We start from the raw sequence: 71,717 nt of genomic DNA on the forward strand, positions 1-71,717 counted from the left end.
ATTTAAGTAATAAATTCTTGATCTGCTTATTGGAAGCTCGGTGATATAGACCCATGGTCCCCTCACTAGTTGAGATAATATTGCTTGTAAGACTCATATAATTGGTTTTGATTAATCAATTATAATTCTCAAATTAGACTATGTCTATTTGTGAAATTTTCATTAAGTAAGGGCGAAATTGTAAAGAAAGAGTTATTAGGGGCATATTTGTTAATTATGATACTTTGTATGGTTCAACTAATAAATATGATAAATGACAATATTATTTAATAATTATTTATAGTTATTAAATAGTTAGAATTGGAATTTAAATGGTTGAATTAGAAAATTGGCGTTTTTGAGAAAATCAGATACAAAAGTGATAAAACTGCAAAATTGTAAAAAGTGAGGCCCAAATCCATACTGCCATGGCCGGCCACTTTTATAGGATTTATCCTCAGATATTTTCATTATTTTAATGCCAAATAATTCAAACCTAACCCTAGTGGAATGCTATAAATAGATAGTGAAGACTTTAGGAAAATTACACTTTTCATTCAGAAAAACCTGAGCCTCTCTCTCTCTACCTTGGCCGACCACTCCTTCTCTCTCTTCTTCCTTAAGATTTCGAAACACTTAGTGATTAGAGTAGTGCCCACACACAGCAAGTGATACCTCAATCATAGTGAGGAAGATCGTGAAGAAAGACTATCAGCAAGAAGGAGTTTCAGCACCAAAGAATCAGAGAAAGAGATCCAGGTTCAGATCTTGATAATACTCTGCGACATAAAGGATACAAGGGTTAGAGATCTGAACGGAAGGAGTCATTTAATTCCGCTGCACCCAATGTAAGGTTTCCTAAACTTTATATGTGTTTATTTCATCGTTTTAGAAAGTTCATATTTAAGGTGTTAATCAACATACTTGTGAGTAGATCTAAGATCCTGGTAAAATAATTTCCAACAAGTGGTATCAGAGCCATGGTAATTGATTTGCTTGCAATAAATTTGGACTTTAAAACGATTGTTTGATGTTTTGGATGGTATCATGTTGTATTGAGTGTTATATGATGATTGATTGATGTTTGTGAATTTTCGTGAAAAATAATTGAATATCTGTTTCTGGAATTATTTTTATTGGATAGTATGGAAAACATTAAGCAAGTTACTTTTTTACAGAACTCAATTTCGATTTAATTTGAATTAGTTATGATTTTTTGAAGTTTCGAAAAAATCAGGAATCGGGCAACCAGCATCCGCGCGCGGAAATCATGCTGGTGACCCTCCTGCGCCGAGAAACCTTGGCAGTGCACTCCTATGCGCGCGCGGACGGGTATGCACAACATACCGTCCGTACAGCTCGCATTTTTTTCGTTTTTCTTCGATTTTTCATGCTATTTCATGGATTTAACTTTCGATTTTTTGTGTAGTTCTGTATTTATACATTTACTATTCCTAATTCAATTCTAATTATCATAATTAAATTAATTAATATTTTTTAAATTTAATTCATGATATTAGTGTAATTTGAATTTGAAAAATAGTAAATATCTATCATTTTGCTTAATTATCTATCTTATTTTTAAATTTGATTATATCTTATCTTATTTTTAAATTTAAGGTCAGATATTAAATTTTTTAAATTAATTTTTTTAAAATAATTTGACCTTATTTAAATTTAAAATAAGATAACTATAATCATGTAATTTTAAATAGATGTAAGATATTTTGCTAACTTTTAAATTTTGTTATTTTATTTATTTAAATTACATTTAAAATCTGAAAAAGATATTGATTTATCTTTTTTAATTTTTTATTTAATTTTTATTTATAAAATAACATTAAATTTCCAAAAGTAGTTAGCAAATTTTGAAATGATATTTAGGTTGGTTGAAACCTAATTTTTCAAAATTTTAGGTTTAATTTTAAATATTTTTTTATTAATTTTGAATTTTTTTAAATTTTATTTTATTTTATTATTTTTGAAAATAATTTTTTTATTTAATTAATTTTTTGAAATTATTTATTTAAAATTAAATAAATCCTACATCCAACTATCCAGTTAACCTTGTTACAGGAGTATATGTTTTAGCTTGTTTGTAAGTTTTTAAAACCTATTATTGCTTGATTGCAAATAGCCATGGTTAACTTGTTGACAGATCCTATGATCTGATTTTAACTCATGGCTCCCTTGGTCAAGTAAATAATTTGTAACAGGTATATTTACAATCTTCTTTCATCTGTGTATGACCTAGCAACATGATAGGATCCATCAAATTGTGTGCCTGTGTGAGCCTATGTGTTTAATTTCCTTATAGATGCATATAGGTTGTTGTTGCTAAATAAAATATCATAGTTCTTGATAGATTTTATTTAGGCCCATTTAGTTTTTGGGCCTATTCAATTAATAACAGTTGTTCATTTTAAGGTTAAATTCCTCTCTTTGGGGCCTTGTGTGAGAGTTGGGAGCCATAGAAGTGGGTACGACATACTGAACTCAGCACTCCCTCACATGAACCACCCCAATTGTGAAGGCCCATTTGCCTGATTTGAATAACTGTACTAGGTTAATTAAATTAGTTTAACCTAATAAAATTGATTAGCAACATAATTAATTTCATTTATTTTGAAATTAATTTAAGAAAACCATAGTTTAAAGAATTTTATATTCTAAGCTAAACTATATGTATTTTCTTGTATTTAATTAAATATAGAATTATAACCATCTAGATTCTTTCTAAAGCTTAATTTAAATTTTTCATTTAATATTCCTATTTAAGTTGACATTTAGTTATCTATAACTAACCAACTTAAATCTGAATATCTTTTGGATTTAAAATTTCAAATTAAGTTGAGGAATTTTAGGCAATTGTTATTAAGATTCTTTAGATATTTTTTAAGTTGATATTTTTTCAAATATTAACTTAAAATGGAATATTTTCAAATTAAGTGGTTACAACTTAATTTTAATTTAATTAAGTCTAATTTGAAAAATATTTAAGTTGATTTTTTTAGATTCTTCTAAAACAACTTAAACAAGATATTTTCAAATTTGTTCGATATTTATTCGAATTTTTTTTCGAATTTAAATAATAATTGAAAATTAATTAAAGTTGATTTTTTATTTAAACCACTTTAATTTGTAATTTTTCATTATTATAATATGGAATAAATGATTATACAAAATACATATTTTAAAATAATGAGCTTTTAATCAAGAGACATTCGATCTCCATTGTTGGTTTTACATCGCGTTTGTTTTAGTGAGTAATCCTCCCTAATGGAGGAACGTTCATTAGCAATTTCGCATCGTTTAATCTCGAAAGATAAGTAGTTTGTAAGTGTTTTATATGGTATGGATCACCCTAATGGTGGCGACCATATTTGACTTGCAAATTATGAAACAATGGTGGAAGCTCATAAGATAGAATTGCCTGGACTCTCGCCTAAACGGGACAACGCTGAATTCCAATCTTGATCGAATAAAAGGTTGCTAGAATGATTATCATTTTAGATGAGTTGACAACTCTATTCAATGGATGATGCTTTGACTCTAGCCTAAACGGGACACTGTATCAGTTTGTTGAAAAACCTTAGAAAATAAACTATGTTAGATTTAGTATTTTTATAACATATGTGATTATTTGTTATTTTCTAAACATGTGTATGAATTTATGAACCAAAACCTTACTTCTGTTTTATTGATGTGTTGTAGTGCCATTATGAATAACCCTCACCCCGATCTTCTCCTAGTTAATATCTTAGCAAAAGAACTCTATAGTGTGAAAATGCATCCTGGTAGTTGCATAAACTCGCACCTGTTGATGATGAATCTGAAGTTCCAAAAGGCAAATCTACTAGGAATTGATTTATCAAGAGAACAATGGGTCCAACTCAATCTTAATAGTCTTCCTCCGAAGTATAATGAATTTGTTATTTCATACATGATCAACAATTTCAACTCCTCCGACATGGACAAGCTCGAAGCAGAATTACGAGCCCATGAACGGAATCTGATTGCAATAGGTCCCCCTGGGTTTACAATTCATAATCAGAGGAAAAGGATTAAGCATGAAGGCTCTAGCAAAGCTGCTTCTTCAAGTACAATTATCAGACATAATCTTCTATGTTCGAATTGTAATGAAAAGGGACATCAAGAAGAACGATGTCCCAGGCTTCTAAACAATTCAAACGAAGGTAATGCTTTTGTCTTTGAATCATGTGTTTTAGAGAACGACAAATCCGTCTGGATTGTTGATTCTGGGTCTACTAACCATGTATGTTCTTCACTGCAGCTACTTGAAACTTGGGAAAATCTGCTTCCAGGAGAGTTAAAGCTTAAAGTTGGCAATGGCAAGTTAGTGTCGGTCAAAGCTAGAGGAAAAGCCGCATCAAGTTTCAACAAAGATTTTTAATTTTAGAAAATGTTTTATTTATTCCAAACTTTAGTAGAAACTTGATTAGTGTCTCATGTTTGCAAACACAATCTTATATATTGAATTTTTCGAGTACAAATTGTTCAATTTCTCGTAATGGATTTCAAATATGTGTTGCTACTATGGAACAAGGGCTTTATGTTTTAAGACCGAATACACAAATCTCACTAAACAGTGAACTTTTCAATGTAGCTAAACCTAGAAACCTCAAAAGAAAAGAGATTGATAATGATGATCAAACTTATCTATGGCATTTACGTTTAGGTCATATAGACTTTGATAGACTCAATAGGCTAGCCAAAGGCGGTCCATTGAAAAATATCGTCTTAGGTGAACTGCCAGTATGCGAGTCCTGCCTAGAAGGAAAAATGACTAAACGTTCTTTCTCTGCAAAAGGAGAGCGTGCCAAAATCCCCCTAGGGTTAGTGCATTCTGATGTCTGCGGACCTTTGAATGTAAAAGCCCGAGGTGGTTATGAGTATTTTGTCACTTTCATTGACGATTACTCTAGATATAGTTTTCTTTACCTAGTGCAAAAGAAATCCGAAACGTTTGAAAAGTTTCAGGAGTTTCATGCTTTGGCTCAAAACCAATTAGGTAAATCATTAAAGATCTTGAAAACTGATAGGGGTGGAGAATATATGGATATTCAGTTCAAAGATCATTTAATTGAACTTGGAATTGAATCCCAATACACTGCCCCAGGCACTCTACAACAAAATGGAGTTGCAGAAAGAAGAAATCGCACTCTTTTGGAAATGGTTAGGTCTATGCTGAGTTATTCAACTCTGTCTACGTCCTTCTGGGGATATGGTATACAGATGGCTAATGACATTTTAAATGTTGTTCCATCTAAAGCAGTCCCTAAGACACCCGTCGAACTTTAGAAGGGTCGTACACCTAGTTTACGCCACTACAGAATTTGGGGGTGCCCTGCTCATGTCTTAAGAAAGAAAGAAGGCAAACTTGAATCACGTACCGAAGTATGCATGTTTGTCGAAAATTCTAAAGAGACTAGGGGTGGACTATTTTATAGTCACAAGGATAATAAAGTGTTTGTCTCTACAAATGCTACTTTTCTTGAAGAGAACTATATTAAAGACAACAAACCGAAAAGTAAAGTTGTTCTAGAGGAATTGCTTTCAGATATAACTCATTCCAATGTTCCGTCCTCTTCCACTCAAGAAGAGGACAATCCCACTCACTCAGTCGAACCAACTGAGAAATCTACTACTAAAGTTTATGTTCAGAAGATCACCACTCCTCGTCGTAGTGGGAGGGTTTCAACAAAATCAGCTCGTTATGGCTTGGATGGTGAAATCAATATGGTCGTTGGTGACGGTATTGAAGACGATCCATTGACCTATAAACAAGCAATGGCTAGTCTGCAACGGAAATGATGGTCGGTCGGCATGGATTTAGAAATGGATTTCATGAAAAAGAACGAATTCTGGGAATATGTAGACGCACCTAGCGACTATCATCCGATAGGATGCAAGTGGGTTTACAAGAAGAAAAGAGGAGCTGGAGGCGAAGTCGAAACTTTTAAAGCTAGACTTGTAGCCAAGGGTTATACCCAAAGAGAAGGCGTGGACTATGAGGAAACTTTTAGTCCTGTTGCCATGCTCAAATCCATCCGAATTCTTCTCTCCATAGCTGCTGCTTTCGATTATGAAATCTGGCAAATGGATGTCAAGACTGCCTTCCTTAATGGGTGTTACGAAAATTCTGTTTATTACGCAAGTGAACGTATCAAGTAGTATCTCACGCAAGTGAGGTCGAACCACAGGGAATTGGATTGAGTACTACTAAATTATAATTATGATTCTATTTGGTAAAATATTAAGTTGCAATTTTAAAAGTAAATAACTCAGAAAATTAAAGAGAAAATTAACGAAGATTAATCAAGATGAGAGATTAGGGAGGTGAATCCTGTTGATAAGTTACCTATGTTAATGCCTAATTGCTATCCTTATCTCAATGTGAAAGACAGATTATAAATTAACCTAACTCTTTTCAGATCTTTTAGGTTCTAAATAATATGTTCTCTAATTAACTTCTTAATTAGATCAACACAAAATCAGCATTAAGCAATAATCTATTAGTCACTAGGCTATGTAAATACTCTCGTTTTACATCAAAACCTAGACTATCCAAATTTTAGCATTCCTAATTCTCACTTTTCAGATTTCGAATTAGGATCATAGAGCATGTAAAAGGTGATCAAGCTTACACATGAAATTAAACGCAAACAAAGATAGTATTCACACATAAGATGAAGGAATGGCAATTATTTATTAACTAGGCATAAACTTAAACAACATTCATCATCCTCCCTTATTGGGAAATTTAGTTCATAATAACTCTAAAAACATCCATGATTAATTCAGAAATAAAAACAAACATAAAGAAGAATAAAAAGGGTAAAAGAAAGAAACTAGAAGGTGGTATTGCTCCGGGTCTTCAAGATAGCTTCCTCTCCACTTTGCCTCCACTATTAGGTCTGTTTTTGCTTGCCTTTGACCTTCAATGTCGTATTCCTTATATAGGGATAAGTGGTGAGCCTCCAATTGAGTGAAAAATCAAAATTAGGTCAAATCTGCGATTTCCGTACATAGTCGCGACTAGCATTTAAGCTGGTCGCGACTACAGGCAAAACTCGAAAAACCGAGTTTCTGCCTATCTTACGAAGTCGCGACCAGGGTCGCGACCAGGAAAAAGGGTCGCGACCAGGCTCAACAGAGGTCGCGACTACTGATGCTTCAGGAACCGAATTTTCCAATTTTTTCCAAGTTTGTCCCAGTTTTTCGCCATTTGACTGAATTAGAACTTTAACACCCCGGGAACCTGAAATAATGAAAATCAAGCGTAAAACTGCTCCAAAAGACACCAATAGACGAGATAATGCTAACTTTAAAGACCCGAAATACAGGTTAATTATAACCTAACAAATTCCCCCAAACTAGATTCTTACTCGCCCCCGAGTAAGATAAAAAAACTAACTACTCTATCAGATAATCACTACACTGCTGACTCATGCTCTGTTTCCTTCCTTGCATAAACTAGAATTTTGTTCTTACTAACTCTAACAATTAACTCGGATGCTCAATTAATAACACTATGTACAACTGCAACAATCTACTCAAATATGAAACATTGTTATAAAAGTTTTACTATTTCCATTAGTTCCACAACCCGATAACTCATAAGCTTGCATGCTTACCTTTCTCCACTAATGTTGACAGTATTCTTTGGAATCATTAGGTCTTTTCAAGGTTTAGGTAATATGGCTCAGATATTCAGGGATAGGCAAAAGATAATTTTGGCTCAAGATATCATAAGCACACAAACAGAACCCACAAGCTTCTTACTTTTTTCAATACCCCATAGAGTTCCCACATCTACCAAGATTGAGAGAGGATATATTTACTATTTTCCAACATCACTGAAATCATATACTTTATTTGTTTATTTTTCTCTTTTTTTTTTCAAGTATTTTTTTTCAGTGACATTGAATTACACAATTTTTTTTTGTTTTTTTTCTTCTTTCTTCTCAATCTTACAAAAAATTTTCTCCCTCTCACTATTTTGTCACACTAAATGTTTCTTTTCCCCCAAACTAATCATATAGCTTATGATATCATGGATAATCATGGTGAGAACAAAGATTAATAGTGTGGTTGCAAAATTTCAAATCAGTGGGTGAAAACTCAACAGGTTAAGGCTCAAAAGGGTAACTAGGGATACACATTATGGTAGGCTTGAAAGGCTCAAACTAACCAACAAATGCCTAAGTCATATTCCAATTGAACACTATCAAGGATTTCGCCTCAAAAGAATAAACATGCAAGTTCTAAGCTATCCTGTCAATCTTACCACAAACCATAGTAAAACAGTTATAACAATTTTCACAACTTGAATATTTGCAGAAAAACACAGGTTTCTAAGCATCCAAACTAATCCAAAGAGTTAACAGAATCAAGCACACAGTTATTTTGCAGTTTCAGATCACATCACACTAATCAGCAGTATACAACTATCATCAAGCTTATTGCCATTCCTTAACTAAAACAAACAACTAAAACAGAAAATTAACATGCAGAAATTAAAGTGCAAAATTTAAAGTGCAGAATTAAAATTTTTCTCTTAAGCCTCTCCCCCAAACTAAATATTACATTGTCCCCCAATGTATACAGTAAAATGCAGAGAGAAGAAACTTACCTGAGACCCTTTCAGAAAGGGTTGGGTGGACCCTTTTCATCCAAAAGAGCCCTCGTACTAAATGAAGAAAATTGACCACCAATAGTGTTGATTTCAGATTTTTGCACAAGAGTAAGCTCACCTTCAGAACTACCCCACATCAATCTTTTCCAACGACGCTGAATCGTTCGAAGTCGTTCTTTAGGCTTTGCTTTCTTCTTATCAGCTTTAACAAAAGAACCCTTCACCATCTCAATCTTACAACAGGTAGGAATGTCAGTTGGGGCAAAAACATTAAAATTGACCTCTTCATCTTGCACTCTCAACTTTAACTCTCCCTTTTGAACATCTATTACTGCTCGGCCCGTGGCTAAGAATGGTCTTCCCAAAATAATGGGAATAGTTGAATCTTCTTCCATATCAAGAATTAGGAAATCAGCAGGGAAGATAAACTTACCAACCTTCACCTGTACATCTTCAATTATCCCACGAGGATGAGTCAAAGAACGATCTGCCAGTTGTAAAGTCACTGTTGTAGGCTTTGCTTTTCCCAATCCTAGCCTTTTGAAGACAGACAATGGCATTAGATTAATGCTTGCTCCCAAATCACACAGAGCTTTGGTTTCCACCGAACCCCCTATAGAGCATGGAATATTGAAACTACCCGGATCTTTAAGCTTGGGCGGTAGTTTCTTTTGCAGAATGGCGCTACACTCCTCAGTTAATGCCACTGTTTCATAGTCCTCCAATTTTCTCTTCTTAGACAATATCTCCTTCATGAACTTCACATAACGGGGCATTTGTTCCAAGGCTTCAGCAAAAGGAATGTTGATGTGTAGTCTTTTGAAGACCTCTAGAAATTTTGTGAACTGCTTGTCTAGATTGGTCTTACGGAGTCTCTGAGGATAAGGTATCTTTTCATGATGATCAATATTGATTGGTGGGGACTGTTGTGGTTGTGTTGAGCTATCAGTAGCCTTCTCTACTGTTGGTGTTGGGGTTGGCACTGATTGAACTTTAATCTCCTTATTTACATCAATTGGTTGTGTCAATTCAGGCCCATCATACTTCTTACCGCTCCTCAGGGTAATTGAATTGCAGTTTTCCTTAGGATTAATTTCAGTTGTACTAGGCAAATTTCCTTGAGGACGGGTTGCTACCTGAGTTGCTAATTGGCCCATCTGAGTCTGCAGGTCTTTAATGGAAGATCTAGTTTCAGTCATGAATTGTAGCAAGAAATCTGTCTGCAAACCAGAATTTCCACCAGAGGTTTGTTGCTGATTAAACTGTTGGTTCTGATTCTGGTTCTGATTTCGTTGCTGATAGAACCCACTGTTTCTTCGGTTGTTACCCTGGTTGAACCCATAATTGTTGTTATTGTTCTGTGAATAGTTTCCAATGGCTTTAGCTTCATCCATTGGCAAATCATCCACATCAGCTTGGCATTCTGAAAAGTGATGGCTTCCCCCACATAACTCACACACAACTTGGGCTTGTTTAGCTTGCCCTGCAATTATCTTTGTCAATGCCTCAACCTGTGCTGTCAACTTTGTGATGGCATCTACCTCTAACACACCAGCTACCTTCTTTGATTGACTCCTCTCAGTTGGCCACTGTTGATTGTTTAGAGCCATCTCCTCTAATAGATCATAAGCCTCATTAGCACTCTTCCTCATAAAGGCTCCTCCAGCTGCAGCATCTATTAAAGTTCTTGTATTTCCTACCAACCCATTGTAGAAGTTGTGGACCAGCATCCACTTCTCTATACCATGGTGAGGGCACTTTCTGATCAGATCTTTAAACCTCTCCCAAGCCTCATGGAGAGATTCATTATCTTGTTGGCAGAAGTTATTAATTTCTCCTCTCAGCTTTGCAGACTTGGCTGGAGAAAAGAACTTTGACAAGAATTTCGTTGCCAGATCATTCCAGGTGGCAATAGAGTTGGGTGGCAAGGAGTTTAGCCAACTCTTGGCTCGCTCTCTAAGAGAGAATGGGAACAGTCTCAGTCGAATAGCATCATCACTAACTCCATTAACTTTAAAGGTTTCACAAAGTTCCATGAAATTAGAGAGATGCAGATTAGGATCTTCAGAAGGGAGGCCACCAAACTGAACTGAAGACTGCACCATCTGAAGTATGGCAGGTTTGATCTCAAAGTTGTTTGCATCCACTGCCGGTGGCCTGATACATGACTGCACTCCCGTCAGAGTAGGGAGAATGTAATCTCTCAAGCTGCGGCCATTAGCTTGATCTTCTACTGCGCCACCATTGTTACCATTGTTGCCTCCATTGTTTGCAGCATTGGCAGCCATGATGTCTGAAGTTTCGGCGATTCTTGAAACTCCCTCTTGCCTCTTGTTCTTTCGGTTTCTCCTACAAGTTTTCTCGATTTCGGGATCAACTGGTAATATCACTGCTTGTCCTTGACGGCGCATACACTTATGATTCCTGAAATAGATCAAGAAAATATTGCAAGAAAAAGGTTAGAAAAATCAGCAAGAGAAAATATACCAAAGTAGAAGTTAGTATAATTTTGTGTAATATCAATCTTTAAACAATTCCCCGGCAACGGCGCCAAAAACTTGTTACGAAAATTCTGTTTATTACGCAAGTGAACGTATCAAGTAGTATCTCACGCAAGTGAGGTCGAACCACAGGGAATTGGATTGAGTACTACTAAATTATAATTATGATTCTATTTGGTAAAATATTAAGTTGCAATTTTAAAAGTAAATAACTCTGAAAATTAAAGAGAAAATTAACGAAGATTAATCAAGATGAGAGATTAGGGAGGTGAATCTTGTTGATAAGTTACCTATGTTAATGCCTAATTGCTATCCTTATCTCAATGTGAAAGACAGATTATAAATTAACCTAACTCTTTTCAGATCTTTTAGGTTCTAAATAATATGTTCTCTAATTAACTTCTTAATTAGATCAACACAAAATCAGCATTAAGCAATAATCTATTAGTCACTAGGCTATGTAAATACTCTCGTTTTACATCAAAACCTAGACTATCCAAATTTTAGCATTCCTAATTCTCACTTTTCAGATTTCGAATTAGGATCATAGAGCATGTAAAAGGTGATCAAGCTTACACATGAAATTAAACGCAAACAAAGATAGTATTCACACATAAGATGAAGGAATGGCAATTATTTATTAACTAGGCATAAACTTAAACAACATTCATCATCCTCCCTTATTGGGAAATTTAGTTCATAATAACTCTAAAAACATCCATGATTAATTCAGAAATAAAAACAAACATAAAGAAGAATAAAAAGGGTAAAAGAAAGAAACTAGAAGGTGGTATTGCTCCGGGTCTTCAAGATAGCTTCCTCTCCACTTTGCCTCCACTATTAGGTCTGTTTTTGCTTGCCTTTGACCTTCAATGTCGTATTCCTTATATAGGGATAAGTGGTGAGCCTCCAATTGAGTGAAAAATCAAAATTAGGTCAAATCTGCGATTTCCGTACATAGTCGCGACTAGCATTTAAGCTGGTCGCGACTACAGGCAAAACTCGAAAAACCGAGTTTCTGCCTATCTTACGAAGTCGCGACCAGGGTCGCGACCAGGAAAAAGGGTCGCGACCAGGCTCATCAGAGGTCGCGACTACTGATGCTTCAGGAACCGAATTTTCCAATTTTTTCCAAGTTTGTCCCAGTTTTTCGCCATTTGACTGAATTAGAACTTTAACACCCCGGGAACCTGAAATAATGAAAATCAAGCGTAAAACTGCTCCAAAAGACACCAATAGACGAGATAATGCTAACTTTAAAGACCCGAAATACAGGTTAATTATAACCTAACAATGGGGTACTTGAAGAAACCATCTATATGGAGCAACCAGAAGGCTATGTTCTTCCTGGACAGGAAAAGAAAGTTTGCAAATTAAATAGGTCTATCTATGGACTTAAGCAAGCTTCTCGCTCATGGAACAAAAGGTTTGATGAAATCATCAAGACCTACGGCTTTCTTCAGAATGAAGATGAACCTTGTGTTTACCAACTCAAAGAAGACCAAGTAGTAGTATTCCTGGTCCTTTATGTTGATGACATTTTGATTATTAGAAACAATATCAAGAAAATGACTCACATCAAGGAATGACTCAACACTCAATTCGATATGAAAGATTTGGGTGAAGCAACCTATGTTCTTGGTATTCAGATTATCAGAAACCGGAAGAACAGATCTCTTGCTCTGTCTCTAACAACCTACATTGACAAAGTTTTAGAGAGATTCTCCATGAACAACACCAATGGGGCAAACATGCCTTCTAGATATGGTATTCGTCTATCTAAGGAACAGTCTCCTACTGATCCTCAAGAGATAGAGGACATGGCAAAAATTCCCTATGCTTCTGCAGCTGGAAGTCTAATGTATGCAATGTTATGCACTAGACCTGACATCTGCTATGCAGTGGGAATCGTGAGCAGGTATCAGTCTAATCCAGGACAGGAACATTGGAATGCAGTTAAGTATATTCTGAAATACTTAAAGAGTACAAGGAATCTTGTGTTAGTCTACAAGGGTGGTGCTTTAAATCCCATAGGCTACACTGATTCAGATTTCCAGGCAAGTCTTGAAGACAGGAAATCTACATCTGGGATGGTGTTTACTCTTGGGGGTGGAGAAGTGGTTTGGAGAAGTGCAAAACAAACCGCTATATCAGACTCGACTATGGAAGCTGAATACATAGCTGGAGCCGAAGCTGCTAAAGAACTTGTCTGGCTAAGAAAGTTCTTCACCAGCATCGGTGTCGTCCCTGGAATGGAAAAGCCTCTGGTCCTACTTTGTGATAATAATGGAGTGATAGCTAACAGTAAGGTGTTGGAAATTATTTTACCAGGATCTTAGATCTACTCACAAGTATGTTTATTAACATCCTAAATAAGAACTTTCTAAAACGATAAATTAAACACATATAAAGTTTAAGAAACCTTACATTGGGTGCAGCGGAATTAAATGACTCCTTCCGTTCAGATCTCTAACCCTTGAATCCTTTCTGTAGCAGAGTATTATCAAGATCTGAACCTGGATCTCTTTCTCTGAATCCTTGATGCTGAATCTCCTTTGCTGATGATCTTTCTTCACGATATTCCTCACTATGATTGAGGTATTGCTTGATGTGTGTGGGCACTACTCTAATCACTAAGGTAATTTCGAAATTCAAAGGAAGAAGCAAGAGAGAGAGTGGCGGCTAGAGAAGAGAGAGTGGAGGCTAGGTTTTTCTGATTCAGAAAGTGTGTTTTTCCTGAAGCCTTCACTATCTATTTATAGCATTCCACTAGGGTTAGATTTGAATTATATGGCATTAAAATAATGAAAAAATCAACTTAAAAAACTACAATAGGTGGCCGGCCATGACTTTAATGGATTGGGCCTTGCTTTTTGCAATTTTGCAATTTTAACACCTTTTGTATCTGATTTTCTCAAAAATGCCAATTTCCTAATTCAACCATTTAAATGCCAATTCTAACTATTTAATAACTATAAATAATTATTAAATAATATTGTCATTTATCATATTTATTAATTGAACCATACAAAGTATCATAATTAACAAATATGCCCCTATTAACTCTTTCTTTACAATTTCGCCCTTACTTAGTGAAAATTTCACAAATAGACATAGTCTAATTCGTGAATTATAATTGATTAATCAAAACCAATTACATGAGTCTTACAAACAATATTATCTCAACTAGTGGGGGGACCATGGGTCTATATAACCGAGCTTCCAATAAGTAGATCAAGAATTTAGCACTAAAATTCACTAACTTATTAATTCTTCGTTGAATCCACGCATAGAACTTAGAATTGCACTCTCAGTATATAGAATGCTCTATATGTTCCACCATATAGACACATCATTAGTTATCCATTGTTATAATCCTAATGTGATCAATGGTCCTCTATGTGAATGATCTACACAGTAAAGGGATTAAATTACCGTAACACCCTACTATGTATTTTATCCTTAAAACACTTGACCCCGTATAAATGATATTTCAGCTTATGTGAAATGAGATCTCCACCATTTATTTTCGTTTGGTCAAGCTCGAAGGAGATCATCCTTTGCTTACTATTCGCCAGGTAGAAGCTATAGATTCCATGTTTATGCTAACGCTCCCACTCAATTGCACTACCGTGTTCCCAAAAAGTATGTATCACCCTGACCTAAAAGTAGGCTTCACTAACAATTCGAGGAACACGAATAGCCTTTCAAGATTGAGCCTAATCATAACAGGATTAAGATCATTTGATCTAGGATCAACTTGGCAATATTGACTTGAATAGATTTTACGGTAAGTTTAATTAAATCTAAGTCAAAGTTCAATATCGGTCCCTTCCGATGCATACTTCATGCATCCAACCTGAGCTTTACTTTAACCAATGTTCTGGAAAGAACATAGTATTTCTCCAAATACAAGTAAACTCTTGTTGTAGATTATCATATCAGTAAAACCCTGTGTCTGATAAATCTAGGAAACTTTATTCACATAGTCATGTCTACTTTCCAATGTGATGACAGCACAATAAACATGATCAAGTATGTGAAAAGGGTTTAAGATGAATTTATAAATCAATTAGACAAGCAATTGATAAAGTGAGCCAAAACATACACAAATGAATGAAAAATACTTCTGTTTCTTTATTGATGTTGAATAAAATAGATTACATTGAAATGGAGTTTTATTTAGGGCATAAAACCTAACAGATTTATCCTCTGATATTTTCATTATTTTAATGCCAAATAATTCAAACCTAACCCTAGTGGAATGCTATAAATAGATAGTGAAGGCTTCAGGAAAATTACACTTTTCATTCAGAAAAACCTGAGCCTCTCTCTCTCTACCTTGGCCGACCACTCCTTCTCTCTCTTCTTCCTTAAGATTTCAAAACACTTAGTGATTAGAGTAGTGCCCACACACAGCAAGTGATACCTCAATCATAGTGAGGAAGATCGTGAAGAAAGACTATCAGCAAGAAGGAGTTTCAGCACCAAAGAATCAGAGAAAGAGATCCAGGTTCAGATCTTGATAATACTCTGCGACAGAAAGGATACAAGGTTAGAGATCTGAACGGAAGGAGTCATTTAATTCCGCTGCACCCAATGTAAGGTTTCCTAAACTTTATATGTGTTTATCTCATTGTTTTAGAAGTTCATATTTACGGTGTTAATCAACATACTTGTGAGTAGATCTAAGATCCTGGTAAAATAATTTCCAACAACTCGAACTATGACATGTACTAAGTTATGGCCTCTGAATTTTCATCCATGTTAGACTTTTTACTAAAATTGGTAAAAAATTCCTAAATCCAACAATTTCAATAGTTTAGGGGGCATTTTTAATGACCTTCAAAGTTCAAGGGGCATGATTTGGTACATGTTAAATTTCAGGGGGCAAAAATCATAATTAGCCTATTTAAATAAGAAAATAAAAAGCACGTGGAAAACAATAAATTATTATTGTTTTTTTTTTTTAAAAAAAAGTTAGTTTTATACTGTTATATAAGTAACTAATTAAATCAATATATTTATATTTGTATATCACATACTAATTAAGTTTATTTCAATTATTTCATTAATTACTTAATTTTAAATAATTAATTCAAATTAATTATAGCTCAAATTTATTATTTTTATTAACGCAAAATTAAATCTTACGAAATTATTAGGCTAATTAAGTATAATATTACATCTTTATATATTTATAGTTGTTATAAAATAATATAAAATAATATAAAGTAGATGAGAAGAAAGAAGAAGAAGATGAAGAGAGAAAGAGAAAGTGAATGAGAATTTCTGAGTTGTTTATTCCAATGGGGTGAACCCCTATTTATACAAATACAAGAGTGAGATATTAAGAAACTAAGAAAAAGGAAAACTAAGAAAAAGAGAAATATTGATTACAATTAATGGTAATAAATAAAAGATTTGGACATCCACATAATTATTAATATTTATAACACTCCCCCTTGGATGTCCATAATAACTGCCTTATTAAAAATCTTGCTGAAAACTTGGTCAAAGGAAAAAGAGTGTAGTGTAAACTAACTCCCTCCCCCTCATTTAGGCATTTGTGGAGATCTTCTAATCGACGAATTTCGATCTTGTCTGCCGTCTTCTCAAATGTTGATGTTGGTAATAACTTTGTGAATAAGTTTGTAAGATTGACACTTGATTGAATATGTTGAACACCAATATGTATTTTCTTGAAGCGTATAAAGAAGAATTTCGTGAAATGTGTTCTAACTCTATCTCCTTCAATGTACCATCCTTTTAGTTGAGCGATGCAAGCAGTATTATCCATAGAGAATTTCTTTGGTTGATACTTCTTTATTGAGTGCAATTCATATGTTTCTCAAATATGCTATGTCAATGATCTCACTCACACACATTCTCTACTTGCTTCATAAAATGCAAGTATGTTAACATGATTTATAGTTGCCTCGTTAAAAACCTTGCCAGAAAAACCCAGTGGGACAAAATCTGAGCTAGGGAAAAGAGTACAATATATATTTCATATTCATAATTATTTGCAAGTTGCCTCGTTAAAAACCTTGCCAGGAAAACCCAGTGGGACAAAACCTGAGCTAAGGGAAAAAGAGTGCAACATGAATATGTCTCCCCCTCATGCACATATGATCCATAATTCTTTTGGTGATAATAAATCTCATAAGATTATTGTTATCACTTTTAAAATATCACCATATATAATCTTTGATCATATATTCTATAACTCTTCCAGAGTATGTATGGACTTCTAAATTATAGATGAGGGGTTCGTGGAACATTAATCTTTATCCAACTAATTGTATCATTCATGTGTATATACAATCTTGTTCATACTAAAAATTAACATTTCAAGTAGATATGAACATAACACATTAATGATAATATAAATTTTCGTTTGTGACAATGATGGTACTCCAAGACCATATATTTGTTCCATCTTGTTGTATGATCTTAATTTTCATAAATGATTATATATCTATAATTCTTAATACATATGAAGTACTTCAGGACTTCAATATTAATGAACAAACTTTATACATTTAATATTTCTCGATATACAAAAGAAATAAAAGTTTGTTTTGCAATTAATCAAAAACTCTTCAAGAGTCTATCACAACGTATAATTTACGTATTTATATTGCATAGACAACCATATGTATTTTTCAAATAATAATTTACTTACATGTCTTTATTTCATACAAAGATCTTTGTCATATAGTGCGCGCGACTTTGAATTTATATCACTTAAGACATGTATTAAATTCTTCTAGAATTTTTAGATAAGGCTTATTTCAAATTCTCACTATATTAGGAGCTCCAAATAAATAACCTTTTGTTGCAACATTTATGTGACGCTTATAAATCCTCATAAAATATATTCCAGGCTATAATCAAATCATGATTATATTTTCTCAATATTTAAGCCTTACTTCAATCAATCTCATGTCTATGCAAACTTTGTACAACAATTCATTATGTACAAATACATATATGCAAATTTCTCATTAGAAATATTTATTTGCACACCCTACAGGTCTTACTTCACTTTATGTGAGTAAATTTGCACAATTTGCGTCATAATATTTTGGCCAAAAATCAAAATGTATGTCGATAATTCTCGACAAATCTAATACAATGATCCTTGCTATCTCATGTTAGTTTATTGCATATGCACACATTCAATATTTATTGTCGACAAAAATTTCAATAAATGATAATTTCCTCCCATATTGACATAACTTATAGAGATCTCTTTAAATTACATATTTTCAAATATGTTTATCATTTATAGGTACCTATAACGAATCACTTCAGGGATTCAATTATGATTAAATGTGTTATGTCTAACTTCTCTTGGGAGTCTCTTTGAGTACCGTTTTCATCACGGTTATCATTTTAATACTTTATAACATTAAGGTATCTCCATGAGTACCTCTAGATTTAACAACTTCAGGGCAAATCAAATGAACATTTACTAATAATTTCTATATTGTTCATTTACGCTTCAGGCGTTTTCAACTCATTCTATCTCAACTTTGAGTAATATTGATTTGCAGTTGGTATATATCATTTTGAACTATATCGTTCTTATATACTTTGTGCAAGGATCATTTTTCAAAAATTATCATCGATCCCAACTGCTTCTCTCCCCCTGATCGAGAGAATTTTAAGAAATTGTGATATCTAATAATATTAATACACCTGTAGGGATTTCAATATATCACAATGAATCAATATCTATTTAAACTCATATGTATTATATGACATTGAACTTCAGGTTCAATAACTTCAGTTTCAAGTTCAATACTTATGAACTTAATTTATTTCTAAGAATGAGTCATACGTGTATAATTAGAAATACATAAATTTACACATTTTGTAAATGCATGATCATATAATCTTATCACATCGATAAGAAACTATGCAATAAAAATCTAACAATGGCTCAAGATTGTTAAGAAAATATAATTTAAATATTTTCTATGTGCAAATATATGCACATTCTTCTTTTGAGCCTTATAAATAACAATGAGAAGAATCTTCTGGTTCTTCAACAAAATTTAGTCAAATTCTTTGACAATTTATTGCATATGATTGATCATGTCAAAATAATTCAATTCATGAACTTCAGGTTCACTATAATTTGTATTTCAATGAAACTTTCAAAATGTAATGTAAATTCATTACAACATAATCATTACAAGTTTCATTTTTATATACACGAATAATATAATTATATTATTCTCCAAAACATATACACTCTTCAGGAATCACTATCATCAATTCAATGATGTGTATAATTTAAAAGATACATGACAGCTTCATCATGTTATTGTAATGGTCAAATATATATAACCATAACATATCATTCATTTTTCCTAATATCTTTTTAACAAGTCGTCTAATTTATTAATAGACTATTCATCAGTCTAATTATCATGACTTGATATATTATATATTTAAATGTACAACAAGTACATATAATAAGTTATTTATTATCACTTTCATAACTAGATAAAAGTTACACATCTAGGTACATACAAAGACATTTTACTACTCAAAGTAGCAATTGTATGTAAGACTTCTTCAGGAAGCTTTTCAACTAATCATTTTGTGATTCTTTATCACTTTGATTATATTGGATCACTAACAAATATTAGTAAATTATATATCCACTTTTGGGAATATGCAAACTGAATTATATGGTAACTATATATTTACATATCATGTACCAACAATAGTTTGAAACTATTGATTTCAAGAAATAATAAAATATGTATATATTAATTTGCTTCTGGCATTACCAATATATGTGAAATCTATATTCTTTGAAATAGAATTTCATGCCTATTCATTCTCTTTAGGTAATGATATTTAAATATTCTAAATGTACAATAAGTTTGTACAATTCACATTCTATTAAATAATCAAGTATACTTTTATCTTGATTATAAGTGTGTCCGTACTACAAGTACGCGACCACTATTATTCAATTCCACACATGATATATAGATTTCATGCACTTTGATTGTGTGTGGTATCTCATCTTTTGGTTGTTTCCACTTTTTTCTGGAAATATTTGAGTAGTAAATAATGTCATTGATTATTTAAAATCATTACATTCACTTCGGGGAATGACGTTGAACAAGTAGAACATTATTATAAATTTCTTAAAAATTTATTACTTGTTCATCCATAAAAATATAAGAAATTATTCAACAATTTCTTTTACGATATTTCAAAGAATATATGAATGCAATTTTTGCATAGTCTCCAAGATGTATGCAAAATTTAATCTTTAATATATGTCAGATTCAATAATTTCCAACATTGCAAGTAATAACAATGTATAATAACATGACTAATACAAACAATCTTTAAAAGTAGTTGACTTCAATTCGTATCATTCTCTGCAGGGAATGATGAACAATAAATACATGTCTCATGTATTTAAATAACATTAGTCATGCTCACTGTTATTCTTATACTTTGATGTTTCAATGCAATTTTCTTAATATTCTTTTTAGGTATTCAAAACCCACTATAAAATTGTATCAATAATAATCATTTTTAATGATTCTTTAGTTGTATTCACATAAATACAATCATTTTTTTTTTTTGACAAATATAAAACATTTACTTCTGGAAATGTTTGTCAAAATCTATATCGATATTAAATTACTTTTCATTGTCCTCAAAGAATACAAGAACATATATATAAATATGTATTCATCTCTTTCATTATATATCCATCAACTATATAATGGATATTACGTTTGCATAATCTTCAGGATATATGCAAGATTTTATTGAGGACGCATAATTATCAGGATATATGCAATATTTTATCGAGGATGCATAATCTTCAGGATATATGCAATATTTTATCGATGATGCATAATCTTTAAGATATATGCAATATTTTATCGAGGATACATAATCTTCAGGATATATGTATAATTTATATAGATTTTCTTTATCATATCATAGGCAAACATATATTGTAAATATTATGAATGATAAGAACATAATATGTATATATATATATATGAATCAATAATAAATATATAAAAACATATACATATATATATATAATATATAGATATATATAGATAAAAAGAAAAAAGAAAACCAAAGGATTCTTGAAATTGTTTCAGTCAGATAAGTATATATATATGAATATATATTTAGTGTATCGTGACTTTGAAACAATTCAAGAATTTTAACAAAATACTTACATTGGGTCTTAGGCAGAGACTCATGCTTGAAGCTTGGGCAGAGACTCGTGCTGATAACGTGTTATAAAATAATATAAAATAATATAAAGTAGATGAGAAGAAAGAAGAAGAAGATGAAGAGAGAAAGAGAAAGTGAATGAGAATTTCTGAGTTGTTTATTCCAATGGGGCGAACCCCTATTTATACAAATACAAGAGTAAGATATTAAGAAACTAAGAAAAAGGGAAACTAAGAAAAAGAGAAATATTGATTACAATTAATGGTAATAAATAAAAGATTTGGACATCTACATAATTATTAATATTTATAACAATAGTAAGTTTTTGTAGTATTTATATAATTTAAATTTGATAGCCAAACAAGATGATTTGTATGTATTAAATATTTTTAGTTAGCTCAAGTCTTCAATTCCAGAAGAGGTATTAAGAAAATGAATGAATGTCCAATAGAGTCTAGACTCAAATTAAGAGAGACGAGGTTTAAATTAATGTTAGAGTTAGCTCTATATTTAAAAAGAAAGATCAACATACTTATATTTGATGATGTAAAATTATAAAATTATTAGATGATCAAGACTAATTAGTAAATACATCAAATCATAAGTTGGAATTTTTGTTTTAATGATATGTGATTATGAAATGATTATAGCTGTTTTTGTATCTTAAAACTATGTTAAAGAAAATATTTGAAATTCAAAATAAAATCTAAGATTAAGATTGAGATTTGGAAAGGACAATAGTGATGACTACAAGTGAGTTATGGTGATCCCAAATGTGAGATACACTGATGACATCCAGTAAGATACAGTGAGGCAATAGGAGAGATTCAACAATGACAACGACTTTGAAGGATCGATATAAAAATAATTACATTACGGGAAATATTCTAAGTTCTTTCTACACCACTCTATTTATTTATTTTTATAAGAGTAATTTGCGGCATAAATACTTAAGTTTAACTCCCAGTTGCAAATAAATACCTAAATTTAATTTTTGGCGGTAATAATACTTAAGTTATAATTCTGGAACTTTTATAGGTACCCAGCTGTTAAGTATTAAGTAAATTACCACGTGTCAATAACTAATTGGTGCAATTCTTCAAATTTTTATTTTTTTTAAATAATTTAAATATACCAATAAGAAAATGACACGTGTATAATGACTTAAAATTTAACGATCAAGTACCTACAGAGTTCCAAAAATATAACTTAGGTTTTATTATCGCTAAAAATTAAACTTAAGTATTTATTTACAAGTAGGAGTTAAACTTAGGTATTTATGCCGCAAATTACTCTTTTTATAATAATAATTTTTTTATAAAGCAATTTAAAATTAATATAGATTTTTTAAAACGGAAATAATAAGAAATTAGATAATATAATTTTATTATTATTATATATTAAAATTATTTTTATATATAATTATTTATTATATTAATAAATAGTTATCTTTTTATTATAATATTAAAAAAATTATTATTTATAAATAGAATCATGTGTGTTGGATTTTCAAGTAATATTATATTAATGTCTGTTACTATTTCAACAATATTAAACAATAAAAAAGAAAATTTCTTAAACTTTTGTTTCTTCAATTTTGTTTTGGCACTCATTCTTGAATTAATAATTTTATTAAAAATTGTGAGAATTTAATTTAATTTAATAAAGTATTAATATGCTTGTAAAAGTGTTTTAGTATTTCTTAAATGAAAACAGTAATAATTAAAAAAAAAAATTATTAAAAAATTATTTATACTTCAAAATAAATACTTTTTTTTTTTTGGTCAATTTGTAGTAAATATTCACCTCATCTAAAATAATTTTATAGTTCGTGCTTTTGGTTTTGGATTGTTAGCTGATCTATACCACCCTTTTCTCTTTGATCTAAACCATGAATTGCTCATTTTAATACTAAAGATCAGTTTTGCACCACTTTAGAAAAAGTCAAAAGCTGCTTTTTAAAAAAATTGTGATAAAAAGGTGTTTGATAAGCAGTTAAAAAATAAGAGGAATTTTCATAAATATGGGAATTAAGGGTATAATTTACTTTTTTTATGGCATAAATAAATAACAATATAGGGTTATGAGTTTTTTTTTACATTTATATGGGTTTTTTTATGCCATATTTTTGTAAAAAAAAATGGAAATCTCATATTTGTAAAACAACAATAAGTTTTGCCGGAAAAGTCGCCGGAAAGTCAACGGAAAAGTCAACGTCACCGGAATAGTCAACGTCACTCGAAAAGTCACTAGAAAAGTCACCAAAGTAAATGTCTCATACAAACTAAAAATATAACCGGTTATATGAATAAAAACCAATAACTCAAACCGGTTATAATTGAAATATATATAACCGGTTCTATAACATAATAAATAAATATAAATACCATAAAATAACTCAAACCAGTTATAATTAAAATAGAACCGGTTCTATAACAGTGTTATAATGAATAAAAACAAATAACACGAAAGAACTCAAACTGGTTATAACTAAAATAGAACCGGTTATATAACATAATGAATACAAACAAGTAACACGCAATAACTCAAACCGATTACAATTAAAAAAAAAAAAAAGAAATCAGTTCCTTAAACACTGAAATATAAATTAAAAACAAAATTAGTTTCACAATAAAAGACTTCATAACACATATGTAACACCCTAACTAGCATAGGCGTGTTACGTGATTTTTAAACGTACTGTGCAGCTCGTTGCTAATCAACGAGGTTTATGAAAATCATGATTAATTAAAATTTTTGCTTTTAATTAAACTTATATAATATTTCATACAAAATACTTTGGGATCCCCTTTACAAAATACTTTACAAAAAGTTTACTATCTATTACAAAATACTTGTCGCCCAGCTACTAACTACAAAAGCGCTGTTGTCCTGAGGATCATACGCTCCAGGCCTAACCGCCCCGACATGTACAATCTTCATCGGCTCGTCCTCACGGTTCCTCAGCCTTGGCCTTGCCTTTACCTACACATAAACATAGCACTGTGAGTCAACAGACTCAGTAAGAAAAGCATAAATCATAAAACATACATAAACCCCGGGTTATGATCAGACGCCCATACCCCTGACCACAACCCTAACTGTCGTGTCCCACACGATACTGAGTCCCGAACGTTCGTACGACGATACTTTTGACAAAGTAACAGCCTATACTCGGTACACTGGTCATACTCCAGCTGCTAGTCATACTCTAGCCTTACCGATGTGTTACAGTATCAGCCTATACTCGGTACACTGGTCATACTCCAGCTGCTAGTCATACTCTAGCCTTACCGATATGATACGGTCAAACAGTACAGTACCACCGACCATATTATCAGCCTATACTCGGTACACTGGTCATACTCCAGTTGCTAGTCATACTCTAGCGGTACCGATGTGATACTTTCAGATGGTACGAAGCCAACATACATATCTAATGTAATCTAACAGGCTTCTTAACATGCACGCTAAACATGTAATACATATGCATACTATTATACTAATCTTACCTCAATTCCGAATTCAGGTGTGCCGGTCAACCTGAGTGGAACGAACTGCACGGCGATTTACAGGCTCCTAAACCATAACAATCACAACACTGATAAGTGATACGCTAAATCACTTCCCGAGGACTTAAACTAGAAACTAGAAGTTTCCCTATCGATAAAAAGCATGGCAATACCCTAAGCAACATAAAAATGGGAAGAACTAGGGTTCCCAAAATTTCCCCACTTTTTTTTAAAAAAAAATTATAACCGGTTTTATGAGGTATTATGTGTTATGAAGTATTTTATTGTGAAACTAGTTTTGTCTTTAATTTATATTTCAGTGTTTTAGGAACTGATTTCTTCTTTGTTTTTAATTGTAATTAGTTTGAGTTATTGCGTGTTACTTGTTTGTATTCATTATGTTATATAACCGATTCTATTTTAGTTATAACCGGTTTGAGTTCTTTCGCGTTATTTGTTTTTATTCATTATAACACTCTTATAGAACCAGTTCTATTTTAATTATAACTAGTTTGAGTTATTTTATGTTATTTATATTTATTTATTATGTTACAGAACCGGTTATATTTCAATTATAACCGGTTTGAGTTATTAGTTTTTATTCATATAACCGGATATATTTTTAGTTATATATGAGATATTTACTTTGGTGACTTTTCTAGCGACGTTGATTTTTTCGTTGACTTTTCCGGCGATGTTGACTTTTCCGTTGACTTTCCGACCACGATGACTTTTCCGGTGACCATGATTTTTTCGGTGACTTTTCCGGTGCCGGTGACTTTTTAGGCAAAACTTATTGTTGTTTTACAAATATGGAATTTCTAACTTTTTTTACAAAAATATAGCATAAAAAAAACCCATATAAATGTAAAAAAAACAAAAAAAAAACCCATAACCACTTAGCTTTATTTATTTATGCCATAAAAAAGTTAACTCTTAAAATTTTCACATATTTTGTGTAATTTTTACAAAAAATAACTTATTGAAGAATTTATAGAGAAGCTACAGCTAAAAATTAAATTTGGTACAACCTAACTTTAAGGAAAAACTGTTTTGATTAAAAGATTATAATAAATATTTTGTACTAAAAATATATAAATTACCCCATATATTATTTTTTTAATTTTTTTTTCAAATTTACGGTTTGGGTTTCTAAAGTGGTTTCGATGTGGGTTGCTATACAATTTTTTGTTGCGATTTAGGTTGTCTCGCTAGTTGTAATTGGGGTTTCTATGTAGAATTTTGTAAAAATACAAAAAAAAAAAAAAAAAAAAAAAAACTATTTTGAAGTGCAATAATGAAAAAATCCTATTTATTATATATTATAAAAAATAAAATATTTGTTTTGAAGGAAAAAATATTTAAAATAAATAATATTTAAACTTTTTTATTTTGTTTAAAAAATTATTTTATATTTATATTAAATATTTTTATTATTAACAAACTACATCAACCTAGAGTTTTTTATAAATTACAATTTCTTTTACAAGTGATAAAAATACAATTTAAAAATATTATAAATTATTTTGATCAAATACATGTAAATTTATGCTATGAGAAAAAATAATTAAAACTATATAGAAAATAATTTTTTTTTATTATATAATTTTTTTTTATATATTTGTGATTCTAATGAACTAGATAATATTATTATCATTATTAATATAATATAATCTTAACTACTCACAACACTTTTAAATTTGTAATTATCAAACATTCAATTCAGCTATTTTTTTACAATTCTTATACAGTTATTTTTTTTTTCTTACAACACAGCTACAGTTATTTTTTTACACAATACAACTATAATTGATTTTCCCTACCGTACAATTATGCTAAATTGGCCCTAAAACCCTCTTGTTTACCGTAAGCATTGTAAAAAAAAAATAATAAAATGCACCTCTTTTGCCAATAAGAATTTATTGAGTTAACCAATTCTCAATAATTTTGTTCATAGTTTTTGTCCAAAATGCACCTCATTAAGTTTAAGTCTCTAATTGTTTTCCCGATAAAAATTTCCTCCAAATGCTAAAATATAGAGCTTTTGGTAAGTTTTGTGGTGTATAGTTAATAAAGTGGTGATAAGCACCACGTGGATAATTAAGGTGCCGTTTAGTAACACTTTTATTTTCTAATTTTTTGATCACAAAATGAAAGTAAAATTTTTGTTTTTAAAAATTTTGGTGTCGTTTGGTAATATTTTTGTTTTTTAATTTTTTAATCACAAAATGAAAGTAAAACGTTTGTTTTTAATTTTTTTTTTTGAAAAATAAAAATGCGTTCTGTAACCACTTTTGTTTTTCAATTTTTAAAAACAGAAAACAAAAGTGTGTTCTGTAAAGTTCATTTTTATTTTTATTTTTTGATTTTATTTAAGTCAGGTCTAGGTCCGGGGTCGGATTCAGGTTCAAGTCAAAAGTCGGGTTCAACGCCAGGGCCGTTGGGAGGGGATTTGGGTCCGGGCCTGGTCGTAATCCAAAAGATTGATTAAGAAAAAAAAACTGTTTAAAAAAATATTGAAATTGATTTTTTTTTTTTTGTTTTTAAAATTTTGATTTCTAATTATAAAATTGAAAAGTAAAAACAGTTTTATAGAACATATTTTTGAAAAATATTTTCACTTTTCTACTTTTAAAAACAAAAAACTGATTAAAAAAGTGTTACCAAACGGCACCTTTGTTTTTTAAAAATTTTGCTTTTGAAAAACAAAAATGCGTTCTGTAACTACTTTTGTTTTTTCAATTTTAAAAACAGAAAATAAAAGTGTGTTCTGTAAAGTTCATTTTCATTTTCATTTTTTGATTTTATTTACGTCGGTTCTAGGTCCGGGGTCGGATTTGGGTTCAAATCAGAGGTCGGGTTCAGCGTCAGGGTCGTGGGGGGATTTGGGTCCAGGTCTGATCGAAGTCCAAGATATTGATTAAGAAAAAAAAAAACTGTTTAAAAAATATTGAAAGTAATTTTTTTTTGTTTTTAAAATTTTGATTCTCAATTAAAAAATTGAAAGGTAAAAACAGTTTTATAGAACATGTTTTTGAAAAAATTTTTTACTTTTTCAATTTTAAAAATAGAAAATTGATTAAAAAAGTGTTACCAAACGTTACCTAAGTAAAATTTTTTTAAAATTTAAGAAATTCATTTTCTAATTAACTATTAATAAGAAATATTACTGATATAATGACACATCAACTGTATCAATATTTTGTTAACCACGTGAAAGTCCTATATTTCATACCCTCGAAAAAAAAAAAAAAAGTCCTATATTTCAACACACTGAATAATTCAAAGGAAAATTTAGTAGTTGAAAAGATAAAAATCCTAAATATATAGCTTATAATATCAACACACTGATAATGGAAAAGATCCTGAAAAATTTGTCTAAGTAGTACTTAAAAATGCGGTACCTTACACTTATCATAAGCAAATTTTACTTTAACTTCAAATGTATAAAAGGGTGCGTGTGTGTTAGAGGTCTTGGATTCGAATCCCAAATTATTTATTATGTAATATATAAACGCTTAAATAAATAAAAAAAAAAAATGCAAGCAGCAATAGAATCTCAATTTCAGACCAAAATGATAATGAGCATGGTAAGAGAACCCAGATGCAATATTTACACTACAATAACATTAATTAATGTAACAAAAAAGAATATTGTTCTCATGTTAATTTTGAGGACTACCACAGTTAAATTATTCACATTCTTGGACAAGAACACAGAGATGGTCAAGGGATTTTACAATGTCTCCAAGGCAGGCAATCAGCTTATCTCCTTGACGCCTAACATATTCAGCTGATTTGGTTTGGCCAACTTCACCATTCTCCGCCTTACCAACTCCATACATTCCATTCTCAGAAACAATGGAGCTAATCATTTCTGCATTTTCACGCAACATTTGTGCAAATCTTTGTTCTTTCTCATCTTCTGTTTCAGCTGTCTCATGATTCTCATTTTCAACCACATTACCTTTTCGAGACTTTCTCTTCGTACTCGTCTGATCAAGTGGCTTTAAATCTGAAGAGCTTCTAACAGGAGTTTTTTCTATGGAATTCATGGCAGGATTATCTTCAACGTGAAATCCAGGAGCTTTTGTTTCTGCCTGGCTCTTTATAGATACTTCTTCTGAAAGGCTTTTCCATGCAGAGTTCTCTTGAGATGTTGACCTCCTCCTTTGCCTCTTAGACCCTAACAATGCAAAGGCAAGAAAATTTAGTACTACATGTATTGATGGAGAAACAGAACCAAAAACTTCAATAATGAACATGAATCATCCCTCTTCATGACATATACACCAAAGCAAAAAGATTATTAATATGCCATCACATCACTCAAAATCAGTAAAACTTGTAATGTTCTCAAACCAAAATTCAATTAAGAATATTGGCGGCTGAATTTTTGATTCTATATGCTAATAAGTTATTGTAAACAGAGTTGTAACTCCAACTGTGGGTGGCTATTTACAACCTTTCTACATTTTTCAAAATTGTAGAAACTCTGTATGATTGGTATACAATATGATTAAGATAAAGGCTAAATCTGTCTGAAGTCTGATTGTTTCATTGATTGTCTCATGAGATGATTTACACAAATAGTTTTTCCATTTCTGCATCCAAGAACATCAAACAAAGCAAATTGAGTAATTTACAACTTTAGGGACAGATAGCAGATCATTATGGAGGAGAAGTGGTGAGCATACATATATTACATAGCGTTCAGTTTTTTCTTTTACTTCCGAAATTGTTGATATTCTTAAAGTTTTTGCTGCTGTTATAAGGAATTTTGGTGTAAGAACCATTTTTCTTTGGTCAAGTGACTATAAAGAAAAAATTTCTTAAAATGATAAATAATTAAAGAGCAACCGCACCTTTGGCTTGCTTGTATAAATCGGTGTCTGCACCTGCACATTACTCAGCATAAATGGAAATTTAGCTTCCTTGAACGAATCGCAGACACCGTGATTGAATATTTAAAATGTGGTAAAATATTAGAGACAAATTAAATGACTGAAAACTTGGTTGAGCGTACTCTAATAATAAGCTTCCTTTAATGAAGGAACAAACAATAGAGACATGACACAACTAGTCATACAAAAGTAAAACAAAAAGAGGACCGCTGTCAAATTCAGATAATGAAATAAAGGTCGTCAACTCTCTCCATTTTAATTCCAGAACTTGTAGAGGAAACTTACTCTAATGCTAGACCTCTAACAAATGGAACAAAATCAAGCTCGAATATGAATGTACTTAAACTTAACTTGCATGATATGGCAAAAGGGTATTCAAAATTCATTTAACATTTGTGTGGCTCTACCCTAAAGAGGTGTGATCTTTCTTCACTATCATTTTGTCGCTTTTCTAGGCTCGAAAAATTCATTAAATCTATTGAAGCCTTTTAAGAGCAACAAGCTCAAGCTCCAAATTATCGAAGCAAAAATGTAAAAATTGGCAGCCAAATTTAATGAAAATGCGTTGTTATAAATCTTTTACTACAGAAGACAAGCTATGAATGGGTTCTCAAACCTCACACGAGAATAATTACAGATAAAGCCTTTTCATAGTTGTTGTGAATGCCTAACAACTAGATTCCATTTCCATATTTATAGTTTATAGCAAAAATATACATTTCAGAGCATATATGAGAAGAATTACCTAGCTCTTTTACGAGATCAACCATATCGTCTTTAGCTTCATCATCGCCATCCTCAGGGTCCGTATCCGGTTGATTCTCTCGCGCCATTATGAGACTCTCAATAGCTAAAAACAGATCGTGGTGGAAGTCTCCCGGAAGTCCTAGAGATTCTCGCCTATCGCTTCCAATGGACCAAAACGAAACACTATCTCCGGAGTTGGACTCCCATTTCTTGATGTTATTATAGTCGAGAAGAAGAGAGTCCCATTTCCGCCGGCACTGGTTCAATTTCCTGGGGACGTTCAAACCGGTGCAATTCTCAGCTATAATCACCCATTTCTGATAGGAAGATAGGGCTTTGGAGCAATCGGCTTCGACGGCGGCGATCTCATTGACAAGGATAAGCGAGTCCATCAAAGACCAGTCCGGCGCCCCCTGGGAACGTGTTCGTCTTGAGCCTGAAATACGCTGCAGTTCGCGACTACTGCTGTCGTCATGAGACTGGGCCATCGACCACTCCTCGTCTTCCAAAGAGCTCACCACCAACCTTTACTGGCTTTTCCTTTCTCCTTTTCAGTTTTTTTTTTTTTTCCAATTAATTACAATCTCAGTTACAACATTATCGTCTAAATTCTTTGTTAAAATTTTTAATGATATTATAAGGGAAATTTGATTTTTTATACTTACATATATCTAATATTTTATTTCTAAACTAATACATATCATCATTGAAAATATATGACCACTTTATCTAAAACCCAAAAATACCCTTCTCAAATTTTGCATACTTTTTTTTAGTGCAAAAACATAAAAAAAAAAATAAAAAATAAAAAAAAATTAGTAGTCCGATGGTGGTCCGATAGTAGTCCGATGGTGGTCCGATAGTCACCTGATGCTACTTTTGTATGTACAAAAACATAAAAAAAAATTGGTAGCAGATTTGGTCCGATGGTAGTCCGATGGGTGGTCCGATGGGTCCGATGGGTGGCCCGATGGGTGGTCCGATGGGGGTGGTCCGATGGTGTAAATGGGATGATGTAAATAGGGATATTTTAGGGATATCATAAAAATTATCATATTTTACAAATATTAGTTATTATTTGTTTAGAAAAAAAAATTTAACCAAATGTAAGCATAAAAAGTCAAATTGAACAGTGCCAAAAAAAAGGGGAAATTTGATTATCTATGCATTGCTTGGCGATAATTTTTTTTTGCATTGAATACATATGAAAATTGAAAATATGTGACAATTTTATCTAAACCCAATACTATCCCTCTCATAATTCAACCCCATCTCTCTCTCTCTTCCCCATCTCTCTCTTCGTCTATCTCTCTCTCTCAACCGACCGAACCATAACCCCCAATCTCCCTCACCACCACCTAAAGCGCCGGCCCTTCACCACCGCCCAAAATGCCGCCCCCACCGTCCACAACACCGTAAACACGCACCGACGGAGACCCAAAGCACCATCCACGAACCGAACCCACGCCCACTCGATCGAACCCACGCACGCACGCACGCCATCTCGACCGAACCCATCTCGACCGAACCCACGCACGCACGCCGGCCGAACACCACCGGAGAAGAAGAAGGTCCGATGTCGCGCAAAAATTTCAATTTTTTTAGGTTTTTAAGGTCGGGTCCGATGGGCCCATCGGACCCCATCGGACAGGGCATCGGGCCCATTAGGCCCCCGACTTCAAAAACTCAAAAAAACCCATCGGACCCCAAAAATTTGGCATCAGGCCCATCAGACGGGCATCGGGCCCATCAGACTCGATTTTAAAAACCCAAAAACATGCCCCATTGGGCAGGCATCGGACGGGCATCGGGCCCCATCGGACCCGACCCCTTAAAAGCCCAGAAAAATTGGAAAAAAAAAAGAGAGTTTTTAAGAGGGGTATTTTTGGGGTTTTGGAAAAGTGGTCATATATTTTCAATGTAGAAAAATATTAGTTTAAGGAAAAAATATTAAGTATAGAAAATTAAATTTCCCTAAAAAAACATGTAATTTTTAGGATTACGAGGCTCATTCGTATATAAAATCCAATTTTAAAAATATAGTATTTTTTTTACTAATGGCTACAACAAGTTTCGAAATGGGGAAATTTCTATTAGAACAAGTGCTATTCGAGAACAATTAGGGATTTAGGAATTATTATAGATTATTCGTTAACAGAATGGAAAGAATTAGGAGAAGGAGAGCCCACGAATAATGAATGGAAAAATCGAAAAATTTTAAAAAAAAAAATAATTTTTTTAGTTAGACGCAAAATAAACATTTTATTCAAACAAATGTCTATTATTCGTTCTTGCTCCCGAATCATTAGATGATAGTAAACTAATAAATTTAATATTAATGAACTCTATAGAAGAGTTATTTATCAGAACAATCTTCTTATCCATTTATTAACAACAAGATCTACGTCAGGAGAATTAAAAATGTATTAGGAGAAATTGGTACAAGAAGTTGTAGATACCCTTCTTGATATTGAAATTCACGGACAACCAATGAGAGACGGTCATAATAAGATTTACAAGTCGATTTTAAATGTAAACGTATTAATTATTTGGGGCGTTTTGTATTTTCAAATACAAAAATTCATGAAAAAATTATAATAAAAAATTAACAATATTAGGTCATCTCCAATGGGACACTAAAACACTAAATATAGTGTAGTTTCACACTATATTTACTCTAATGTAAGGGTGTTCATAAAATAACCTTACAATCCAATCCGCAAAGTGCGGATATCCGCACTTGTGCGGATTGGATTGGATTGGAAAATTCAAAATCCGCAAAGACCACTCTTCGTCTTCCAAACAGCTCACCACCAAGCTTTACTGGTTTTTCCTTTCTCCTTTTCAATTTTTATTTTTTTTTTCAATTAATTACCATCTTTATTTATAGTTACAATATTATCGTGAAAATTTTTTAAACACTTTTTAATGATGTTATAAATATAATGAACACTACTATAAAAAAATATTTAATTTTTTATGATTACGAGACTCATTCGAATATGAAATCCAATTCTAAAAATATAGTGCATGTTTGGCATCATAACTAAAAAACTATTATTTTTGTTTTTAAAAACAGAAAATTATTTTTTGAAAATAATTTGGCTTGTTTGGCCTTATTTTTTGAAAACAGTTTTCAGAAAACAAGTTACAAAAAACAAGAATTTTGAAAACAACAAAATGTTGTTTTCTGTTTTAAAAACCAATTCACTTTTTGTCAATATTGTTTTTAAAAAACACTAACCAAACATGACTTGTTTTTAAAAACTTCAAAAACTATTTTTTGTTCTCATTTCTAAAAACAATTTTTTGAAAACAAAAAACAAAAAATAATACCAAACATGCTCATAGTATTTTTTTTTTTTTTTTATTAATGGCTACGACAAGTTTCAAAATTGAGAAATTTCTATTAGAACAAGTACTATTCGAGAACAATTAGGGATTTAGGAATTATTATAGATTATTGGTTAATAGAATAGAAATAATTAGGAGAAAGAAGGCCTACGAATAATGAATGGAAAAATTAAAAAGTTTGAAGAAGAAATAATTTTTTCGGTTAGATGCACAAAATTAACTAAACATTTTATTCGAACAAATATAGAGCTAGAATAGATAATTTTATATTACTCGTTCTTGCTCCAGAGTTAAGACCAATCATTCAAATAGATGATAGTAAACTAATAAATTTAATATTAATGAACTCTATAGAAGAGTTATTTATCAAAACAATCCTCCTATCAATTTATTAATAACAAGATCTACAGGGGAATTAAAAATGTATCAAGAGAAATTAGCACAAGAAGTTATAAATACCCTTCTTGATATTAGAATTTACGGACAACCAATAAGAGATGGTCATAATAAGATTTACTAGTCGTTTTTAAATGTAATTGTAGGCAAAAAAGGAAGATTTCGTGAGACTCTCCTTAGTAAATGTGTTAATTATTTGGGGCATTTTGTATTTTCAAATACAAAAATTGATGAAAAAATTATAATAAAAAATTAACAATATTACGCCTTTTTTATTTTTTAATATAATGCTTAAATAATAATAATGGAAGAAAATGTATATTTCATACATTTTCACTGATGGTTGATGTAATAGATGATCGAATTCAAATTAATTAGGAAAATTGGATCTCAAGGTGCTTTCTTATTATCTAATAACTAACCTTAATAATTTTTTATAAATGAAATATTTTTATGTTTTCTGTATTTTAAATTATTGATTCTCTAAAGATTTTATTACGCTAATTAAAATTTTTATCCTTTGAATTTTGATATGTAATAAATTATATCCTCCAAATTTTCCAAGTTATTAAAAATATAGAATTTTTGAAATTCCTAAATTCAAGAATTTCTGTCTAATTTCGTTCAATTTCACTAATGTAGCAATTATTCAAAAGCCACGATTTGGTTAATGACTAATTAACTATTTCTTTTTATTAATCTTAGATTTCCAACCACTAACAAATTCAATTTTTTAAAATTTAAAAATATTAAATAATGCCACAACCAATCACATTCTTAGAATAATATTTAACATGCAAAATTTAAATTTTTGTTTCAAAATCATTCTTTTAGAAAACACAATTTATGTTCTATTTCTATCCCTTTTTGTATAAATTATTGGGTCCAAGGCTTTATTTGTTGTGGTTGCTTTTTCGGTCAATAGGTTAATTTTGTAAACATTCACTATTAATATTAATTCATGTAATATTCTTAGTCTAAGACACTGTTCACGTTCATGAAAATTAATATTTTAATAGAATGTAAAATTTTTTGTTTTTTAACAGCCATGGCTCAACAATCTAAAGGACCAATAATCAAAGAACAGAGAAAACAATGAAAAAAAGCATGAATAAATGTATGGACACAATTATACTATTATTATGAAAACTAAAATCTCTCTTTTGTATACAATAAGTAAATCGATCAACAAATTGTTTTGAAGCCACAGTTCTGTTCTGATCAGTACAATTTCTCCTGAACAATTGGAGATGCTAACACCTCTTTATTACCCATCTTCAGTTTCTGTTTTCACATACAAATTCATTAATTAATAAATATGATCTGCAAAACTATTCAACATAAGCAAGCTGCAAAAACAACTGAATAATTATAAATGTTTTTCAAAGAAAGAAAATTAGAACAATTAAATATAATTACCTGGAAATATGATCAAGGCCAAGCTGTGTCTTCAAAAATATGATGTAGTTATAAGCAGCTTGGAGCACTTGAGATTTGGTCATCTTAGTACTATTCATATCAGGAATGATTTCCCGAAGCCTAAGCATGTTATTCTGCATCTCCTTAGCCCTTACCTGCCTCTTCTCCTTCCCTGTCAGTACCGCCATACTCTGCGGTGGTGGCGCTGCCATCCTACTGCTGCTGCTCTTCTCCAAATCATGAATAGTAACATCATGTTGATTAATCTGATCAAGATTATCATTGGGTGGCAATGGTTGATCTTGATCATCATTCATGTGATGATTACTAGGATAATTAATATTAGTGTCATTGTCATGCTCAGTGGTCGAATAGACAGCAAATAGGACTTCAACATATTCCAACATCTGAAGTTAAATGTCACCAATATACATAAGAAAATAGATGTTGCTATTGCTAGCTATAATTTAATAATTAATGAAGAAAGTTGTTTTAAGAAAAAGTGGATATATACATTACCTTGTCATATTTATCATAGATTTCACATGTTAAATCTTGTCGTTTGTCAATCATATTTTCGTCAAACTGAGATCAACAATATGCAGTTTAATAATTATGTTACTAATAATAGAGCAAAAATAACAACATTAATATATTCATATACCTTGTCCATATCTAGAGCTAGAAGTGTTTGTTGCAATGCCTCGTCAACAACATTAATATCTGAATTACGATCTTGTAATAAACGCGACAATTCTCCAAGAATGTCAGAGAGTCTTGATCATGGCAATAGAATTAAATAGTGTCCCAATATTAGAATTAATAATTACTTTGAAATTAAAACAAGTAATTAATATTATAAGTACTAGATATGTATTTACTTATTATTTACTCTTGTTAAGTGTTGGCTCTCTGCATCCATGGCTTTTAATGTTTCACTTGCTTGTTGTTCCATACGTTCCAACTCTTGGTGTAATTCTTGGAATATATATAGCTCATCATCCTTTTTCTCGAAATTAATTACAATCCCCAAAAATACATTAATTCATTAACCGAAGAAGATCATGAAAATGTAAGTTTTGCATTTATTTGGAGCAATGATTTACCTTTTGAACATCTTCAATAGGCTGTGGGGCTCTGTTGTCAAGATCATCGTTTTTATCTTCACCTTCTTTTATTTCTTGATCAATCTTTTGACCTATGAGATTTGAGTTGGTGAAGATGTAGACCATCTTTAGTTTCTATATACATGACCCAAGAAAGAAAGAAAGAAAGAAAGAAAGAAAATGTTACCTTGAAGAATCTGATCTTCATTAGCATTTGCCTCCAAATGTATCACTTGAAGATTCTTCAAAGATTCATCGTGGGCAAGAGTTTGTTCATGGTCAAAAGACTCAGAAATCAAGGATTGGGAGTGCGACTCATTAAGATCTTCATTCTGGGGAGTAGTGGCATCGGAGACTTGTCCATTATTACCATTAGGAGTGGTATGGTCCAAATGTTCAGCCATTTCCATAGGGGTCGTCTTCTGCTTCCACTGAATTCAACTTCTTCGATTATGTTAATTTTGATGACAAAATGTACGTAAAAGCTGGATATATATTGAGTCTTTTATGTAATATATATATATATATATATATATATATATATATATATATATTCACTTTTTTGTGTTATTAGTTTTCTGTTTTGTTTAGAACTGTTTTCTTACAACTTGGTCTGTTATGTGAAGTACTATTGGTTCTGAGAGCTTTTTCTTTCTTTCTCTTTCTTTCTAGAATAGTTCGGGATGGAGGGAGAAGTTTGATTTAGGAGCCAAAATATAAGTATTTTTTAGGGGGCTAATTTTTTTTTTTTTAAATGTAGGAATTAAAATTTTAGACTGGAAAATAATTAATCACATTTTCTATTTTGTTAAATAACAAATCAAAGTTTGTATTTTCTATTCTAAAATAGTATAAAATAAAATCTGAGCTCAATTTTCGTCATTTTTTTTATCATAACCAACGAAACGAGTTTCTAGTACGAACAGATGCAAAAAAAAAAATCTAATCAGTTTGGTCATAGGCACCTCCAGGCGAGATTATTGTAAAGTTTTATTTTGATGCAAATTAAGTTCAAGATATTATTTTGTACTATTTTAAAAATTACGTCTTTTCTCATTTAACAAAATAGAAAGTCTGATCGATAAGTTTTACAAAACACGGAGTTCAGAATAAAATACATTTTAAGAAATGAAAATACGGCTACTATGTTTTGTGCAATTATCTATTGGGATATTATATTTTAGAGTTTTTGGCGACTAAAGCCTCTTAACTATAATTCCATTTGCACTTAGCCCTCTATACTCAGACTTTGGCGGTAAAACCTTCCAAACTATAAAATTGTTAGCAAATTTAAGGTGTTATCTATTTACATAGTTAACTGCCAACATAAATTATTGATGTGTACACATTTATACATGTGATACATTTATATTGGTACACCTATTATTATTTAAAAGAGTTTTTTGCGGCTAAACCCTTTCAATTATCATTTCACTTGTACTTAACCCTTCAAACTCAAATTTTAGTGGTAAAACTCTCAAAACTAAAGAACCGTTATTAAATTTAAGGTGTCATCTATTTTTCACAATTAACTGCCAACTTGGATTGCTTACGTGTAAACTCTTGTACATGTGACACGTTTATATTGATACACGTAATATTATTATTTGAAAATTATAATATTTTTTATTTTTTAAATATTTTATTTTTATTTTTATAATTTATTTAATTTTAAAATAAATTTCGAAATAATTTTTAAATAATAATATTATGTGTACCAATATAAACGTGTCACGTATACAAGAGTATACACATAAGCAGTCCATGGTGGTAATTAATCGGATGACACCTTAAATAAAAGATAAGTAATAAAAAGACTTAAGATTAAAGATGAGTGAGTATGAAAATGATTTTCAAATAAGATTATAAAGATATTAAAATCCACAAAATGCAAGTTCAATAGTATTTATAAGTATATTGATTCCCAAGTTTAGATATACCTGAAATAAATCACACTATATTTTCTAAAATATATTTTCTATTTAAGCAAGTTATTTTGAAAGAGACAAGATTTTTTTTTCACATAAATAAGATATAATTTTTAAGCATTAAATGTGTTGCAATTTAATAAAACTACACAAAATCAAAGAAACTATGTTTAGGCAAAATATGATACTTATGTTCTAAGAATTAGATGTAAACAATTTACTAAGACATTTAATCAAAGAATATTATATTTTTGCACAATAAAAACCTAAGTGTAACATGCTTTAACAATAAAAAATACATGATATTAAAGATGAAAAAGATATATTTTTGATAGAAAAATCCATGAACTTTGTAGCACAATTGGAAAATCAACATACAAAAATAAATCCTATCTAGTTACATTTTGCTTCATATCATCTTAATAATCTTAAAAAAAAGATTAGAAGCTCATAACTAGATTAAAGAAAAATATACAAAATGACATACTTGACATGCTCTTCAAAATGTAAAAATGGTAGAAAAAAATGGTAAGAAGGAAATGGTAGAAATATGAGTGAAAATGTGTGAAAAGTAAGTTATGGAATGAAGAGTGAAGGGTGTTTGAGATGAAGAAATGTGTTTTGAAATGGTCTTATAACACCATATTTATAGACAAAATTAGGAGATTAAAATAATCAAAATAAAATAAATAAATTGATTAATTAATTAGTGTTGGGAAGAAAAGGGATAAATAAAGTATATGTAAGAGTGCTGAAAAAAATATATATATTTTTTTTACGATTGTAACCTACAGATAACACTGAGAAGTTCAAGTTACAATGCTTAAGTTTGGATGAATATCGTTCCAAACTAATTCCTCATCTAGCCCTAAAGCTTCCTTTGCCATATGATGTGCATGAGTGTTACAATCTCTTGGAAGAAAGTGTACAGAAACATTAGGGATATAAGACAAGAAACTTTTGATATCCTCAATAACATCAGCAAGAGCGGAAAGCTCCTTCTTTGGGCTATTAATTTTGCTGGCTAGCTGCTTGGAATCAGTGTATATATTAGCAAGTGGAATTCTAATGTTGTAGCACCAAATTAAAGCCGATTCTAGAGCCATAGCCTCTGCCATAATGGGCGTAGCTTGTGCTAGTATAGGCAATGAAAAACCAGCTATTACCTTTTCATTCCAGTCCTTAACCACTGCTCCAAGCCCAATCTTACTGTTTCTTATGTTAATGGCAGCATCTGTGTACAATTGGTAAGATCCTTCACTAGATTGGTTTTGCTTTGCCGTGGCATGCGAGTGGCAAGTTGAAGCAACATCAATTCTCTTGGACTGTGAGGTCTTGTACTCTAACAAGTAACTGCTGGTCCATTGCACTAATTCCTCTGCATCTAAATGAACATTCTTGAAAAAGTTTTTTATTTCTATATTCTCAAATAGTCCACAAAGTACACAACAGAAGTGAAAAGTTATCATTATTTAAAGTAGTAAAACCAGACAAAATAAATTCTCTAACATCTTTATTTCTACGCATAAGATAAAAGTGATATAAAGGAGAAAGTTTTCAAACCTGTCTCGCCCTGGAACAATCTAGTGGTGCCTGAGTTACAGTTTCTAAAGGACAACTACAAGAAGAGCAAGAAGGAGAGGGGACTATTTTTTTTTTTTTTTTTTTTTTGCATAAAGATTGTAAGCAGTAGGAAGAATGTGATAAAAGGTTCTCCAACCGAAGTTTTTAATTTTAGGAGGAATACATAAATTCCAAAACTTCTTCCACCAACTATTATAAAATCCAATGTTAGAGGATGAAGGGGGCAAAGAAACAGTATTAACAAAATGGTAAGCAGACTTGACAGTAAGGAGCCCAGAAGGATCTCCTTTCCAAATAAGACAGTCAGTTTTATTATTCCCCCTATAGGAACCTGAGAATGTTAGCAACTGCATCACTATCAAAATAATTAGAAAGGTGAGCTAGTTCCAGTGACCATTGGGACTGATGAAAAAAATTAACTTTATCAGAAGGAGGAAGTTGATTATCTTCGTACCTAAGAAATTTGAGATTTGGAACCCAAGAGTCCTCAAGAGTACGGATGGAGTTTCCATCACCAACTTTCCAATTAAGCCATCCTTAAGAAGATCCCTACCCAAAGTAGACTAGTCCAAGAGAAGGAGGGGGAATGACCTTTGGTGGCGTCCAAAAAAGAAGAGTTTTTAAAGTATCTAGCTTTAAGAACACGAGTAGCAAGAGAGTCAGGCGTGGTGAAAACTCTCCAAGCTTGTTTGGCCAGCAAAGCTTGGTTGTGGTGGATCAAGGAACGAAAACCCAGTCCCCCAAAGAATTTAGAGTTGCAAAGTAAGGACCAAGATTTCCAATGAGTTTTAGATTTTTTCCCAAAAGAACCCCACCAGAATTGAGCCATGAGCTTCTCAATTTTTTGACAAATAGAGGCAGGAATTTTATAACAGGACATAACATAGGAGGGGATAGCCTGAATGACAGCCTTTAAGACAACTTCTTTACCCGCTTTAGAGAAAAATTTATTGTTCCAAACATTAAGGTGAGAACTGACACGATTAAGAATAAAATTAAAACTACTTTTCTTAGATCTACCAAAGCATTGTGGAACCCCAAGGTACTTGGACATAAAGGGTTTATTGGCAAGGCCTATGTTATTATAAAAATAATCAGAAACATGAGAAGGAGTGTTAGGGGAAAAAAGGATGGATGATTTGCCAAAATTGACCTGTTGGCCAATGGCTTGATTATAGAGTTGGAGAGCTGCCTTAAGAGCGTTATAGGAGAGTTGAGTAGCCTTAGAAAACAAAAGTGTGTCATCCGCAAAGAGTAAATGAGAGATGACAGGAGTAGAGCGGGCAATTGAAATACCCTTAAAATTTCCAAGTCTTTGCTGAATGCAAAGAGCAGCAGAAAGCCCTTCAGAACAAAGAAGAAATAAATAGGGAGACAAGGGATCCCCTTGCCTTAGTCCTTGAGAAGGAAAGATTTCCTTAGAAATGTTACCATTGATATTGAACTGAATAGATACTGAGGATAAACATTTATGGATAAGGTTAATGATTTTCTCAGGAAAGTTGATTTGTTTGAGAATGGCCAAGAGAAAGTTTCATTCAACTCAGTCTAAAGCTTTTTCCATATCCAACTTAAGACCCACCCACCCAATTTTACCCAGTTTTCTATGACTAATGGCGTGGATCATTTCCTGAGCAATGAAAATATTGTCGAAAATGAGTTGATCAGACAGAAAGGCACTCTGAGTAGGAGAAATAATATGTTGGATTATATTTTACCAGGACCTAGATTTACTACCATGTATGTTATTTAACATCCTAAATATGAATTTCTAAAACAATATAAATTAAACACATATAAAGTTTGAGAAACCTTACAGTGGTTGCAGCGGAATTAAATGACTCCTTCCACTCAGATCTCTAACCCTTGTATCCAAACTGTAGTAGAGTATCACCAAGATCTGAGCCCGATTCTCCTTCTCTTGAATTTGGATTCTTCACAATCTTACACACTATGATTGAGGACCACTTGATGTGTGTGGGCATTTACTCTATCACTATAGGGTTCGAAATTATGAAGAGAGGTTCGAATAGCATAGGGAAGAAGGCTCAAATTTTTGACTGAAGGCAAGTGTGTTCATCATCTTTTCCTTTGAGGCCATCACTACCTATTTATAGGAATTCACCTAGGATTAGGTTAGAATTATTTGGCATTAAAATAATGAAAAAAATAAATGGTAAAATCCCTTTAAGTGGCCGGCCATAGGATGTGGGCCCCCACTTTGCAATTTTGCCATTTTTCAACAATTTATCTTATTTTCTCAAAAATGCAATTTTTCCAATTCAACCACTTAAATGCCAAAACTATTCATTTAATAATTAAAATTAATTATCAAATAAAATTGTCATTTAATATATTTATTAATTAGACTTAATAAAGTCTTTTATTTAACAAATAAACCCTACAATCTCTTTTCTTCACAATTAAGCCCTATCTTAGTGAAAATTCATAAACTAGACATAGTCTAATTTCAGAATTATAATTGATTAATTAAAATCAATTAACTGAGTCTTACAAGCAGTATTGTCTCAACTAGTATGGGGATCATGGGCTTATATAACTGAGCTTCCAATAAGCAGATCTAGAATTTACAAAGTAAATCCACTAACTTATTAATTCCTCATTTCATCTACCATAGAACTTGGAATTGCACTCTCAGTTACATAGAACACTCTATATGTTCCACGATATAGATACGCTATTAATTATCTATTGTTATAATCCCAATAATACTATGGGGTTATGAGTTTTTTTTTATATTTTTTTTTTACATTTATATGGGATTTTTTATGCCATATTTTTACAAAAATAAATAGAAATCCCATATTTGTAAAATAATAATTAGTTTCGCCGGAAAAATCACCGGTGCCGAAAAAGTCGTTTGAAAAGTCGATGGTACTGGAAAATTCGCTTGAAATGTTAGTGTCGCCAGAAAAGTTGCCAGTAAAATCATCGTCACCGGAAAAAGTTACTGAAAAAGTCACTAGAAGTAGATGTCTTAGACATAAACAAAAATAGAACCGGTTCTATAACATAATGAATAAAAACAAATAACACAAAATAACTCAAACCTGTTATAATTTAAATAAAATCGATTCTTAAATTACACAAAATAACTCAAACTAGTTATAATTAAAATATAACCGATTCTATAACAGTGTTACAATGAATAAAAACAATTACACGAAATAACTCAAATCGATTATAACTAAAATAGAACCAGTTATATAACATAGTGGATGAGTATTTGGTGGGTTGGAGAATACTGAATGGATATTTTTGTTTGAGTTATTTTATTTAACTGGTTTTTGTATGTGAGTTTTGTTAGGCTTTGTGCCCTATATAAAACTCTATTTCAATGTAATCTGAAAAACCGTGTTTTTGCAAATGTCAGATGTATATAAGAAAATATAAACACTGTAAGCGTTTGCAGCAGCAGAAAATAATTCTGCTACAGCAAAACTGAACAGGCAGAATATAAAATATTTGCAGAAAAATAAATAACTTGACACAAGAGATTTATACGTGGTATCAGTGTTCTCACGAACACTCCTAGTCCACGGGGCCACGCCCAGAGAATGAAATCAATTAATAAAGTATCAAAATTACAAAGACAATTGACTTAAACAAGTTTAGACTCCCTCTAAAGTATTGCCGCAATCCTTTGTAATCCACTTTATGAATCTGACTTCTTGAAACACCTTCAAGCCCGAACTCCCTTCGTCTTTGAAGTGTGAGTGCTTACTTCCTCCCGAAGTAAGGCTTTAGCAAGTCTTCTCCCGAAGACCAAGTGCTTACTTCCTCCCAAAGTAAGGCTTTATCAAGTCTTCTCCCGAAGACCAATCTCTTGTTCAGTCAAGTAGTTCTTCACAACCTCTAGGATAGAGTAAGAACAGAAATAGAACAACTAGAACCTAGGTGAACAACTAGGCTTTCACAAAACAAAGAAACACTCTCTTCTCACAAAAGATAAATGCAAAAAATGAACAATGGAAGAGGTAATCCGAATGGTTGCTCACTAGGCTCTATTTATAGATCATAGAAACCAAAGAGGCAACCACAAGTTCGAATTAGCAGCTGTACAAAAACTTTCCAAAAGAAACACGATCTGCTACATCAGATTCGGTTGCTGACGAAGCAGATCCGCCGAAACGGAAACTTACTAAAATCGGGTCCGATCTTCTTTCAATGCTTGATTCCCCGCCAAAAAGCAGATTAGATATTCTGATTGTATCAAGATACAATCGAAATCAATAAGGAAAAGGCAATAAACAAGGTTTCCCTAAAAAAGACAACTTTCCAAAAGAGAATTCCTTCTCTTTTGAGAAGTTTTCAACAAAGGAAAGTTCAGCTGAAAGTGCAACTTTCCAAACAAGGAAAATGGCAACTAAAACCGAATAAAAGAGGTAAGATTTCGAAAATGAATGCATAGCAATCTTACCATAAAAAGGAAAAATTATTTTGTCACCTAACTTGCCAAAAAAAGACTTTACAATCTCCCCCTTTGGCACTTTAGATGAACAAAATAATTTTTACCATAAAGTACCTGCAATGCAAAGTTAGCAAGAGCAAACGATACTACTCCCCCTGAGTAACACAATTGAATATCACAATAAAAACAAAGAACATGCTAACTTTAAACATTAAGTTCACAAGTACTAACAAACCACAACTCCCCCTGAAAAAAGGGTCCAGAGTTGGGCAACAAAAACCAAAAAATAAATATCTCTCCCCCTTTTTGTTTATCGGAGTGCCAAAGTAAACAAAGAACAAAAATAGACCAAAGTTTAATTAAAAAGAAACAAACTATAGCACTTTAATTTTTGTAGAGTTTAATCAAGGTGGACAGTTGCCTGGACATGTCATGCTGGACATCAGCCATTGCTTCAAGACGAGTGTACACATTCTGAAGTTCAGACTTGACTTCCAGGAGCTGCAAAGAACAGAGCTCGAACTTGCACCCAGAAGCAAAGAAGAAGACCAGCCTTTGGCCGTTTTTGGAACACACCATCAAAATATTCAGAAGGTTGGAATGTAGGGCCAGTGATGGGAGGCTCAAGAGTTTCATGTGCTTGGGCCACATTCTTCTGAGAGGATAAAACCTTATAGATGAGATTTGGAAATACAAGTTTGAAGGTTGGCTTTTTACCTCTTCGAAAGGAGACAATCTGGTTGAGAATATGAGAGGCTAGATCAATGGAAGTTCCAGAGGTGATGCGGTATAGGAGTGTAGCCACTTCTTGAGACACCACGGTCTTGTTCGAATTTGGAACCCAATTGCTTAGTGCAAACCGCATAAGGGAAGCATGAGCAAAAGTGAGGTGAGTAATTTGAAGACTCTCCCCTGGTTTCAATTCTGAACGAGCACCAGTGAGTTCAGAGTGCATCAAGTCACGATCCATGGACATCACAGCATTGGATACATTCTCAGGCAATTGCAGAGCCTGAGCAATGTCCTTTTCAGAAAATGAGAACCAGTGACCCCTAACATACACTCTTCTATACAGTCTAGAGTTCTCATCAAGGAAATCATCAGTAAGATTAGCATAAAACTCTTTAATAATGTTAGCAATGAATCCAATAAAACCAGTAAGAGTGTGTTCCCATTGATGAAATTGAATGAACTTTACAATACCATAAACACGATGGGCATGCAAATCATAATTCCTCTCACTTTCAAACTTACGAGTTGCATAAAGATTCCAGTCACGCTCATTGTCTCGATAGTAAAAAGTTGGACAGCCAGAGATAGAGGAAGGGATATTACCAGATGGAGGATCTTCCATGGGCTGCTTGCCTTGGCAGCAGCAGAGGCCTTTGCTTTGCGTGCGCTTTTGAACGAGGAGGCTCGGCTCGAGTTACGTGTCTTCATCGTCCTTCTCGCATGCAGAGATACTGATTTGTCTGAAGAGACTTCCATTGGATCCTCTTCTTCTGAACTGGAACTCGAGGAAGCCGAGGGAGGATTAGTCTTGAGTTTCTTCTTGGCTGGAGGAGCAGTCTTCTCTCGAGATTGAGAGGCTTGAAGTTCTTTCTCAGCCGAGGCTTGCTGGGCTCGAGTTCGAGTGGATGGGCCTGTTGGAGTGGTGCCAGCCATTGATGCAGCAGGAGGAGGAACAGCCAATGGAGGAGGAGATTCCTTCGAGGATTCAGAAGAGGAAGTCCAGGTGCGATAGGGCCTTACCGATTTGCGAGCTACTTGCTTGGGTGGACGTTTTGGCTTCACGGCTTGAGATTCACGCTGGGGAAGCGATGAATCTCCAGGCTTTGCAACAGCAGGAGGAGGAACAGAGGCAGCAGGGGGAGCACTAGAAGGAGTTGGAACGGTTTCTTCTAATTTTTTAGAGTGCCCTAGATTCTTGGTTCTCACCATTTTGAAACTGAAAGAGAAGATGAATAATGTCTGACAGAGAAACAAGAAAGAGGGTTCGGGTAGGTGGTGAAATAAGTGACAAAATTTGTTTTATATAACCTTGGAATCAAAACAAGAAAGAGGAAACCAATTTTGAAAATTCAAATGGTAACCGCCAGCCCAAGAACCAAAAAAGGAAACCGCCCACTTCTCAAATCCTTTCCCTTTTTTTTTAACAAAAATAAAAGGAAACTAGAAATGCCAACAGATTTTTCCAAAAATAAATCAATCTGTCAAGAATAAAGACACATTACCATATAAAGATTAATCTTTACTTGGAAAAATATCATAATAAATCAAAGAAAGAATGAATGTTGATACTTACCATTTATGCACAAGATTTTCCTTAACCCATGAAGCAAGTCACACGCCTCCCTCATTTTATTATTTTTTTTTATTTTATTTTATTTATTTTTTTTTTTAAAATAAAAACCAAAAATAAAGACAAAGTGTACAATAACTATATGTGATTCGAATTAAGCAAGTAAATCAAATATCATTGACAATTGACAAAATAAAATACATGTTATGCTTTTAAGGAAAATAACCAATTAGTATCTCATGGAATAATCATACTTAATTGATGTTGATGAAAAAGATATGCATGTTACTGAAAGTTGTGAACCAGGATTTATCAATTTAATTTTAATAGAGGAGACTTACAGATTTGAACACACTTGTCAGGCATAAGTGTGTGCAGTGTAAATAGGATCATTGTCCTTGGCAAGATTTTTCATTTTCGCCTTTTTCATATTGATCCCGCAACTGGATGCTTTCACACCATACTGAAGGTAGCCCTTTTCTATGGTAGTGCATCCTCATCATAGTTGCTAATTACAATGTTCCAGCTTACTCATCAGATGGCTTTCACACTTCAGTATGGGTAGCTCTATTCCAGCAAGGGGCCTGACAAGCATGAAACAAAAATTGCTCAACTCTGTATAAGAACATTATTTAATCCCAGACACAAATAAAGAGTAACATGAATCTTTTAACACAACATCACAAAGTATGATCAGACTGAGATCCTAACTAATTATATTCCAAAAGCATAAACATGATTTGTCAAAAACAATGATAGAAGATTAAGAGCTAGAGAAGAATCACACAACACTATTGTACACGAATGATGAACAGATAAAATTAAACAATGCAAACTCCCAAAGACTTTCTGAGGGAGTCAAAGCGACTTGCATCTAGGGCCTTTGTGAAAATATCAGCTAATTGTTTTTCAGTATCAACATATTCTAATTGCAATGATTTATTTTCAACAAGTTCCCTAATAAAGTGGTGTCTTATATCAATGTGCTTTGTTCTAGAGTGTTGAACATGATTTTTGGAAATATTTATGGCACTAGTATTGTCACAAAAGATAGTCAAAACACCCAAATCAAACCCATAATCAATCAACATTTGTTTCAACCACAATAGTTGAGTGCAACAACTGCCAGCAGCTATGTACTCAGCTTCGGCAGTGGATAAGGAGATGGAATTCTGTTTCTTGCTATGCCAAGATACTAGATTATTCCCAAGAAAGAAACACCCTCCACTTGTGCTCTTTCGATCATCAGCATTTCCTGCCCAATCTGCATCACTAAAACAAGCAAGATTTGAATTGGTATCTTTCGAGTACCAAATTCCATAATCAGGAGTGCTATTAACATATCTAATAATCCTTTTTACAGCTGATACATGAGATTCCATAGGATTACTTTGATATCTAGCACACACTCCCACACTGTAACATATATCAGGACGACTAGCAGTTAAATACAAGAGACTTCCAATCATGCTACGATAGAGTGTAGTGTCTACCTTTACTCCATTCTCATCTTTTGTTAATTTCAGAGTGGTGCTCATAGGAGTACTTACCTGCTTAGCCGATTCAAGGCCAAATTTCTTGACAAGGTTCTTAGCATACTTGCTTTGAGATACAAATGTACCTCCTTCCATTTGTCTCACTTGAAGACCCAGAAAGAAATTAAGCTCACCAACCATGCTCATTTCAAATTCACTTTTCATTTGATCAACAAATACCTGCACTTCATGGTTAGATGTAGAACCAAAAACTATATCATCAACATAAATTTGAGCAATGATAAAATCAGATTTTATATGTTTGATGAAAAGAGTTTTATCCACACTACCTCTGTGATAGCCATGAGAAAGTAAAAATTGAGTCAACCTTTCATACCAAGCTCGAGGAGCTTGTTTCAGACCATACAAAGCTTTTTCAAGTTTGTATACATGGTCTGGAAATTGAGGATCTTCGAATCCTTTTGGTTGCTCAACATAAACTTCCTCATTCAAAATACCATTTAGGAAGGCAGATTTCACATCCATTTGAAACAATTTAATATTGAGAATACAAGCAATACATAAAAGTAAACGTATTGATTCTAATCTTGCAACAGGAGCAAAAGTTTCATCAAAATCAATACCTTCTACCTGAGTGTACCCTTGTGCCACCAAACGAGCCTTGTTTCTTACAATTGTACCGAACTCATCACTTTTATTTTTAAACAACCACTTTGTTCCAATAACATTTATACCTTTTGGTCTTCGGACCAAAATCCATACCTTGTTGCGAACAAATTGGTTGAGTTCCTCTTGCATTGCATTGAGCCATTCCTCAAAGGTCATGGCTTCCTTCACATTTTTCGGTTCATATTGAGAAACAAAGCAAAGAAAGCCGATTAAATTAATATACCTTCGCGAGTTACCATGCTTTCTTCGGGATTTCCAAGAATGAGATCTTTTGGATGATTCGGTTTGACTCGGTGCTTGGTTCTTTACGGATAGAGTCCGTGATGATGTTTGGATGAGTCAAGATAGACGGTTACGGTTCTCCGGTTTCGGTTGCCAGCGACGGATTCGTCATTTGCGGCATCGGCAATGGGTTCCGCCGCATCGGGATCCGTCGTTACGGCCTTTTGGAGGAGTATCCATGAGACTATCTATCTTGGCTTCTGTGGAAAATTTTGAAAAATCTCTAAAATCATCAACAACCACATTAGCTGATTCCAAAACAGTTTGAGTCCTCATGTTATAAACACGATAAGCTCTACTGTTTAAGGAATATCCAATAAATACACCAACATCACTTTTAGCATCAAATTTACCAATATGCTCACGATCTCTATAGACATAACACACACATCCAAAAACATGAAAATGACTTACATTGGGGCGCTTACCTTTCCAGATTTCATAAGATGTTTTTGAGGTACTCGGACGAATAAACACTCGTTTATTATGTAGCAAGCCGTGTTAATAGCTTCACCCATAATCGCTTTGTCAACTTCTTGCTATTTAACATCACTCTTGCCATTTCCTGCAAAGTTCGATTCTTCCTCTCAACAACTCCATTTTGTTGAGGAGTTTTGGGAGCTGAAAATTCATGAGTTATACCTGTAGACTTGCAAAAATCATCATACACAGAATTTTCAAACTCCTTACCATGATCACTTCGAATTCGAACAATTTTCCCAATATTACAACCTTTCTCAACTCTTAATCTCAGACAAAGAGTTTTAAAGGCATCAAAAGTGTCAGATTTTTCTCTTAAGAAATCTACCCAAGTAAAACGAGAGAAATCATCAACACACACAAAGATATATCGTTTACCATTCAAACTTTCAACTTGGATTGGACCCATAAGATCCATGTGAAGCAATTCCAATACCTTTGAGGTATTGATATCGTACACGAGCTTGTGAGTGATTTTTAATTGCTTCCCAAGTTGACACGGTTCACACTTACCTTCACTTTCCTTACCAAGCTTGGGAAGACCTCGAACAATACCTGCATTTGACAGTTTTTTCAGGTTTTTAAAATTAATATGCCCAAGCTTGGCATGCCACAGATCTGTAGTGTTGTTGATAGCTGAGTGACAAGTGAACACAGGGGTTAGAGTGTAACAGTTATCATTGGATCGAAATCCTTGCAAGATACATTCATTGTCATCATTCATAACATAACAATGATCACTATCAAAGGAAACAGTAAACCCTTGATCACAGATTTGACTGATGCTAAGTAAATTAGCCATCAGTCCTTCAACTAACATCACATTTTTCGCCCAGGTAACCCTTCAAAATTTAGAGTTCCCATACCAACAACTTTTCCTGATAAGCCATTACCAAAAGTGACTTCTCCACATTGCATAGGCCGAATGTTAGTCAAAAAATCCTTGTCACCTGTCATATGTCTAGAGCAACCACTGTCAAAATACCACATTTGAGATGCAGCAGTTTTATCAGAAAAACCAGCTAGACACTTCTTTTTCACCCATATTTGTTTCAAACCTTTATGTTTCTTTTGAGATTTTTTCAAATTATCAAAATAATTTGTTTTAAACAGGTTGTTCAATGTGAAACATTTAGGTCTGATATGTCCTTTTCTACCACAAAAATGACAAATGGGAACAAATCTTTTTACCTGAGATCTTACCTTTTTCGAAAATCCTGGAGATTTTGCAGCATCAGAAGCTGTTCTTGCTGCCACAGGCTGTGAAACTGTTATGGCAGAGTTTGTAGCCTCACGGTGATTCGTTGGAACACTAGATTTTACAAACTTCGTGACTCCAGAACTTTTCATTCCATTAGAACCAAGGCCTGCAAAACCTCTCTGACCTGCATTCTGAGCTTTTTCAAAAATAGAAGATCCAGGATTAAGCATTTGAACATTTTTCTTAAAGTTTTCAAGTTCCTTCTTCAATAGAGAGATTTTTTCATCTTTATCACAAACACTTGTCTCATATTCTTTTATTTTCAACTCACACATTTCAATCTGATGAGACAATTTTTTATTCAATTTATTCAACTCTCTATTTTCAGAAGCAACCTGAATCCATTTTTCATACATGACTTTGTATGATTCAGCAAGAGATTCTTCACAGATTTCAGACTCATCAGAATCTGATTCCTCTTGTTTGGTGGTATTATTCAGACATACCAATCTATCTTTCACCTGTGAATCACACAACACATTAGTCATAACAGAGGTTAGGGCAACATTTTCAGTAATATCTTCATCACTTTCGGTTTCATCATCACTCCAAGTGACATTGAAACTTTTCTTATTCTTTTTCAAAGTGTTTGCACACTCAGATTGAATATGCCCAAAACCTTCACATTCCCTGCACTGAATTCCCTTTTTGTTAGAGACAGATGGTTTAATGAAAGTATTACCTTTTGAACCTTTTCGAAATATTCTTTTTATTTCCCATCTTTTTCATATATTTCTGGAAATTCTTTGTTAATAAAGCAATCTCATCATCACATTCACTATCAGAATTTTCATTATCAGCAACTTTCAAAGCAATACTTTTATCTTTATCAGCAATGGATTTGGGTTTGTCCTTTTGTTTAATCTGTTGATTTAATTCAAAAGTACGTAAGGAACCCATCAATTCTTCCACTTTCATAGTGCTAAAATCTTTAGCTTCCTCCATTGCCAAAAGTTTAGTATCAAACCTTTCTGGAAGGACTCTAACAATTTTTCTCACAAGAACAGAATCATCAAGCTTTTCTCCAAGAGCAAAATATTCATTAGCAATGTCAGATAATTTTTCATAGAATTCAGTTAAAGTTTCATTATCAGACATTCTAAGCTCATCAAATTTAGTTTGAAGCATGATAAATCTAGATCTTTTCACATTAGAAGTTCCTTCAAACTGAGTTTGAAGAATCTCCCAAGCTTCCTTAGCAGAAACACAAGATGATATAAGTTTAATGTAACCCTCACCTACACCATTAAAGATAGCATGCAAGGCTTTGCTATTGTAGGCAGATACTTTATCATCTTCAATAGACCATTCCAGTTCAGATTTTATAATAGTATTACCTGAAGAATCTGTCTCAACTGGAGGAGACCAACCTGATAGAACCATTCTCAACGCCTTCTCATCTTGAGATTTGATGAAGGCTCTCATTCTAACTTTCCAGTAAGGATAGTTAGAGTCATTAAGCAATGGTGGTCTAGAAATAGAACTTCCTTCTGCAAAAAATGACATTCTAACAAAAACGTTATAGGACCACACTAAGAGTTTAGTGTCCCGCTCTGATACCAATTGAAAAACCGTGTTTTTGCAAATGTCAGATGTATATAAGAAAATATAAACACTGTAAGCGTTTGCAGCAGCAGAAAATAATTCTGCTACAAAGAAACCGAACAAAGCGAGAATATAAAATATTTGCAGAAAAATAAATAACTTGACACAAGAGATTTATACGTGGTATCAGTGTTCTCACGAACACTCCTAGTCCACGGGGCCACGCCCAGAGAATGAAATCAATTAATAAAGTATCAAAATTACAAAGACAATTGACTTAAACAAGTTTAGACTCCCTCTAAAGTATTGCCGCAATCCTTTGTAATCCACTTTATGAATCTGACTTCTTGAAACACCTTCAAGCCCGAACTCCCTTCGTCTTTGAAGTGTGAGTGCTTACTTCCTCCCGAAGTAAGGCTTTAGCAAGTCTTCTCCCGAAGACCAAGTGCTTACTTCCTCCCAAAGTAAGGCTTTATCAAGTCTTCTCCCGAAGACCAATCTCTTGTTCAGTCAAGTAGTTCTTCACAACCTCTAGGATAGAGTAAGAACAGAAATAGAACAACTAGAACCTAGGTGAACAACTAGGCTTTCACAAAACAAAGAAACACTCTCTTCTCACAAAAGATAAATGCAAAAAATGAACAATGGAAGAGGTAATCCGAATGGTTGCTCACTAGGCTCTATTTATAGATCATAGAAACCAAAGAGGCAACCACAAGTTCGAATTAGCAGCTGTACAAAAACTTTCCAAAAGAAACACGATCTGCTACATCAGATTCGGTTGCTGACGAAGCAATCTGCCCAGAAACGGGAAACTTACTAAAATCGGGTCCGATCTTCTTTCAATGCTTGATTCCTGCCAAAAACAGATTAGATATTCTGATTGTATCAAGATACAATCGAAATCAATAAGGAAAAGGCAATAAACAAGGTTTCCCTAAAAAAGACAACTTTCCAAAAGAGAATTCCTTCTCTTTTGAGAAGTTTTCAACAAAGGAAAGTTCAGCTGAAAGTGCAACTTTCCAAACAAGGAAAATGGCAACTAAAACCGAATAAAAGAGGTAAGATTTCGAAAATGAATGCATAGCAATCTTACCATAAAAAGGAAAAATTATTTTGTCACCTAACTTGCCAAAAAAAGACTTTACATAATCTTTGTCATTCAATTATCAATAAAGAAATAGAAATATTTTCATCACTTATTTAGTATGTCATTTAGTTCATGTGATCATTTATATGTTTATTTGATTTATAAATTCATCCAAATCCTTATCACATTGATATTCTTGTTTATTGTGCTGTCAACACAGTGGAAAGTAATCAAGATTATGTGATTAAATGTATTCCTAGATTTATCAGTACACAGGATTTAACTGATATGATAATCTACAACATAGTTTACTTACACCTTGGATAAGTGCTATGTCCTTTCCAGGGCATTGGTTAAAGTAAAGCTTGGGTTGGATGCATGGAGTATGCATTGGAAGGGACCGATATTGAACTTGGATTAGATATGATAAATTTACCGTAATATCTATTCAATTCAATATCACCTAGTTGATCCTAGATCAAATGATCTTAATCTTAACATGGTTAGGTTCAATCTCAAGAGTGTTATTTGTGTTCTTTGATTTGTTAGTTAAGCCTACCTTTTGGTCTGGGTGATACGTACATTTTGGGAACATGGTAGTACACTTGAGTGGGAGCGCTAATCAAAGATATAAAATCTATAGCTTCTATCTAGACATAGAAGTGAAACGATGGTTTCCTTTGAGCTTGGCTAAACAGAGATAAATGGTTGAGTACTCATTTCAGTGATTATATTTGTAACGCCCTAAATAATTTGGCACGTTACCCAAAATGTTTATGAAACCCTAATCCCCTAATCGAGATTACTAATCAAAATAGCGCATAATTTGAACTTTTATATTAAACAGAATGAAAATAAACTTGCAATACATTTAAACTTTTAAACAGTTGGGATCCCAAAAATATTTACAAACTTTATTACAAGTCTTTTCTTTCTAGCCGACCTAAGCGACAAAATAGAATTTCAAAAGTTAAACACTGGTAGACCCTTAACCCGCTTGGTCTGATATGGCTCGAACATGTACATTCTTCGCTCAGCTCCTAAAACTCATGGCTGATCAGCTAAAGCCTTACCCATTCCTGCACAGTAGAGCACCTGTGAGCCAAGCCCAGCAAGACAGTATAAATCATAATAAATATAATATGCTCATCATACTATTTAAGCAAATATTCCATTCACATATGTCTGTATGATACAGACCTGCATATCACATTGACATGCCCATTAATGTCTACGTGGCGTAAACCCATGTGTTGCGCTCACACATCTATTTAAATCTACATGGCGTAGACCCACGTGTTGCTCTCACACGTCTAAATACATTAAGGCCTTAGAATTGGTTCATCTCGGTTATGGCTACCGAGTCCAACCTGATTATGCCTTGAGCGCATAACCCCTAAATTTTATTTCAGTTAACATGGCATGGCATCTATACACATATATCACTAGGGTAATAACCCTAGGCTATTAAACCGTTCCTATTAGGGTAATAACCCTAATCCCGGTCACTAAACATTCATGCATAACATTCCCAATATAAGCGCTACTGCGCATACTCTACGTGCTAATCACTGTCTTACCTATTTTCCAGTAATAGATAGAGATTCTGAATCCCCGGGTGCTCCAGATCAGGTGCCAGTAATCCTAGTCACACAAATCTGGGATATTTCACACTTAGGGTTAACCCCTGATTCCAAACTCATAAAATTCAATCATGGCATTTAAAATTCAGATAATCGTAAGAGCTTGGAACGAGCTTTCCAACGATATAAAGAACTCCCAAATCGGAGCTCAGAATCAAAAGTTATGTATTTTTCAAAATTCAACTTGAAACTGCCCAAAAACACGAGGGCGGGCCGCGGGCATGCCCAAACCATGCCGCGACACCTGGGACAAAACCCAGGTTCCACCAAAAGGGGCAGGCTGCGACATGCTCCAGAGCATGTCGCGGCATCTGGGTGCAGAACCCAGAAACCAGCAAGCAAACCTTCGAATTTTCAGCAAAAACCCCAACCAAACTCACTCAAATTCCTAACCAAAACTTCCAAATCATAAATCAACGTTACTAGCAATCACTAGGGATTTAAAACACATACTCATGCATCAACATTTCAATAATAACCCCAAATTCAGATTGCTCAAAAAGCTAAAGATCAAGTTCAAGATTATCAAAACCCAAGCTCAAACTCAAGAACTTCAAAGCCAAGCTCCTTAAATAATTTCCAGCAATCAAACACTAGAAATAACCTGAATTAAACACAAGAGAATTGCCCTAAAATTCCATCTAGAGCTCAACCAAGCACAACATCAAAAAATCTAAGCATAACATGCTCAAACTAATCAAAGAAACCATTATCATGCAACCTATCATCATCATCAACAAGAACATGCAACTCCACAATCCCAAACATGCTTTTCAACAATTAATACCAGCAAGGATTACAACAAAAATTTCCAAATAATCTCAGTTAGAAAATACCTCAATTCCAAGCTTAAAATCCTTCCAATTCCAAGCTTTAAAAGTCAAGCAATTCACACAATTTAGCTTTGAAAATATTGAGAGGGTTAGGGAGAGAAATAGGGTTCGGGTGAGAGGGAGAAACAACCAGAAAAATTAATCTATTTCCCCCAAAATCAATTTTTAATAAACTTAGAAAATAAAGGTCTAATGACCATTTTGCCCCTAGGGCTAATAACATGCATAAACACTTTCAAGGGCAATACTGACATTTCACACTCAATTAATATCCAAACTAATTTCAAATTATCAAATATAAAATAATATGCCAACACTTAATCCAAATTGCATTTCAGGCCCGAACCCGGTTCGGCCCGAAATACCCGGTTGTGACTATACCGCGCCAACCTGTCAGAACACACCTGAAAAGACAACACAGACATACTATATAATAGTAGAGTTTCATTAAGCACGTTATAAAATTAATTTCATCATTTTACCCTTCTCGAGTCACAATTACTAAAATGCCCCTGGCTCACCAACAGGGTCGTAATATATTAAAATTCATATTAATTCACATATATTGAACTATATAATAATATAATTCCTCAATTATTCATAATTATCTAATTAGGGTTTTGCTAATCCATTTCTTAATTCCAGGGTATTACAATATTAGTTCATTGACATATCATTTATAGGTGGCTAAGTATTTTAAGGATAAAATACATTGAAGAGTGTAACGGTAAATTAATTCCTATGCAATGTGGATCATCTATAGAGGATCATTGATTATTGGGATTATAACAATAGATAATTAATAGCGTATCTATATCGTGGAACATATAGAGCGTTCTATGTAACTGAGAGTGCAATTCCAAGTTCTATGGTGGATGCAATGAGGAATTAATAAGTTAGTGGATTTACTTGGTAAATTCTAGATCAACTTATTGGAAGCTCGGTTATATAGGCCCTTGGTCCCCATACTAGTTGAGATAAACTGCTTGTAAGACTCAGTTAATTGATTTTATTTAATCAATTATAATTCTAAAATTAGACTATGTCTAGTTTATAAATTTTTCACCAAAATATGGTTTGATTGTGAAGAAATAATATTTTAGGGTTTATTTGTTAATTAAGAGACTTTATGGAGTCTAATTAATAAATATTATAAATGACAATTTTATTTGATAATTATTTTAATTATTAAATAAATAGTTTTGGCATTTATAGGGTTGAAAGTGCAAAAATTGGTATTTGTGAAAATTAGATAAAATAGTTGAGAAAAGTGACAAAGCCCAAACTAGTGTAGGGCCCACTATGTGGCCGGCCACTAGATGGCTTTTTCACCCTATTTTTATCAATTTTTTATTCCTAATAATTCAACCCTAGCCCTATTGGAAAATAGTATAAAAGGAAGGCTATGGTCTCATTATCCAACTAATGCCTCCAAAGCTAAAAATCTAGTTTTCTCTGTAGGTTTGATGAGATCTCTTCCTTCTTCTTCCTTTTCAATTTTCGAAATACTATAGCCTCTCTTCACAAATAATTTCAAGCCTTAGTGATTGAGTGCATGCCCACACATATCAAGCAAGTCCTCAATCATAGTATGTAAGACTGTAAAGAATCCAAACACAAGGAAGGAGTTTCGGGCTCAGATCTTGGTGATACTCTGCTACAGAAAGGATACAAGGGTTAGAGATTTGAGCGGAAGGAGTCATTTAATTCCGCTGCAACCACTGTAAGGTTTCTCATACCTTTTATGTGTTTATTTTATATCGTTGTAGAAGTTCATGTTTAGAATGTTAAAAACATACTTGTTAGTAAATCTAGATCCTGGTAAAATATATTCCAACAAGTTTTTATCTTAGTTGCTTTACGGAACCAGTATTTTTGTCTCAAATTTGTAACTGGTTGATAAATAGAACATGTTTCCTTATATTGTATATGAGTTATTGTGTGTTATTCTTTGTGTTTATTTATTTTGTCATAGAAACATTTCTTTTCATATTTATGCTTCAATATTTTTTAGAATTGATCCCCATTTTTTTAAAAAAAAATTATAATCGGTTTTATGAGGTATTATGTGTTATGATGTATTTTGTTGTGGAACTAATTTTATTTTAATTTATGTTTCAGTGTTTTGGGAACTGATTTCCTCTTTGTTTTTTTAATTGTAATCAGTTTGAGTTATTGCGTGTTACTTGTTTATATTCATTATGTTATATTTTAGTTAGAACTGGTTCTATTTTAGTTATAACTGGTTTAAGTTATTCCGTGTTATTTGTTTTTATTAATTATAACACTGTTCGGAATTCCGGATGCACAACCGGAATTCCGGTTCCTCGCAGGCAGCAACATCAAATATTCATATCTTGCTCAAATCAACCCCAAATCACCTCAAACTTTCCAGACCTGTTCTATACCTTCCCTAGAACATATCCAAGGCATCAAAACAACCCAGAAACCTCAAACACGAAAAATGCCATTGGAGCTCAAGCTTTGAGTTCTAAACTCAAACTTGAGCAAAACCACCTAATCATGCATTCCCCTAGCTTAATTCTACTTAATCAAGCTTATCTAAGCCTCTGAAAACAATTAACAACAACAACAATAACTCAGAAACAGATTCACAACATTTTCTTCCAAAAATCACATTTTTGCATAGAAAACTCAAAGCTTTAAACAACCTAACTAACATGCTTCAAAACAGCTCAATTAACATCAATTAAACATGATTTAAACCTCAGAAATCTACAATCAAACACAGCAATAACAACAGCCACAAAAAGCATGCATTTACTCAACTTTTCACCATTTTCTTCAAGAAAATAAAGGAGGAAAATTAAGAAACACCTACCACAAACAAGAGTTCCAAAGTTTTGATGAATCTAGCTTGAATTTTGATGAAAAACCCAGCCTTTGAACCACATGCACCCAGCCGAAAATGAGAAGGAAAAGAGAGAGGTTTTTCCTATTTTCTAAGTTTGTGATTTTTTGATAAAAAGGGAAAATGAAATAAACTAACATGCATTATTCATTTCAGCCAAGTTTTAAATAAAATAACATTTATTTTTCAAATAAACAAGTTACTAAAAGACAAAAAGTCATTGGGGCAAAAAGACCATTTTGCCCCTCCATACTAAAATCACATAAAAATCACTAAAGGGGTATTTTTAGGAAATCCTAAATTCCCCGCCATTCCCGACATTCCCAATGTTTAAAACCCGTCCCCAAACTACTAACATACTAAGTTGTGATTTCTACTGAGCCAAACGCCGAGTTCCAAAATACCGGGCACCGGAAATGCAAAATATGAAAACTACTGAATAACATAACCATGCATTTCTGAATTCCATAAATAACAGTATAATAAATTATTTAAATAGCTATAAATAATTTCATAATTAATCATAAACAACTGCTAATTTCCAAATTAACTAAGCGGGCTTTACATTTTATGCCCTAAATAAAACTCTTTACAGTCTGATTAGTTATCAACATAAGAAATTTGAAGTGATTGATGTTTGCATGAATTTTACATGCTAAATGGTTTAATATGTTTGACATGTTTATTACATTCATACACACAGAATCAGTTAAATCCAGATCATATGTTTATTCACAATTACAGTATCGTCAACACAGTGGAATGTGATTGTGATCATATGAATCAAAAGTTTTGGTCCCTGTTTCATCAGTGTTATTGGATTTACACTAATGTGATAATCAGCGATGATGTGTACTTACACTTGGAGTAAGTGTTATGTTCTTTCCAGGACATTAGTAAAGTATACTAGTTTCGAATGTATGGAGTATACATTGGACTGGACCGATATTGCAACTAAGTTAAGATATTACACACTTACCGTTATACATATCTTTCCAAGTCAATATCAGTAGTTGATCTTAAGATTAAAAGAATCTAAATCCTGATATGCTTAGGCTCAACTCAGGAGTGCTATTCATGTTCTTTGATTTATTAGTAAAGCCTACTTTCGGGTCAGGGTGATACGTATATTTTGGGAACATGATAGTATGATTGAGTGGGAGTGCTGAACATAAATATGGAATCTATAGCTTCTACTGGTGTATAGAAGTCAAGTGATGATTCCCTTCGAGCTTAGCAAATAGAAGTAAATGGATGAGCTCTTGTTTAACTGACTAATCATTAGATCACTAAACACCATTTACAGGTAGCTAAGTGTTTTAAGGGGCAAAATACATTGAGGGGTGAGAACGGTAAAGAAATCCCATCTCGATGTAAATCATCTATATAGAGGATCTTTAAATCACAATAAGATTATAACAATGGTTAAATGAGATAGTATATTGATATCGTGGAACATACAATATGCTCTATATAAGTCTGAGAGTGCAATTCTAAGTTCTAAGAGTGGATTCAACGAAGAATTAATAAGTAGGAATTTACTTGGTAAATTTGGTTCACTTATTGGAAGCTCAGCATATAGATCCATGGTCCCCATTCTAGTTGAGAACATTCTTCTTGTAAGACTCATTAATTGATTCGTGATTGATCAATTATAATTCTAAAGTTAGACTATGTCTAATTTTATGAATTTTCACTAAGCAGGGGTGAAATTGTAAAGAAAAGAGTTTCTAGGTTTATTTATTTATTAATGGACTTTATATGTCTAATTAATAATTAAATTAAATGACAATATTATTTAATAATCTATTTTAGTTATTAAATAATTAGTTTTGGCATTTAAAAGGTTAGAATTGGAAAATTGGCGTTTTTGAGAAAATAAAGATAAAATTTGATAAAACTGCAAAATTAAGTGAGGCCCAATAACACACCATGGCCGGCCACTTAAGTTGGTTTTTCAAATTAATATTTTCATTATTTTAATGCCAAATAATTCTAAACCTAAACCTAGTAGTTGCCTATAAATAGAAAGTGATGGCTCAGTCAAATACACATCTTTGAATAAGCCTTTCTGACAGAAATTTCTCTCTTCAGAAAAACTGAGCCTTCCCCACTTTCTATACCTTGGCCAAAACCCTTTATTCTCTTTTCTCCTTCATCTTTTTCGACCCTAGTGAAAGAGTAAGTGCCCACACACAGCAAGCAGTAACTCAATCATAGATTGGAAGACTGTGAAGGATCAAAACTTGAAGAAGAAGGACATTCGAGCTCAGATCTTGATTATACTCTGCTACAGAAAGGAATCAAGGGTTAGAGATCTGAGTGGAAGGAGACATTAATTCCGCTGCATCAATGTAAGGTTTTCTTAACTTTATATGTGTTTAATTTATCGTTTTAGAAAGTTCTTATTTAGGATGTTTAAACAACATACTTGTGAGTAGATCTAAGATCCTGGTAAAATAATTTCCAACACTGGTTACTTTTCTAGTAATTTTTTCGGTGACAATGACTTTTTCGGCGACTTTTCCGGCACTAACGACTTTTCCGACAAAACTTATTATTACAAGTTTTATTAAATTTATCAAGAAAAGGCTGCTAATTGTCTGACTGATACTTTGTTGCAAGGAGCTGTTTCAAAAATGCAGCATGAGTTCATAGCTGCTAAGAACAGGTACTCACAGGTTCTTAGACAACAAAGCAAGATAAATTGGATCAAATTTTGTGATGAAAACTCTAGCTATTTTCATGCTTCCATGAGGAAAAGAAGATTGAAAAATAGAATTACCACTTATATGAAGGGGGATGTAATTGTTGATAACTTTGAGGAAGTGGTTAAGCACTTTGTTGAGCATTTTGAGAGCTTCATGGGCAATAATAGATGTCAGTTGTATGAGCCAGGAGAATTGTCTCAATGTGGAACAACAAGTCAATATGATCAGACCTTTTACTAAGGGAGATGTAAAGAAAGCTTTACTCAGCATTCACTCATCGAAGAGTGCAGGATTAGATGGGTTTGGGTCTGGTTTTTACAAAGATCTGTGGAGCAAAATTAGAGATGAGGTTTCTAATGCGGTTTTGAGTTTCTTTGCAAGTGGCAGGTTGCCTCAGAACTTGAACGAAACGGTTATTTCATTTATCCCTAAGGTTGCTAAACCTTCTACTGCTAAGGACTACAGACCGATAGCTTGTTGTAACACTGTTTACAAGTGCATCTCGAAGATGATATGTTCAAGATTTTCTGAAGTGCTCCCCAACATTGTCTAGAATAACCAAGGCACATTTATCAAAAATAGGTTGCTTGCTCATAATATTATGATTTTTAAGACCTCCTTAAGGGGTATACTAGGAAGAATATTTCAGTAAGGTGCATCATGAAAATTGACCTTAGCAAGGCGTATGATACGGTTGGTTGGCAGTTTGCGGAGGATTTGCTCAAGTTACTTTATTTTCCTTCTCGTTTTATCATGTGGATCATGACTTGTCTGAAGGGAACCAGCTACAACCTGCTTATAAATGGAAGAATTCAAGGCAAATTCAAAGGGAAAAAGGTCTCCGTCAATGGGATCCAATGTCCTCGTTACTCTTTGTCTTGATTATGGAGTATCTCACTAGGCTCCTCAGTTACTATGCTGGGAAAAAAAGGATTTGGTTTCCATCCTCTATGCAAACACCTACGCTTAACTAATTTGTGTATTGGAGATGACTTAGTTATATTCTGCAAAGGCAACATCAACTCGGTGAAACTTGTTAATGAAGCCTTCATGTTATTCTGCAAAGCCACAGAATTGTCTGCTAACACTTCAAAAGTCTCAAATATACTTTAGAGGTGTTAGTGAAGAGAACAAGTTAAAGATTCTTGACTTAGTTAAAATTGAAGAAGGCTGTTTTCCTCTTAAATACTTGGGAGTCAACCTGCGTCCTACCAAATGGAAAGCTTCAGATTGTGGAGTGATTTTGGACAAGCTTAACAAGAATCTCAACTGTTGGGCTAGTAGGAATCTTTCCTTAGTTGGTCGTGTGCAATTAATTTACTCGGTTTTGCTTAGAATCAGAAATTTTTGGATGAGTATATTCACTATACCCTCAAAAAAATATCGGCTGCCATAGATAAGAGTTGTCGTGATTTCCTTTGGAGAATTAACGGGAATAGAAGTAAGCTTCACCGAGCCTCTTGGAAAAAGGTTTGCCTTCCCAAAAAGCTTGGTGGAGTTAGGTTCCGAGAAGGTAAAAAGTGGAACAAGGCTCTAATGGCGAAGTTCCTGCGGACCCTTGCTAACAAACAAGGTTGCTTGTGGGTCAAATGGATCAATTCCATTTATTTGAAGAACCGGGATATTTGGAGCTACCATAAAAGCTGGATGTTAGCTGGTTTTTCAAGAAATTGTTGTGCCTTCGTGATAACATGGATAAAACCAGATTGAATCTTGCTGTGACAGGTGGAAATTTTCATGAAAAAAAGTTTTATACCTTGCAGGTGGAGGAGACAAAAGCAGAATATGCAGGTGCTGTTTGAGACAATTTAATAGTACCTAAGCACATGTTTATATACTAGCAAATTGTAAATAAACAACTCCTTACTAGAGACTACTTGAGCAGAATTATTAATATGCAGAATGTGCTTTGTCCGGTCTGTGATTTCGAGATTGAAACTCACGACCATTTATTTTATTGCTACATTTTCACTAAGCAGGTTTGTGAAGAAATCAACAATTGGCTGGGGAATTATAGATGGCCTGGATCTATAGCTGAGGTGATTAGCATGTGTTGTAACGTGAATCATGATCTCCAACATAGAGTTGTAAACGTTGTTATGGAAGCAACCTTGTATGAACTTTCGAAAAATAGAAATACGTGTATATTTGAGTTGACTTGTTCTTCTCCTAAAAGTATAAGTTTGGAAGTTAGGAGAATTGTTCAACTTAGAGTCTCGAGTAAGGGTCCTTTAAAAGCTTGTCCAAAAAGTTTATATTTACTAAATGTAATTAAAAACTGGTAGTGGTGGTGGTAGTGGCTGCTGCCGTGGGCTGTGTGTGGCTTTTGCCTTGATTGTTTGTGGCTTGCTTGTTTTTGAATAAAGATTCTTCTTTTTAAATTTTTTTTATTAAATTTATTTATTATTATTTTTTTTTTTTCATATTTTAAACTTTAATTATTTTTTAATTCTATATTTTTTTACATTATTATTATTTTTTTTTTTAAAAAAAAGCGTTCATATTACATTATTTATTTATACCATATAAAAGTAAACTATTTTACATTTTCTCATATACACCTTTATTGAAACTTGGAGAGGTACTATTTTGAATTAGATTACAAAACACAGGGTTAGTTGGAATGTTTTTAGGATCCCAGAGATAATTTTGGTATTTACATTAAATTAGGGATCAAAATGGTATATTCCCGTTTCATAAATAACAAGAACTTTTCTATTTTTTTGTTTTTACAAACTCAATTTTTGTAAACCCTAGTCGGTGAAAAAGAGTTTCCTTTCTATTCAATCTAGAAACCTGAATAGAACCCTTACGCACATCGTGTTTTTCTGAAAGAGAAAACGAAGACCACAGATTGTTTTCCACTGGGAGCTACCGATTATTTGCAGCAATGGGAGTTCCAGCTTTTTATCGGTGGTTAGCGGAGAAGTTTCCGCTAGTTGTGGTCGATGTCATTGAAGAAGAACCAGTCGTAATCGATGGGATTTCCATTCCGGTTGACACCAGTAAGCCTAATCCTAATGGCCTTGAATTCGATAATCTGTATCTCGACATGAATGGAATTATTCACCCTTGTTTTCACCCCGAAGATAGGGTACGTTCTTATTATCTTAGTCTTGCTTTTTGGATTTCATATTGTGTTATATTAGGGTTTTTGGTAGTGAGGCTTTGAATTAACGGTGTTGGTTCAATTACGCTAAATATATTTATGTAATGAAAGATGCTGGCAGTGATTTCTTATAGTTGAAAGCCTTGCTTAATTGTTAATTAATTATCTGGCGGAGGAGCTGAGTTGGTATTGATGAATGTGCACTCAGAATTGGGGAGACTTAGGTTTTGATGCTCCTTTTCAGGGCTAATTCTTAATTTACATTATGCTTTTGATTGATGTTTCACTAGATTAGTTTAGTATGTAATTTGGAATTCAAAACTCCTGTTTTTGGATCAGTTATTATGTCAATGGACATACAGCATAGAGTAGATAAGGAGGTTTGTTTGTCTCTAGCGTCATATTGGGGTTAGTCTATTCGAGTAATTCTCTTAGTTTAATTAGTTAGATACTTGGGATATTGAGAAATATTAAACAACAGTGAAGGAGTTTTTAAAAACTAGCATAAATGAGACAACTTTCCCTCTAAGTGAAATCTATAAAAAGTGTTCCTTTTCGAGTGCAAAGTCTAGCCAGAAGGCTTAACAATTTTAGAATTGAAAATGATTAGTTTTACCCATTTTGTGTCCCACAAGTTACTAACAACCCTAAGATTCCCATGTGTCTAATCCCTACCTGGGATGAGATATCTGCATCTAATCTTTGGTGATTTAGGTCATATTAAATAAATTGCAAGACACTTTTGTTTTATGCATTGTACTACGGCAAGTTTACATTTCATTCTTTTTGTCATTTTTCCCGTCTACAAATTTATGTATGCCCAGTGAGTCTTTTTATTCTATTTAATATGTGTTTGTTATGCAATGTTTTCCTTCACCATATTGTTTTGCTATGCAGCCTTCCCCAACAACCTTTGATGAGGTCTTTCAATGCATGTTTGACTACATTGACAGGCTTTTTGTAATGGTGCGTCCTCGAAAGCTTCTGTTCATGGCTATTGGTGAGTGCCTGAGGAATTTAAATTGACTTTATTTGCAATACCCATATATCCGTTGCATTTGTTATGTACTAATTACGTGGAAACAACTGGTAGATGGTGTTGCCCCGAGGGCAAAAATGAATCAACAAAGAAGCAGACGTTTCAGAGCTGCAAAAGATGCAACCGATGCGGTATGTGCTCTTGTGGATGCTAGGTGGGTCCTTCATGTGTTTGCACATAAGGGGCTTTTGATACCTTTTGTCTAATCAAGATAACTATGTTCTTCTGTTTTCTTTTTTTTAATGTACTTGTGATCAATTAATTTTGTTGACAGTGCTAGCATTCTATTTACTTTGGCATTTCTTAATGTACAATACATATCAAATTATTTTAATTTTGGCTGATGTTACTTATGTATATTATATGTACGCACATAAAATACATGACTGTTATTTCTGTAGGCAGCTGAAGAAGAACGCCTGCGTGAAGAGTTTGAAAGGGAGGGGAGAAAGCTTCCTCCTAAATCAGAATCACAAGTTTTTGATTCTAATGTTATCACTCCTGGAACTGAATTTATGGCTGTATTGTCAATTGCATTGCAGTACTATGTCCATCTTAGATTAAACAATGACCATGGATGGAAAAATGTTAAGGTACCTATTTTATCAAGCTTTTTGATCATTTAATTTTGTTTTAAGTGTTTTGCAGCTGGGATTCTCTACTTGCACTGTTGTGCTTTGGTGGTTCTCAGTGATGTTGTGTATCTAACCTTTGCAAGAGCACTTATATATGCATTTCAATTGGCTGAAAGGTTATTCTTTCTGATGCAAATGTCCCGGGCGAGGGAGAACATAAGATAATGTCGTACATTCGTCTTCAAAGAAATCTTCCTGGGCATGATCCAAATACACGTCATTGCCTGTATGGTTTGGTATATTTATCTCTTCCATTTTTATTGCAATTTTTTTTATTATTTTTTTAAACATCACATATTTGGAATGTTAACTAATTTTTACTGTTTTATTAATGTGTGTCTATTTGCAGGATGCTGATCTAATTATGCTGGGTTTGGCTACTCATGAAATCCATTTTTCAATACTGCGAGAGGTTTCCATTTCCTATGTTTCTGTTTTCAGATGTAGAAATAAAAAGTCTTACATTTAGGGTTTACACATCTCATCCCCACACCAGAATAATTGCAATGTTGTTTGATCTGTCTTATTTACTGATAGGCGACTGTATACTTTTCATTGCTACTATTCAGATTGTTTTCACCCCTGGACAGCAAGACAAATGCTTCATGTGTGGTCAGATGGGTCATTTAGCAGCAGATTGTGAGGGAAAGGCAAAAAGAAAGGCTGGAGAGTTTGATGAAAAAGGTGATAAAAGCATTGTCAAAAAACCATATCAGGTTAGTTTACATTTCACTTAATTTGAAGTCATAGGCAGCATATTCCAATATGATATATCTTTTCCCCCCTCTAGTTATATTTATTTTTGTGTTTACTTTGTTTTCTTTTATACACAGTTTCTCAATATCTGGACTCTTAGAGAATATTTGGACTATGAGCTGAGAATTCCTAATCCTCCATTTGAGATTGATTTGGAGCGCATTGTGGATGATTTTATATTTATATGTTTCTTTGTGGGGAATGATTTTTTACCACATATGCCCACACTCGAGATTCGCGAGGTTTGTTATTTCTTTTGAAGTAAATCTATTTATCTAAGACTTTGTAGTTTACAAAATTTGATAATGTTTTTGCAATTTCTGTTCTTTATTTTTCATTCAGGGAGCAATCAACCTGCTTTTGGCAGTTTACAAGAAGGAATTTAGGGCAATGGGTGGATATTTGACTGACTCATGTAAGGTAATAGTTGCATGTGTATTTCATTTATTTGGTGTGTAAGATTTCCGGATATTGAGGCCAGGGCTTAATTGTTTTTTTTGGATGTTAATTACTGATTTCTTTTGTTTCTCAGCCTAATTTAGATCGCGTGGAGCATTTCATTCAGGCAATTGGATCTTTTGAAGATAAAATATTCCAGAAACGTGCTCGATTGCATCAGGTTTGTTGTCTAATATCATTCATTTTGTCTACTGGCCATGCGTTTCTTACTAGTTTAGAGTCTTGCTAGGGAAGGAGAAATGTGTACATTACCATTGTCAAAGTATCGTAGCCCTCTCTTTTTACTAGTCAAATATTGGTTTGTCACTTCTATTTTTTGAACCTGTAGGAAAATATACCTTCTAACTGCAGCTGAATTTTTTATTTCTTCTAGCGGCAAGCAGATAGAATAAAGCGTGAAAAGGGACAACTTAGAAGAGGAGATGATGCACAACCTCAGGTTCAGCCAGAATCTCTTGTTCCAGTTTCTCGGTTTCACGGTTCTCGTCTTGCTTCAGGTTCTTCACCTTCTCCATATCAACAATCAGGATCTGGCTACAATTCTAGGAACAGACAGGCCATGGAATCAAGTGGAAAAGGAAATTCACATGCAGGCAAAGTTGCTCGTACATCTTCTGCTGCTAGTATTGGTGCTGCCATCGTTGAAGCTGAGAACAATCTGGAAGAAGACGTATGTAGTTTTTCTAACACAGGAGCTTTATGCACCTTTTTGTCATGGCTATTTTAAAAGTTGCCTTAAGTTTTTTGGTATTGTTTAGATGATAGTGAAAGCTTTAAGCTGGAGTTGGAGTAACTTGTATCTTGCATGATGCAATTATGAATCTTTTTAAATTAGAGGGCTTGATGATTTGCTATCTTTTGATAGTTTTCTTTACTGGGGCAATGAGTTAGTCCATAAACCACAATTTAATCTCAGAAAGTAAAAGAATAGTATGTTTGTTAAAAAAAAGGCAATAACTTATGTTGCAATCTTTTGTTTTTCAGGAGAAAGAAAACAAAGAAGACTTAAAAGCAAAGCTGAAGGAGATAATTCGTGGGAAGTCCGATGCTTTTAATTCTGAAAATCCTGAAGAAGATAAGGTCTATTTAGTTTTTTACTGTTATTGATATGATATATAACTGGGCAAGGTTTTTCAGTTTCTTAGTAATTATTTGTTGAAAGCTATATAATTGCGTCTGGTGTTGATACTAAAAAACTATTTTCCATTTTCTAAGAATAAGAAAATATTTTCTGAGCAAGGGTGTTTGGCATTGTTCTTAGAAATATTTTTTAAAACCAGAGTTAAAAAAGACAGATTTCTGATGACAATATAATTTTTTTTCCTTTATTTGTTCCTCGCATCAAAACTTTTCACCACTTTTTCTGTCCTAATTTTGTATCATCTCCTTCTCCTTGTTTTCTCCGTAGTCATTTATCTCATTACTTTGTCTCCTTATTTTTCCTCACTCATCGTTTAACATTGCATTTCTCTGGATACCTTCTCTACTTGCTAATTCTTGTCAATTTCTCGGGTCATTTTTTCTCTTTTCCTTTTCCTTCATGTATAAATCTCTCCATTTAATTTCTCTCATCATTTCCTTTTTGGCATTAACTTTCAGTTTGTAATTGTATTCTTTTTCCTCTTTAACTTAAAAAAGAATTCTAAAAATTATTTTAGAAATTATTATCTGCCCGTGTTTTGAAAATATCAAAAAATATTTTCTTTTTCTATTTTTCAAAACACAACATTAGAATTAGAGGACAAAAAACAATGCCAAAGTAACGTACCCTATATTTTCATGGCAAATTTTCTTTTGTGCATACAACGTCACTTTAATTTCATACTGTTTTTCAGTGAATGTGCCCATGACACAACATTTTATGTTTCTTCCTTTTGGTACAATGTGACATTTTCTTTCAAAATGCAAAAGTTTGAAGTTACCACCCCAGAAATATAAGCAATGTATTGCCACATGGGTTATTTATTTTGTGTATTGTTTATCTCTATCTTATATCATTAGGTTAAATTGGGGGTACCAGGTTGGAAAGAAAGATATTACGAAGAAAAGTTTTCTGCCAAAACTCCCGAGGAACGGGAGGAAATACGGAAAGATGTTGTAAGTTATCCGTATAAGTTATATTGATGTAGAGTTCAATCATATTTGTTGTACGTCTTACCTTTTGTGCTTATGTTTTACTAGGTTTTGAAATACACAGAAGGCCTATGTTGGGTTATGCAGTACTACTATGAAGGGGTTAGTTCTTGGCATTGGTGAGTTTTTCATTCATTGACTCCTTTATGATCAATAGTGGATCAAGGCAAATTGTTGACTTTCTTGCCGTGGAACATTTCTAATTTCAGGTTTTATCCATACCACTACGCACCATTTGCTTCTGATCTTAAGGATCTTAGTCAGCTGAGCATAAAGTTTGAGTTGGGTTCTCCCTTCAAACCATTTAATCAGCTTCTGGGGGTTTTCCCAGCTGCTAGGTATTCTATAGAATTTTCTTACCTTTTTTTCCATTGTAATTTTTTAGCTACTAAATACTAACTACACCAATTGCAGCTCTCATGCTCTTCCAGAGCAGTACAGGAAATTGATGACTGATCCAAACTCACCTATCATTGATTTTTATCCTACTGGTATACCTCTATCCGAACTGATTCTTTACATTTAAAACAAACCTTTTCTCTCATTGATTTTTATCCTCTGGTATACCTCTATCCGAATACTGATTGCCTTTACATTTAAAACAAACCTTTTCTCTAAATCATGTTTCTTACAGATTTTGAAGTGGATATGAATGGGAAGAGATTTTCGTGGCAGGTGGATACTTTATTTTTTTTATTTGATATGTCATAAATCTTTTGGGTGTAGTGTGCATAAATTCTAACATCTTATTTCTATCATGAAGGGTATTGCAAAATTGCCTTTCATTGACGAATCACGACTTCTTTCCGAGGTTGAAAAAATTGAACATACATTGACGGTATGGTTTCTACTTGACTCTAATGAATCCCACATTGGCTGTACTGATCATCTGTTTTCCTCTAAAAGTATTCAAAGCAGTTTAGTTAGTTGACTTGCCTGCATTTTTCTCTTCTTTTGTCTCTGGCTATAGGCAGAGGAAGTCCGGAGAAACAGTACCATGTTTGACATGCTCTTTGTGGCATCATCTCATCCTCTTTCTGTGTCTATTTACTCTCTCGACAACCGCTGTAAGCAATTGTCAAACAGGGAAAGAGCTGAATTTAAAGAAAAAATTGATCCAGAAATTAGGTTGGTAATGTAATTCATAGTTGCTATCAGTTATTTCTATTTTGTACGAAATCTTTGATGATATAATAATTTCATCAATATAGGGACTCAGACGGAATTTTAATTTCTAATGTTTGTTCAGATATCTGTTGATTTAAACAATATATATTTTCATCCTTGCTCACTAACATATGCCAATAATTTATGTTCTCTGTAAAATATGGGTTATCTTCTAACTTGGTTTAGGGCTGCATGCAGTGAAGGGATGAATGGATATCTATCTCCATGCGGTGGAGAACCCTGTCCACCTGTTTTCCGGTCTCCTGTATTGGGCTTGGAAGATATCATGGATAACCAAGTCATGTAAGCTGTTAAGCAATGACTATTAGGGTCTCGCATTGTGAAGTTTTGAAGCTCTACAAGTTGCTTGTTTACTTAAACCTTTTTTTTTTCTCTTTTGCAGATGTGCGATATACAGACTTCCCGACCCTCATAAGCATATAACTCGACCACCTGCAGGTGTTACATTTCC

The 71,717-nt window shown here is 33.0% G+C and overlaps 5 protein-coding genes and 1 non-coding gene across 10 annotated transcripts in view; 3 read left to right on the forward strand and 3 right to left on the reverse strand.

The window, feature by feature from the left end:
- Positions 1-10,378: 10,378 nt before the first annotated feature.
- Positions 10,379-10,485, forward strand: LOC115698433 (small nucleolar RNA R71). Its single transcript, XR_004008180.2, has one exon. It is a non-coding gene; the product is annotated as a small nucleolar RNA R71 (small nucleolar RNA).
- Positions 10,486-28,448: 17,963 nt separating this feature from the next.
- On the reverse strand, positions 28,449-31,154 carry LOC115697728 (trihelix transcription factor ASR3). Of its 2 annotated transcripts, XM_030624838.2 has the most exons (3): positions 30,543-31,154; positions 29,759-29,791; positions 28,449-29,079 (listed from the first exon to the last, which is right to left on the reverse strand). In XM_030624838.2, the coding sequence occupies exons 1-3, from the start codon at positions 31,030-31,032 to the stop codon at positions 28,586-28,588; spliced, it is 1,017 nt and encodes a 338-aa protein (XP_030480698.1). In that variant the 5' UTR covers positions 31,033-31,154; the 3' UTR covers positions 28,449-28,585. The 2 variants fall into 2 exon arrangements, with proteins under 2 accessions (XP_030480698.1, XP_030480699.1); XM_030624839.2 differs by lacking the exon at positions 29,759-29,791.
- Positions 31,155-35,410: 4,256 nt separating this feature from the next.
- Positions 35,411-37,534, reverse strand: LOC133039867 (protein GRIP-like). Of its 2 annotated transcripts, XM_061118923.1 has the most exons (7): positions 37,007-37,534; positions 36,820-36,911; positions 36,595-36,716; positions 36,378-36,489; positions 36,233-36,298; positions 35,714-36,120; positions 35,411-35,578 (listed from the first exon to the last, which is right to left on the reverse strand). In XM_061118923.1, exons 1-7 carry the CDS (start codon positions 37,227-37,229, stop codon positions 35,572-35,574), a joined length of 1,029 nt encoding a protein of 342 aa, XP_060974906.1. In that variant the 5' UTR covers positions 37,230-37,534; the 3' UTR covers positions 35,411-35,571. The 2 variants fall into 2 exon arrangements, with proteins under 2 accessions (XP_060974906.1, XP_060974907.1); XM_061118924.1 differs by lacking the exon at positions 36,233-36,298 and having other exon boundaries at positions 37,007-37,357.
- Positions 37,535-39,556: 2,022 nt separating this feature from the next.
- LOC133039744 (uncharacterized) lies at positions 39,557-55,138 on the reverse strand. Its single transcript, XM_061118680.1, has 6 exons — positions 55,089-55,138; positions 54,962-54,983; positions 41,928-42,012; positions 40,923-41,786; positions 40,522-40,662; positions 39,557-40,131 (listed from the first exon to the last, which is right to left on the reverse strand). The coding sequence occupies exons 1-6, from the start codon at positions 55,136-55,138 to the stop codon at positions 39,557-39,559; spliced, it is 1,737 nt and encodes a 578-aa protein (XP_060974663.1).
- A 7,848-nt stretch (positions 55,139-62,986) lies between these two features.
- On the forward strand, positions 62,987-63,749 carry LOC115696471 (uncharacterized). Its single transcript, XM_030623373.1, has 3 exons — positions 62,987-63,227; positions 63,344-63,520; positions 63,673-63,749. The coding sequence occupies exons 1-3, from the start codon at positions 62,987-62,989 to the stop codon at positions 63,747-63,749; spliced, it is 495 nt and encodes a 164-aa protein (XP_030479233.1).
- Positions 63,750-64,664: 915 nt separating this feature from the next.
- Positions 64,665-71,717, forward strand: part of LOC115696905 (5'-3' exoribonuclease 3) — an 8,934-nt gene continuing 1,881 nt past the window's right edge. Inside the window, exons 1-21 of one of the 3 annotated variants that reach the window (XM_030623801.2) lie at positions 64,665-65,041; positions 65,954-66,056; positions 66,150-66,226; positions 66,497-66,688; positions 66,847-66,966; positions 67,080-67,142; positions 67,300-67,446; positions 67,564-67,728; positions 67,829-67,906; positions 68,019-68,105; positions 68,319-68,615; positions 68,930-69,025; positions 69,947-70,042; positions 70,127-70,197; positions 70,288-70,416; positions 70,493-70,569; positions 70,713-70,753; positions 70,842-70,916; positions 71,049-71,206; positions 71,432-71,548; positions 71,649-71,717. The exon at positions 71,649-71,717 is cut by the window's right edge and continues 7 nt beyond it. In XM_030623801.2, the coding sequence (XP_030479661.1) occupies positions 64,838-65,041; positions 65,954-66,056; positions 66,150-66,226; positions 66,497-66,688; positions 66,847-66,966; positions 67,080-67,142; positions 67,300-67,446; positions 67,564-67,728; positions 67,829-67,906; positions 68,019-68,105; positions 68,319-68,615; positions 68,930-69,025; positions 69,947-70,042; positions 70,127-70,197; positions 70,288-70,416; positions 70,493-70,569; positions 70,713-70,753; positions 70,842-70,916; positions 71,049-71,206; positions 71,432-71,548; positions 71,649-71,717 (2,462 nt within the window). In that variant the 5' untranslated portion in view covers positions 64,665-64,837. Of the gene's footprint in view, positions 65,042-65,953; positions 66,057-66,149; positions 66,250-66,496; positions 66,689-66,846; positions 66,967-67,079; positions 67,143-67,299; positions 67,447-67,563; positions 67,729-67,828; positions 67,907-68,018; positions 68,106-68,318; positions 68,616-68,929; positions 69,026-69,946; positions 70,043-70,126; positions 70,198-70,287; positions 70,417-70,492; positions 70,570-70,712; positions 70,754-70,841; positions 70,917-71,048; positions 71,207-71,431; positions 71,549-71,648 lie in introns of those variants that run through there. The other 2 variants (XM_030623802.2, XM_030623803.2) reach the window with 2 other exon arrangements.

Source organism: Cannabis sativa, chromosome 7, assembly GCF_029168945.1.
Source record: "Cannabis sativa cultivar Pink pepper isolate KNU-18-1 chromosome 7, ASM2916894v1, whole genome shotgun sequence".
Taxonomy (NCBI): Eukaryota; Viridiplantae; Streptophyta; class Magnoliopsida; order Rosales; family Cannabaceae; genus Cannabis; species Cannabis sativa.

What these genes read in the sequence shown, in the direction of transcription:
- LOC133039744 (XM_061118680.1), bottom strand. Translation starts at nt 55,138, where the DNA reads ATGGGTTTACGCCACGTAGACATTAATGGGCATGTCAATGTGATATGC. An exon ending in TTTTTTGGACGCCACCAAAG is followed by an intron (nt 40,663 to 40,922) that starts GTCATTCCCCCT and finishes TAACATTCTCAG; the next exon opens with GTTCCTATAGGGGGAATAAT. An exon ending in TAACATTGGATTTTATAATA is followed by an intron (nt 40,132 to 40,521) that starts GTTGGTGGAAGA and finishes ATGTTCATTTAG; the next exon opens with ATGCAGAGGAATTAGTGCAA.
- LOC115696471 (XM_030623373.1), top strand. Translation starts at nt 62,987, where the DNA reads ATGAAGCCTTCATGTTATTCTGCAAAGCCACAGAATTGTCTGCTAACA. An exon ending in GAATCTCAACTGTTGGGCTA is followed by an intron (nt 63,228 to 63,343) that starts GTAGGAATCTTT and finishes CGGCTGCCATAG; the next exon opens with ATAAGAGTTGTCGTGATTTC. An exon ending in GACCCTTGCTAACAAACAAG is followed by an intron (nt 63,521 to 63,672) that starts GTTGCTTGTGGG and finishes TTGCTGTGACAG; the next exon opens with GTGGAAATTTTCATGAAAAA.
- LOC133039867 (XM_061118923.1), bottom strand. Translation starts at nt 37,229, where the DNA reads ATGGAAATGGCTGAACATTTGGACCATACCACTCCTAATGGTAATAAT. An exon ending in TAGCTCTAGATATGGACAAG is followed by an intron (nt 36,299 to 36,377) that starts GTATATGAATAT and finishes TGTTGATCTCAG; the next exon opens with TTTGACGAAAATATGATTGA. An exon ending in TCTATGATAAATATGACAAG is followed by an intron (nt 36,121 to 36,232) that starts GTAATGTATATA and finishes ATTTAACTTCAG; the next exon opens with ATGTTGGAATATGTTGAAGT.
- LOC115697728 (XM_030624838.2), bottom strand. Translation starts at nt 31,032, where the DNA reads ATGGCCCAGTCTCATGACGACAGCAGTAGTCGCGAACTGCAGCGTATT. An exon ending in TGATCTCGTAAAAGAGCTAG is followed by an intron (nt 29,792 to 30,542) that starts GTAATTCTTCTC and finishes AGTAATGTGCAG; the next exon opens with GTGCAGACACCGATTTATAC. An exon ending in TTTATACAAGCAAGCCAAAG is followed by an intron (nt 29,080 to 29,758) that starts GTGCGGTTGCTC and finishes TTGCATTGTTAG; the next exon opens with GGTCTAAGAGGCAAAGGAGG.